The sequence below is a fragment of the Schistocerca serialis genome, chromosome 5 (genome assembly GCF_023864345.2).
Source record: "Schistocerca serialis cubense isolate TAMUIC-IGC-003099 chromosome 5, iqSchSeri2.2, whole genome shotgun sequence".
In the NCBI taxonomy this organism is placed as follows: domain Eukaryota; kingdom Metazoa; phylum Arthropoda; class Insecta; order Orthoptera; family Acrididae; genus Schistocerca; species Schistocerca serialis.
The window spans coordinates 382423598-382495686 of NC_064642.1; the positions used below are offsets into that span (position 1 = coordinate 382423598).

Here is a 72089-nt window from a genome sequence, read left to right on the forward strand (position 1 = left end):
AGCCAGCAGTTGCCACCACCCGGCAGAGAAAAATGGTGTACTCAGAACTCTGGTTCACTAGGCACGAACTCTGTCAGATCCGGATAATTTGGCGATGGAGATAAAACATCTACTATCTGTGTTCTACAAAAGTTGATACTCTTCGAAATCTTCAAAAGGCTCTGCGCCCTGTTTCCCCACGAGAGGTTCCTGAAGAGATACAAGAAGAAACGTGAAAGATGGCATATTTGCCATATGTTGGGCCGATATCTCCCAAAATCAGCAGAATTCTCCTCAAACATAACATTAAAAGAGTATTCCATCCACCCACCAAGATTAAGGCTGTGCTAGAGAGGGTGAAGGATGACCTGCGTCTACAGAAACCATGTGTTTACCAAGTACCATGTAAATGTGGTATGGCATACATTGGCCACATGGCAATGACAACTGTTACAACTGTTGACATCAGATGCAAAGAGCAACAAAGGCACACCAGACAGACAGACAACCAAGTCAGCGATTGCCGAGCATTGTTTGGAACTCAATCATTCTACAAAGTATAACGATGCCAAAATTTTAACAGAAACATCAAGATATTGGGACAGCATCATCAAAGAAGCTATTGAGATTAAGGTCGCGGAGAATCTCATTAACTGGGACACTGGTTCCCAGCTGAGCTCCACTTGGAACCCAACACTCAACCTTCTGAAGATGCAATGGAGGTAACATCCAGACCCCAAGCGACACAAGTATAAAGCCAGAATCAGAGATAACAGTCCAGTACATGTAACAAAGGATGTACCTCAGACAACAGACACACATTCTTCCAAGCCTCGAGTGTCAATTTGAACACAATCAGCCTGAAAATAACACTGCAGCCATCCTGGGGGTGGGGCAGGAATTTTGGATGGAATGCCTAATACAGCACACCATGGGAACAGAACGTCCAAATTCATAGAACGACTCAAATGGCGGCAATCAGAAGATAAAACATCTAGCACAGCTTGGACATCATTCAGAAGCTAATTCAGCTATATTGACAAGGGATAACAACGACAAAGTACACGCACAGCTTTCGGAACAGTCGCAGCTAGAAGAAAATGCTACAACCATTGCTATTGTTCGGCACACACCACAGACAAAGTGCCAGACATGGCGCAGATCGCAGAGGGAATGCCTAGCAGAACGTAGCCATAAATACCGGACTTGTTCCACACTGGAATCAGTATCAGACAGCACCTGAAGAAGACTGCGAGTCACACAGTTGAAATATTGTGCAGGAAAGACGTGAATAACTGGCAGAAACCCGATTAATCGACATGACAACACCTCGCCAGGAAAGCCTGAAGAATTACATTTAAGAACGCTATTTGGCAAAATTTTAATTCTTTCACTTCTTTGCCTGATGAACTGAATTTCTTTTTGTTATTTGTTTGTGCTGCATCCAGTTAAATAAAACACTGAATGAAATTTTAAGATTTTTGCAGAAGTAAAAACACATTGTGTAGACTTTGCATATGGTTCATTTTAAAACATTGATTGCAGTGTATTAAATGTAGCTAACATCAGAATCCTACGTAAAGATGACAGCAGAGCGATATATATCACTATTCTCAAGATACTGGCTTTTATACCCATGAGAGAGTTCCACATATTGTGTCTGGTGTTCTGGCCATGCGCAACATAAATCATATGGTCATAACAGCTGTTCTATTTCATAAACAGTTCAATTTATTGAAATGAGGTTTTATTTGTAAATGACAGCATGCAGAGAGCTGCATATATTGGTGTATGATTAATACTCTAAACTTTTCTAGCTACCAAGATATAGACGTAACTATAATTTTTTCAATGGAGAGATGTAGGCTACATCTTTTAACAGCATTTAATGTCTCATCAAAAAAGAATATTGTGGCATTAGACACATTAACGTTTACAGTATTCTTCGTGGGATACGAAACCTATTTGTTGTTACATCACAAGATGTACACGCCACTGGAATGGTCTTTATACTAAGGCATCTGACATTCTACTTCTGTTTCTTTTTTCTGTGATGTCAAGTACCAAGTGTAACTGCCTGTCACCATCCTCATGGTTTCTTCCTCTACACAACCACAGCAACGTGCTATTTTCTCAGTCAGAAAAGATGATAGAAACAGCAACACAAATAAGGTCACCACAGCAAATACACACAAACCGAACGATGGAAAGCCGCTTAGTACTGTGGGTGGAAATGCAGCTACTTGGCCGCTCTAACTGGGAACTTGGCCGCTAGGTAACTCGTGCGTTAATGTGTCCAGAGCATACAGAGATCCCAACTGGCCAGCCATGTTAATACATAGGGAGCACAAAGGCAGCAGTAAGGGGGGTGCATATATACGGTTTAGAGCATTTGGCAGAAAGATCAACGGTGCACATAAAAGTGTCCAGAGCAGTCAAAGGCTTAAAAAAAAAAAAGGGGGGGGGGCATTCTAAAGGGTTTTACTGCAGAACCCTTGTCTTCTGCTTTGAACTGAGCCACTAGCTTTTTGCTGGAGATAATTATGACAAGAATGTGAGTGACACCAATGAAGTTATCTCAAAAGAAGATGGGTCAATTAATTACTCTACAAGTAATCAATCCAGAGAAATTATTAAAAAAATTTGGAAATATGTTGAAAGTTACGTATCTTTACAATTCAGAGGCAATAATGAAAATCCTCAGGATATTTTCTCCAGGTAGTCCCCCAAACAGCTCTATGGCTCATTTAGTTTCTATTCATGATGACCTTAAAGAGAAGAAGTCTTCATTCTAAGGCACGATGAACTCTTAAAGTTACAATACTTATGGTTCAAGGCACAAAAATGAGGATACTTAGTCAGCTATCAGATAGCTGGAACCATGGTGATGCCCACTCAGTAGTTTTATTCAAACATTCCACTATGAGACTGGTAAAATGTATGTTAAGTGAAAAATCAGCAAAAGAAACGGCTAAGATCACACTTTCAGTTCTTTAATATATCCTGAGTCTTCTAATGTTGGTAAGCTATCAGTTTATGCGTAGTTAAAATTTCACATTGTCCTTGATTCACTGGTATTGTTTTAGATGCTATCACCTAAATGCATTTCACAACATTAAGAAAAGTTATATCAAAAACTCCAAATGAAAATGAAGTCCCCTACACAGTTGTAAGGTAAAATAAGAATGTTTTAAGCACTATGTAACTGATCAATTATGTTCTCCACAATTCGGTACTTTCCTGTGATTACAATGCAAAGCAAAATTAATGAAGCAAACAAAAAAAGTCAACACAAAATAAATATATTTATTTTACAAACACCAGAGGACATCACAACAAATCAGGTACTGCAGGATATCAGTAGGAAATAGTAACTAGCATCATATTGTCTTTACATAACGTTTTGCACTGGCGCTTTACAGTTTCAAGCAGAACATTAATCGAAAAGCAAAGGAAATGCATCTGCATCTCAGGTATACATAACAAATAGGAACTAACTGTTAGTGTTAACAGCAACAAAAGACAGAAAATTGAATATTTAAGAGTGTGTCCACTTGAGTTTTTGAAAACAGTTTGCTCAGATTAAGAAGAAATGGCATTAACTGATAGTAGAAAAAAATTTCACATCAACTACAAATATGAATACATTTATCTAATGAAGTTAAGCATATCATTTATATCAAAAGTATTTGTTGAACTATTCACAATAACACCACTGTTAAATGAAAAACTGAAGCTTTGGTCATCAAAAACAAAAATGTGCTTTCTGCAGTCTTAATTTTCTTTCCTAAAAAAGCAACAGAAGAGTGATGTAGATACGTAGATAATACCAGGTGGAGGTTGGGAATTTTAGTAATAATAGGAATATATGAATGTCTCATCTTGTATGTGCTACTGGCAGTTCAAAATGTTAAATGAGTATGTGATATGCAAGACATATCAAAATACAATGACAGATGGCACCTTACAAGTTACAGAATATTTCACCAATTTAAGTATTTTTGTTAACTGAAAGCTTCCAGATACTTTATCAAGTTTTATTGGTTGTTATCCATAAAATATTGTAAACATACAAAGCACATGTATCTCGTCCAACATCACTGCAAACATTTAACAATGCATTATGAGTGGCAGGATAAATGTACACGAAATGAAATAATGCAAGTGTATGAAATCAAGCGACATTCCCCTGTGATACCACAATTAGATTACATTTACAAACGATAATAGCTTGTACATTTAATACTGTGAAAATCCAATGCAAGAGAATTAAAGTTTCTCACATGAAGTGAACAGCACATGAAAAAATGCATTTATGAAAGTGTGTTGTTTCTGATCAACTAAGAATGTAGAAATGAGAGAGAAAAGTCTTAAATGAACCTATCTATTCTACTGATGATATATTTCACTGAATACAATTAAGTACAGAAACTGATTAACAACCATTAAAATCTGTAACTCAAATTGTTTACATGTTGTTCCACTTATTAAATACTCATACACCCATGTGGAAATTCACAATCATTTGTACTCTCAAATAAAATGCAGCAGACCTCACTATTTTCTGTATGTACAACATTTATTATGTCACAAATTTCCTGAGTTTCAATGTTTTCTTCTCAACACAAAAGTTCTAACTCGCTCACTGCATGCAACCAAACTTATTTGAAAATGTCATACTAATTGTATCTGGTCAAATATTAAAATTCACTAGTTTATTTGCAGCAAGGGGAAATCATGTATCTCTTATATGGGCCCTTTGTTATCACAGAAAAATAAATGCTATCACTGTTACAAAGTTCACATAACATAAAGTAATTTTACTAGACATCCACCCATTTCTAAACCATTTATAAACCCATATACTATGAGTAATCAACCATCTTCTACAAAATAGTTCACTGAAAAGTTTTACAATAATATGGTAACATGAGACTAGATAATATGTACGATACCACCACAACTGAGATTCACAACAAATGATTCAATACTTGTTCCTTGCTTTGTCAACATATTGAAGTAGGAAAGTGTTGACAAATTTACTGAGCATCACAAGGCCAAATATATTGCTGTTTTACTAGGTGACTAATGACGGCTTTTAAAATATTTATCACTTAATAGAATTGCACGTGTAACTTAGTTCACAAAATGCTCAAATATATAACACTACTTATCTGATGACATCCTTTAACTTACATTTTGAACACAGAATTTAATGAGTAAATGATTTAAGTATTTTAATATCTTTCTACAGAAAATTGATAAAAATATTCAGTAATTCAAAAAGCTGAAATACAACTAATGGCAGCAAAGAAATTGCACTGATGTAATGAATTTTTACACGATAACAAACTGTATTCCATGTTAAGGAACAGCACAAATTAATGGCTCTGACATTAGTGCATCTGAATCTGCAGTGCAGTTTTTAGACCTCTGTTTAGCATATAATATGGCTACTTAAAAACTGTAATACATGATCATAAAATTGAAAGCTGTTTTTTATAAATTTGGTCACCTAAGCAACTGATGGATAATAATCAGGAGGCAAAATGTGGACAAATGTTAATTTAACTAATAATGTATAGCACAGCAGGTATACAATACAATACATCGACTGTTAGCTTGCCACAGATATGGAAATAAGCAAACTAAAAAAATATTCATGATTTACTGTGCTTCACATTTAATCATGGGTCCAGCAACAAAACTATGAATTGTTAATGGGGAACAAACTTTATCCTTCTGAGCTTCTGATTTGTAACATCAAGTATCCCCCTCCACTCCCCAATTTAAAAGAAAAATTATGTAGTTATGAAAAGAACAATCTTATGAAATCACTGGAATTCAAATCCTCTGATAAAATTTTCTGCATGCATACATTCAGTTAATCACGTTCAGGATAATACTGCTTCAATTTGGGTACAAGCTCATTAGCTAATGACTGAGTTCCAGCACACAACATTCGTCGACTCATGACATCAAGTGGACCTCCTGTAAAAGAATAAATTATTTTCTTCAACAAATAGGAGTGTAACATTTTACACACAGTCAGAGTTGCCAAAAACTGAATCTTGAATTCTAAATGTCGTCGTTTTGTTTTTGTACTGTCAAAACTTCAATTTATTTGCCAGTAAACGGTGCAACAATTTGGTGGTTTGCCAACATTTCTTCTGAGGTGTGGAGTGAGTCAGTCTATGATACGTTGACACTTTGGTAATACAATCTGGAGGGTACAGCTAACACATCATATATAAATGACACAGAACACACACTGAGAAAATGTAGAAGAGTTTTGCCTCAATTAACATTTGTTCACTGTAAGAAATGTAATGTGACATGTTCATTAATGAAATGAATTATTAAAGAATACTCGATCAAAATCTGGTACACTTGTATTACTTATGGGCTCCAGGGCAAATAAGCAAGACATATATTTTTAAAAAAGACATACACTTATCATGAAATTTTTTTGTTCTTATGTATTATGAGAAATGGTGGACAGAGATTTTATTAAGACAGAAAAAAAACTGGCACTCATGTTGTGTGCATTATCACAAGTTAACACTTCAACATCACGAGGACACCACTATAAATGAACGTAATTTAGTTTACATAAGTTCTACAGCGACAATGATTAAATGCATATCATACTGAAACAACCTTTCACATCCAGCACTAGTATTTAGAGAGGCTACCAAATGTTATACTGTTAACAAGAGTTGTGTTGCAGCATCTCGTCAAACAGGCTTTGAACATGTCCCTGAGGAGTGAACCTAGATACCTCACATTTGTGTCTCTAAAACTCAACACTGCTGGTCAATACACAAGCCCATTAAAAATTAACCAACTACTGAATCAATATGTGAAAAGTCAGGTGATTGAACTGTTCAGGAGAACAGCAGCATTTGTTCTGTAAATAAATATTCAGCTTTCTTGCAACATCTACACAGCTATCTGAAAACTGACATTTACCTTACACAATTGTGCATATGGGCCCTTTAGTGTAATCTAAATTAAAGGAGCATTCATTTTTTTTTCAAACAAGTGTGGTTAACAGGCTAATTAAAGTCTTTTTTTGATTGCATGCCACTACATCTTATTCATTCAAATTACTTCTCATTTGACATCACAAGACAGGGTGCATCCCATTTGAGAGGTAACCACCACCATCCCCAGCGATTAGGAATGATGTATGTTCCATCTTTGTGGATCAGCCTCATTCATACAATCTCTTCTTCAGCTTTCCAAAACCACATATATCCTAGTCTGTAGTGGTAATTCCGCTCTCACATTCTTTCCACACTGTTCTTCCATTTATTTCTGTATTCATCTATTACACTGTTCACTGTTCAATTTTTAACTCTTTTTTTTTAATACCTACATTTTTGATTTCATCTAAATTTGTACATCCTTCCATATCCCTTAGAAATATCATATTTCAGATGCTTAAAGCTTATATATCTATTCTTTGGTAGGTGTCAAAGTCTCACCACCATAAAGAAATATAGAAGCTACAATAGTTTTACATAATTTTAGTATATTTCCTCATCTTATTTTTTAAAGTTCTGTTCACAGTATCATGCACATGTACTGAATTTTACATTTTTTATCTACATCATCATCATCATCGTCATCATCATCATCATCATCTGGATAACTTATTTGATTTCCAAGATAGCTGATCTTATATGTTTGACTCCTTTAAATGCCATTACTTCTTAGCAATAGATATTCATATTGTATTCTTGATGCAGTTTCCTCGACTTGTATGCAGTGATTAAGTTGTCTGTCTTTTTGTTCAAATGCCTTCATATAATATATATAGGTATATGCTATGAGGGTTTTGTTAATGTACTCTCTTCTTTTTGCTATCAGTTATTTCATAATAGGCATGTTATCGATACAAGTTCTGCCCTTTTTAAAAAAAAAAAAAAAAAAAAACTTGTGAAAGAAGTGCTTCATTCATTATTTGTACTTTTTACACATAATTCTGATGTATATCTTACATTCCATGCCTATTTGAGATACACATCAATAATTTTCACATTCATTTCAATTTTTTTAAAAGAGAGAGCAATGGCATTCCTCTGTGACAAGCACATGTTATGTAAACACAGTATCCTGATGTTCAGAAATATGCCACCATAATTTATAAAATATACATTAATTCCATCTTCTCCTGTTGCTTTTTGGTTTTTTGTTTTGAAAAGTGATTCACTGAGTTCTTTACTTGTAAGTAAATCCTATGTATAAGCAATATAAATATTTTAATGAAAGTTCTGGCAGAATGAAAGTACTTAAGGAGCAAAGGAGACTACACACAAAAAGCTGAAGTCTTGAGTCACTGACATGCACACACAAAAAAGAAAGAAAACTTCCCCCCCCCCCCCCCCCCTTTTCAAGTCCTCTTTAGAATTTGTTTGGGAACTGCAGGTAACATATATGTCATAAATAGCCAAAATTTTGGTATGCGCCTCCTGCGACGGCATGCAGCAATCCTAAGATAGGGTCCCACCAGTAATCTTGAAACATAAATATTGCAACACAAATTGCAGCTGTCATAAATACAAAGAATGTGTATGTTCTTATGTATTTACAACTACTACAATTTGTGTTGCAATATTTATGTTTCAAGATTAGAAGTGCAGCCCTTTAGGTCAAGCCTTTGCAGAAGATGCACACCAAAGTTTTGGTTATTTATGACTCACATGTTACCTGTAGTTCCTAAACAAATTCTGAAGATGCCTCGAAAATGAAACATGTAAATAAAGTTCCTCACATCATTTGCAGCTTAGATTGTTTTTCTTACTGAAAATATGACACTAAGGTTGATGCACTATAACCATGGAGTGGAAGGATTCATATACTTCTGCTTTTCGAGGAGTGATCTCTTTTACTCTGTGTATAAACTGCTTATGTTACCTCAGTATCTTCAGCCACATTACTTCTGTTACAGGAGAAAGAAAACTGGCGTTCTACGGATCGGAGCGTGGAATGTCAGATCCCTTAATCGGGCAGGTAGGTTAGAAAATTTAAAAAGGGAAATGGATAGGTTAAAGTTACAGACGAATGGAAAAACTAGTAGAAGCCGACCTCGGGGAAGATCAGTTCGGATTCCGTAGAAATGTTGGGACACGTGAGGGAATACTGACCCTACGACTTATCTTAGAAGCTAGATTAAGGAAAGGCAAACCTATGTTTCTAGCATTTGTAGACTTACAGAAAGCTTTTGACAATGTTGACTGGAATACTCTCTTTCAAATTCTGAAGGTGGCAGGGGTAAAATACAGGGAGCAAAAGGCTATTTACAATTTGTACAGAAACCAGATGGCAGTTATAAGAGTGGAGGGGCATGAAAGGGAAGCAGTGTTTGGGAAGGGAGTGAGACAGGGTTGTAGTCTCTCCCCGATGTTATTCAATCTGTATATTGAGCAAGCAGTGAAGGAAACAAAAGAAAAATTCGGAGTTGGTATTAAGATCCATGGAGAAGTAATAAAAACTTTGAGGTTCGCCAATGACATTGTAGTTCTGTCAGAGACAGCAAAGGACTTGGAAGAAGAGCAGTTGAATGGAATGGATAGTGTCTTGAAAGGAGGGTATAAGATGAACATCAACAAAAGCAAAACGAGGATAATGGAATGTAGTCAAATTAAATCGGGTGATGCTGAGGGAATTAGATTAGGAAATGAGACACTTAAAGTAGTAAAGGAATTTTGTTATTTGGGGAGCAAAATAACTGATGATGGTCGAAGTAGAGAGGATATAAAATGTAGACTGGCAATGGCAAGGAAAGCGTTTCTGAAGAAGAAAAATTTGTTAACATCGAGTATAGATTTAAGTGCCAGGAAGTCATTTCTGAAAGTATTTGTATGGAGTGTAGCCATGTATGAAAGTGAAACATGGACAATAAATAGTTTGGACAAGAAGAGAATAGAAGCTTTTGAAATGTGGTGCTACAGAAGAATGCTGAAGATTAGATGGGTAGATCACATAACTAATGAGGAAGTATTGAATAGGATTGGGGAGAAGAGAAGTTCGTGGCACAACTTGACTAGAAGAAGGGATCGGTTGGTAGGACATGTGTTGACGCATCAAGGGATCACCAATTTAGTATTGGAGGGCAGCGTGGAGGGTAAAAATCGTAGAGGGAGACCAAGAGATGAATACACTAAGCAGATTCAGAAGGATGTAGGTTGCAGTAGGTACTGGGAGATGAAGAAGCTTGCACATGATAGAGTAGCATGGAGAGCTGCATCAAACCAGTCTCAGGACTGAAGACCACAACAACAACAACACGTCATAATACCACAGATTTTCGTAATGTGTAGTATATTTCTTTACCAATGCACTGTTTATATTAGCTGTGTCCTTTTCTCCTTTGTTATAATTTTTCATTACTTCGTAGACCATTGTTTGCTTTCCATGAATGTTGTCTTTGATATTGCTCACAAACTGATCCCACGACTTGTTCATAGTTTCTCGATTTATGCTTTTAATAATATTAATTTGGAATTATATATAACCTTATCTAAATCTTCACAGGTCTGCAAATAGGCTTTGTAGGTTTTTCTCTTCTCTTCTATAGTTTTACATATTTCATCATTTCACAGCTGTGGGCCTCTTTTTTTGTGTGTTTTCCTAAAGCTTTGGGTGCAGTTTTATGGATGTAGCTTTTTATGTTTTTCCACTCAGCTTCTTTATTTTTATCTGTCACTTCCAATTGTAGTAGTTATTCAGTCTCTCTGATCTAGTAAATATACTTCCATAGGCTTATTCATTAGCATCTTATTTTTGTTCATACATTGTTATTTTTCTACACTGCATATAAAGCTATTATTGCAACTTACAGAAAATAGTCAGAGCATATGTCACTGCAACAGAATACCAAGTCTTGTATTTGCTTACTAATCAAACATAAAATCAACAAATCTGAAGCCAGGAAACTGACCTTCCATAGGCCTTTAATGTTAATAAGCACATCTGAAACAGATTTCAGATTACACGACAGGTCAACATGAAATTTTATCTCCGCCACTGATATTGCTGAGCATCAATTAAAAAAGTCAAAAAGCATGATATGATATGCTTTAGATTGATATGTGCCGAACAAAGTTGTGAGGAATGGAAAAGAACCAAAATTAGCATAAGGAGGTTCATGCAAGAAGTATTCACCAAATTTGAAAGAAAAATTCTACCAACTTGACGGACAATCCTAAGAAGTTTTGGTCTCATGTTAAATCAGTAAATGGATCAAAGACATCTGTCCGTGACAATAATGGTACGAAACAAAGGACGATCGAGAAATCACCAAAATACTAGTGTCTTTTGCCAAAACTGTTTCACAGAGAAATATAGCACTGTAGTCTCTCTTTTAAATTGTTGTATGAGCCACAAAATGAAGTATTGAAATTAGTAACAAAGGGATGGAAAAGCAACTGAAATCCCTCAACAGAGGAAAGTCTTCTGTATCTGACAGGAAACCAATTTGATTTTGTGTACAGTATATGAAAGAAACATAGAAAGGGAAAACATAGGCACATTGGAGGGGGAGGGGGGGGGGGGGGAGATGAAACAGAAGGCATGTCTGAGGCTCAAGAGGGAGCAGCGAAGGACGTAGAAACAGGTGGAAGACAGGAAGTTATAGGATCATGGACGTATGGAACATGGCTTCTAGGTCTTTTACAGCAATATGGGCCATGGAGTAAGGTGTAGGAGCAAGAGTGAAATAAAAGCAAATAAGGATACTGCATAGGTTGGGTAAATATCAGAATACCATTGTTAGCAGTTTGCGGGGGATATTTCTCATTTAAGGACACAATAAGCGAAAGTCCTAATCCTGGCCACCCACAAAACCTACACAATATCCTTGTCCATCACTACTCTACTCCTTGTCTTACCCCCAACCACCAAGCATACCTGTATAATCATTGCCCTTCTCTCCTTTCAATGTGCCTGTCTGCCACTCAACACTACCTCTATGTGCTGTGTAGTTATCTATCCTGTTTCATGTTATTAAATCCTGGAATTTTTTTTTTTGACTGATGATAAAATCAAGCACAATGTGTTGAGTTGGCACACTCAGCTGCCTCAAAGTCTTATAAGGGATCCGTGAACCCACGACCATAGATGCTAGTATCCGAAGCCCAGGTCGATAGTAGACGGGAGTCGATTGTCAAGCGCTGCAGGAGGCAGTGAGACAAGTGTCGAGTGCAGAGTAGTACTAGATAGCGTCGAGTGAGAAGTAGTGCGGGAAAGACGGGCAAGAATGGTGGTCGAGTAAAATTCACCGGAGTATGACGAGTGAGCACGTCGCCCTGATCGTCGTGGGGTTGACCCTCACTAATACCTATTTGCGAGTGATGTGAAACCAAAGGTGACAAGTGCCGAATTACGTGTTTCGCGTCAACCGCGTCGGCCAGCAACAACCATGGATTGCAGTGAGGATTGTTGTGAATGTTAACCATCAGCATTGCGTGTGACGAAGGACTGGAAATCAGCAACCAATAAAAGATATAACTGTGATTAGTCGTGTAAGGCAAAGGCAGCAACTGCCCCAGCATTTGTGTGTTAGTAGGAAATATATATATATCAGTTTTTACATCGCAACCTTTGTGGTCCTTAATAATAGACAAACTTTCTATCATTTCCATTATTCAATCTCAGAACAGCCGCACTCGGTTGAAATACCCCCGAAACCAGCAGGAAAAATGATAGCCTTCATCCATTAAGCACACGGTCATATAATCATAATAATTAACTGTTTGGCGGCTTCAATAAATTACACAAAACCCAATAAGAAATTAAACGGGTGTGTTTCAGTCTGTAGCATCTGAATTCTTCTCACTGACACCAGGTTTATGAACTGCGCAGGTGAGAATTGTCCACACAGAATATTCTTCATTCCTATGATCACTTAGGCCTCGATCTTCAGTAGTCCTGTCATCCAAATGGCTTTATACCATTTCTTGCTCTCAATCTAACCTCTCACACACATATCATACCCTATCAAAGCCAGGGCCATCTGTGAAAGCTCCATGTGGTCTACCAACTGAGCTGCAACCACATTTCATCTCCATAGTGCTATACTTCTGCTCCCTCCTCTCCTTTATCACTCCAGCACAGCCTCCCATTCTTTCAAGTTGTCTTCTATGTTTTATGGTGGGTCCAAGGTCATCAAGAGAGTATGTTAGCAAGCTGAGCCTCAGATATTTCTCTTTTCATCAACACTTCAACCTCAACACCCTTCTGATAGCTGGAAATTGCTATGTATAGCCACCAGTGCAAATGAAACTGAAAATGAAACTGCATTCTCAACGCAGTTCAGCAGAACATTTTGTATCTCCAATCATGAGTGGGACAAAGTGGTTTGTGTACACTGTTCCATCCATCCACATGCCTCAGAGGTTTATTTCAAGTTTAGAATGTGCAAGCATTAGTACTTTACAGTGGAACAGGTCGCCAGCAGAGGAAGTTGCCTACCAAATTTGCATACACCACATAATGCCATTCAAACATGCAACCACTCTCGTGAAACTAACCTGGAAGATCTGCCTCTTAGTGGTTGCCAAAGGCCAACACAAGCCAGTGACTACTAAATACAAATTATGGCTTGTAGGTATTCCAAATAGAAGGCAATACAGCTGTGCACTGCCTTTTCTTCTTTTAATGCAATTAGGATGGTGTCAATCCAGACAGTACGCACCTGTGTCCACATGAACAATTTCGTATCTAGGCATGAATTATGAACAGCAGTACAAATCTGAAGCATAGTGCATACGAGAGATGGGCAAGGGAACACCTGCAATGAAATCTGGATCAGTGACATTGGGTTGTCTTTACCAACAAGTGTAGGATTTCTCAGCTGCCAGATGATCATCACTGAAAGGTACTAATGCACATTTCAGGCATGCAGTCGCATAGGCACAACGGAGAGGACCGTCAAGTCATGTTTTGGACTAGTACACACACAAATATTAGATACAAATGTTATCAAGAGTAATTTGAGAGCTGCGCAGTATGAGACAGACACCTTCACTTTATTATCTAACTCCCGAGTTAATATTTTGGTAACAGATTAATCAATTCAAGACTATAGTATATAAGCACACTGCACAATCCTCACGAACACCTTCCTCCAGGACACAGCTGCATGTGGTATTTACTGGCATGAATCCGAATGAATGTGTTTGGGACCTGTTGCGACATGTAGTGCATCATTGCAACAACTCTATCCACACACTAGGTGACATCAGGAGGACCACTGTCAATGAGTGGTACATGTCTCTACCACCTAGTGGAGCACCACAACAATAGATTATGATGTGCAGAATGCCTTTATTTTCATTATTATTGTGGTTTTTTTTCCATCACAATGCTCATATTTTTTAGTTTTCATAAAGCTTTTTTTGCTATTCCCTGCTCCCCTTAGATTTAAGCCTACACACATTCACATGGGTGCAGGTGGTGGAAAACCTTTTTCAGCAGTTCATACATAAAAAAAACCAAGTTGAACTGCTATCCTTTACTTTAATTTTTGACTATGCATGTAAGAAACCTTAAACTGCTGAGCTGTATCACAGAAGAGGGTATACATCTTTGCCAGAAAGGTAACAATAGGTTTCTAGATAACATCTGTCTGTGTTTGTTGTAGTATTTACAAGTATATTTTGAACATCATAAAGATGTTAAGAGTTATGAACAATATGTCAAATCAAAACACCTTTCACCTGTCTAAATTTCCAAATTGTTATTTTTATTGAGCAACCAGTTTTAGCAATATATTACGTCCTCTTCAGGCCCCTGACCCACGTGTAGGAAGATTACCACCTACGGTCCAGTCAAAATAGGGGCCAGCATTCAACAACTGATATCTGTAAATTTCTGACACAGCGATCCCTTCAATCATCATTAGCTGATAAGAGATGACTGAAGGGATCACTGTGTCAAAAATCTATGGACACCAGTAACTGAATGCTAGCCCCTGTTTTGACTGGACCACAGGTGGGAATCTTTCTACACGTTAGTTAGAGAGCCTGAAGATGGCATAATACCATATTTATCCCAAGTATAAGATGGCCCTGAATATAAGACAACCCCTATTTTTAAAAGGCTCCTTGAGAAAAATTTATTGTTTAACATGTTCTGACTAATCAAAATTACAACATTTTATTGATATAAGGTATCTGTTTAAAAAGGACCTAGTCTCAACTTATGCCATCTACTGCTTGTCTTCGCCATGATAATACAAGGTGAAATAAAATAAACAAAAAGTAATTGTTTACGTTAATTTTTACCTTCACTGCCTTTTTTGTTTAGTTAGCCTGTCATCATCATCATCATCATCATCATCATCATCATCATCCTAACAGGGCAGCTGTGAAACTTAAATCATCATTGTTACAAATATTTGGCTGTTTCTTTTTAACACATTGTGTTTTTTTTTAACACACAGCGAGCGAATTTTGCTTCTAAATTGTTACAAAGACATATCATCTGCCCGCTGCTTTCTCACTGGTTGTGTAGAACGAGCAGCCAACACATCCCTCCAATCATTTTCATCATACCCCATGGAGAGCATATACAACATTGCAGCAAGTAATGCTCCGATCTAGAGTTTTAGCATCTCCTATAGAAATGTATGCTATTTTGAATATTTATCCAATTTTAAAGTCAGTTTGATTCAGAGTACAAATGGATTCAGGCAAACTGCCGCTTAAACAAGGTAGATGTTCATAAAAAGCCAGAGTACACAGTACAGCTTTCCAGTGTCGGAAGCAAGACAAAATTTGCTGCCAATTCAGCATTTCCATCCCTGCACATTATAGTTTTAAGCTAAGCTTCTGTGACGCTGTGCTTGAGCAACAGTGAAACACGGATGGCTATATCTTCTAGGATACCTGTTACATTTGGTGTATGTAGTATTTTTAGTAGACCTGTTGCATTTTCTAAGTGTTCTACCAAGAACTCACAGTCTTTGGTTTACTTTCCACACAGCATTATCCATGTGATCATTGCAATGTAAGTTTTTCATAATTGTAAACCCTAAGTATTTAGTTGAATATACAACCTCCAGAAATGTGTGTTTTATCCTGTAATTGGAAATTTAGTGGATTCCTTTTAATGCTCATACGGATGACTTCAGACTTTTCATTATTTAGTGTCAATTGCCACTTTTTCCACCACACATATCATTTCTAAATTGTTTTTTAATTTGCTACAATCATCTGATGACTTTATAAGATGGTAAATCACAGTATCATCTGCAAACAGTGTAAGAGAGCTGCTCAGATTGCCTCCTATATCATTTATGAGATCAGGAATAGCAGAAAGCCTAAAACACTTCCTTGCAAATGCCATATATCACTTCTGTTTTACTCGATGATTTTCTGTCAATTACTACATACTGTGACCCTTCTAACAGGAAATCACAAATTCAGTTACACACTTAAGACAATACTCCATAGACATGGAATTTATTAAAGTTCCTTGTGAGGAACTTTAAGTTTATTGCCATCACCTGACATATTCATTTGTAATTTACACTAAATGTTTACAGATAAACACTTACAGCTACACTGCTACATGAAAGTAACATTGATATCTGAACGAATAATCTGGTCGCTCTGTGAATGAAACTGCACTGTCGCGAAATTCGGCAACAATGCAGCCTGCAGAAGAGAGATTCTGGTAGTCTAGTTTGTAGCTCATGGCTAGGTGCTCGGAGAGAGAATGAATCTTACTGGCTGCTAGCAGTTCAGGGTGGGGGATGCACAAAATGGTTGAAAATAGGACTGCCTTCCTACATTATGCGAACTATAGGATTTATTTGATAACACAAAAACACATTTGCAAGATAGCTTATTCGGCAACAAAGAAGAATTGCAGGTAACTGCCCACGAGTGGGTAAATATTATCCTCAAAAAGTGATACCATGATGCAATAATGAAGTTGTCAGAAAGCTGGCAGGTATTTATTGATGTTGGTGGGCTGTACAATATACTGAGAGATCCCATGTACATTGACTCATGTTAATCACTAAATTAGGTAAAAAAAAATTGTTGTAAATCATTTTTGATTACCCACATCCAAGAGTGTTCACTTATGCACCAACTGAAGCAATAATTGTTTTCTTTACTCCTCTTTGGAGGGGGAGTGGGGGGAACAATAAGGAAAAAATGGAAGACCTTTTTGCAGATAAATTTAAAAAAACAGTAAATTATTTCCTGCACCCACAGGTGAAGAAAATGAGTGAGGAGGAAGCATATCATTTCTGAAGGAGGAAGACAACAGTTTAATGTCTCATCAGTGGTGAGGTCACTGAAAATGGAGCAAAGGATCAGATAGGAGGAGGATGTGCAAAATAATTGACAGTGTCCTTTTGCAAGGAATTATCTTGGCATTCACCTTCACAGATTTAGTGACACATGAGAAACTAAATCTGGATGCCTGAGTAGCAATTTGTACCACATTCCTTTGCAAAGTTATTATAGTGCTTTAACCTCGATACCATCTCACCTGGTGAAATATGTTCTGCATAGCACTATTTTACCAACTCACGTTACATATGAATCTTGTGACTGATACTCTGTGCATGGCTGAGCGATTTGCTTTCATCATCTTACTTGTTTCTACCAAACAAAGCTACATTACGTAAACAGAGACAGACACATCCCTTACTTTAACTGATTAAACACATCAGTTACTAGACTCCTACAATTTTTCCTGTATACATCATTTAAAGAATTTACTTAAAAAAAGTATGAGTTATGTATGACATTTAAAGCTGATTCAACATTTAAAGTTTTTGTGTTTTCAGTTTCTTACTCAATATGAAACACTAAAAAAAAAAAAAAAAGTTGCTGTGTACATACCTGCAGGATCCAAACACACACCACCTGCCTCTCTTACAATAAGATCTCCAGCTGCAATGTCCCAAGCATGGATTCCAAACTCATAATAAGCATCAGCGGCACCCAGGGCTACCATGGCCATATTCATTGCTGCAGACCCTAGTGATCGAGTGCTAAATAAAATTTGATGAAAATAATGAGGTTATTAATTCTCAATATGGAAGTAGGAAATGCAATTTTTAAAATCGAATTTACAAGTACAAGAAACTAGTGATTTTCTTTGTACCCACACCACAAGTGGAAAGAATGAAAAATTATCTTATCCCATAATGAAGTCATATATACTGGCAATGTAAGCACAATAAACAAGGCAATTTTATAATTATTTGTGTATATACTTCTCACTCTAGCAATTAAATGAGAATTTTTTTTAATGTACCGAGTAATCAAAAAGTCAGCATAAATTTGAAAACTTAATAAACCATGGAATAATGTAGACAGAGGGGTAAAAATTGACACACGTGCTTGGAATGACATGGGGTTTTATTAGGGAAAAAAAAACAACAGTTGGAAGTATTGCTAGATGCATGAAAGATCTCTTGCGCATGTCGTTTGGTGATGATCATGTGCTGAGCCGCCACTTTCGTCATGCTTGGCCTCCCAGGTCCCCAGACCTCAGTCTGTGCAATTATTGGCTTTGGGGTTACCTGAAGTCGCAAGTGTATGGCTGAAAGACAATATCAGACACCAATGCCTCACCATAACTTTACAGCGCTGTTCACAACATTATTCCTCGACTACAGCTATTGTTGAGGAATGATGGTGGACATATTGAGCATTTCCTGTAAAGAACATCATCTTTGCTTTGTCTTACTTTGTTATGCTAATTATTGCTATTCTGATCAGATGAAGCGCCATCTGTCGGACATTTTTTGAACGTTTGTATGTTTTTGGTTCTAATAAAACCCCATGTCGTTCCAAGCTTGTGTGTCAATTTGTACCTCTCTATCTACATTATTCCATGATTTATTCAGTTTTCAAATTTATACTGACTTTTTGATCACCTGGTACAATTATGACTAACACAGTACGTTTTTGTAATTGGAAGTTTTTTTTTTGTTTTAGTAACAACAACAACATAGTCACCATACTTCAATTTTTCCATAAGTGTATGTACACTATCTGATAAAATGTCTCTGCTCAACTGTTGGTGGACATTAATACGGTGTGTGCCCACCCTTCACATATATGATGGCATGATCTCTGCTGATGACTCTTTCAATGAGGTACCTGAATGTCTGGAGGAATTGCAGCCAATTCTTCCTCAAGATCCAAAACCAGAGAATGTAGTCATGTCAGATGCTGGGCTCTGGAGTGAAGTCGACATTTTAACTCATGCCAAAGATGACCCATTAGGTAAAAGTTGAGACTTTGGGCAGGTCAGGCTATTGCAGGAATGCTATTGTCCACAAAACATTGCCTCAAAGGTGCTCCTTTATGACAGGGTGCACTGTTACGTCAATACAAAAATGCTTGACTCCGAACCATTCCTTTACTAATGCAGTACACAGTGAGATAAAATATGTCCATATCCTTCTGGATTTCATGTTTTCTTTAAGCATAATAAGGGGCCACATACTAACCACAAAAAGTACCCCCGTAATTTAACACCTCCTCCTCCATACTTCACTGCTGACACTACATAAAATGGTACGTAATGTTCTCCAGGTTTCCACGAGATCAAAACACTTCCACTGGACTGCTACTGTGTATAGTATGATTCATCACTCTAAATCTCTCATTACCAGCCATCCAGTGTCCAGATGCAGCACCCTCTACACCATCTCTAATACTTCCTAGCAATGACTAATAAAACGTGTGGCTTATGACGAACTGCTCTATCTTTGTACTTTATCCATTTTAACTGCTGACACACAGTCACTGTGCTAGTTGGTCTAGTGGTAGCACTCTGGGAATCATAAGTGATTATTTCTTCTGATTTTATGTGAATTTTTATGACTACCCTCTGAAATGTTGGATAGTCCCTAGTCCCTGTCTGTCAGTACATGAGGTCCACCTTCCCTTGTTATAAGCTGTGGTTGTTCCTTCATATTTCTACTTCACAATCATGTCACCAATAGTCGACGTGGGCAGCTTCAGAAGGGTTGAAATGTCCCTGATGGGTCTGTTACTCACATGACATCCAATGACTAGTTCACTTTTGAAGTCACTGAGCTCTCCTGACCAGACCATTCCACTGTTACTGCTCCTCTACTGACAACACAATACTTCCTGCCTCCTTTTATACTAGCAGGTCCATCTCTTGTAATATCTAGTGGTTAATTCCACATTACATAGGGGTACCTGGATACTTTTGATCAGATATGTACATTACAGATGAACAGTAACATGAACCAATGAATGTTTAACAATAGAAAATCCAGGTAGGAATGTAGGGAAAGACAGATTGCTACTTACCATAAGACGACACGTTAAGTTTCACACTGGCATAATTAAAATACTCTTAGATAAAGCTTTTGGCCACAGCCTTCATCAGAAAAAGAGAGACATACATCATTCATACATACCTCACATGCACACGACTGCCAACTCCTGCATCTTGGGCCAGAATGCAACTAGCACATGGGATTCAAGCACCAGTGTGGAGGTGGTGGGGAAGGGGAAGAGATAATAGTGTATGGGTGGGGAGAGATACGAACACTGTCTAGGGAAGTATGCAGGGACTAGAATGCCAACAGGTGCAGTGTCAGGAGGTTGTGGGGCAGGGAGGTGGGGAAAAAATGAGTGAAACATGAGGGGAGTGGAGAAATGTGGGAGGACCCTTTGGCAGAGCAAACAGAAAGGTTGGGAGTTGAGAATGGAAAGGATATAATAGAGCAGAGGGGGTGGAAACTGTTGAGTGGAGGGTGTGGGGACAATTACATTACTGTATGTTGAGGCCAGGATAATTACATGGAGCAGAGAATGTGTTATAAGGATAACACCCATATGCGGAGATCAGAAAAGCTACTGGTGGGGTGAAGGATCCACATGGCTTTGTTTGTGAAGCAGCCATTAAAATCAAGTGTGTGATGTTCGGCTGCATGTTGTGCCACAGAGTGCTTTACTTTGCTCTTGGCCACAGTTTGGCCGTGGCCGTTCATCCTGGTGAACAACTGGTTGGTAGTCATACCAACATAAAAAGCTGTTCAATGATTGCAGCAGAGATGGTAGATGACATGGCTACTTTCACAGGTGGCCCAGCCCCTGATGGGGTAGGATAAAAATGTGAGAGGACTGCAATAGGAAGTGGGTGGATTGGACAGTTTTTTTGCACCTGGATCTTCCACAGGTATATGATGCTTGGGGCAAGGGGTTGGGACTGAAAGTGGCTAGAATGGACTAGGATGTTGTGAAGGTTCCGTGGAAGATGGAACACCACTTTAGGAGAGGTGGGAAGTATCTCAGGTAGGATGTCCCTCACTTCAGGGTATGACAATAGGTAAACAAAGCCCTGACGAAGGGTGTGTTTCAGCTGTTCCAGTCCCAGATGGCACTGGGTGATCAAGGGGACATTCCTTTGTGGCTGGTTCTTGGAGGTGGTGGGAGGATTGAAGATGTGAGGGAGAAATGGCATGGGAGATCTGTTTGCGGACTAGGTATAATGCCTATCTGTGGAGGCCTTGGTGAGACCCTCACTATACAGAGCAAGGAAGTTTCTGTGACTGCAGATATGCCATACCCTGGTGGCCAGGCTGTATGCGAGGGATTATTTGATGTGAAAGGGATGACAGCTGTCAAACTGCCGGTACTGTTGGTGGTTGGTGGGATTAAAGTGGACAGAGGTGCAGATGGAGCCATCAGAGAGGAGTAGGTCAACATCTAGAAGGGTGGCACGCTGGGTTGACAAGGACCACATGAAGCATATGGGAGAGAAGGTGTTGAGGTTGTGAAGGAATGAAGATAGTGTCTTAGCCCTGAGTCCAGATCATGGAGATATCGTCAATCAATCAGAACCAGACTATGGGTTTGACATTCTGGGAGGCTAGGAAGTCTCCTCTAGATAGTCCATAAAAAGGCTAGTCTATGAGAGTACCATGCAGGTGCTCATAACTGTGTCGCAGATTTGTTCATATACCTTCCCTTCAAAGGAGAAGTAGTTCCGGGTTAGGATAATATTAGTGAGGCGTATGAGGAATGAGGCAGTGGGTTTTGAGTCTGAAGGACATTGGGGAAAGGTAGTGTTCAATAGCAGTACAACCATGGGCATGAGGGAGGTTGGGATATAGGGAGGTGGCATCAACAGTGTTGAGCAGGGATGCAGGACGTAAAGGGGTGGGGATGGACAAGAGTCGGTGAAGGAAATGGTTCATGTCTTTGATGCTGGAAGCTACATTGTGGACATTTAGTTGGAGGTGTTGGTCAACGAGGGCCGAAATTCTTTCAGTGGGGGCGCAATAACCAACCACAATGGGGCATCCAGGATTGTTGGGTTTGAGGATTTTGGGGAGCATGTAGAAGATGGGTGCGCTGGGTGTCATAGGGGTGATGAGGAAAACGGATCCAGGGGAGATGTTCTGGGAAGGTCCTAAGGCTTTAAGCACAGATTGAAGATTGTATTTGACTTCTGGGATGAGATCACTATGGCACCGTTTACAGGTGGAGGAGTTAGATAATTGGCGGAGGCCTTCTGCCAGGTAGTCACTGAAATTCATAACAACAGTGGTGGAACCTTTGTCTGCAGGTAGTATGATTAGGTCAGGATTTGTTTTGAGGTTGTGTATGGCTGTTGTCTCTTCTACTGAAAGGTTTGTGTTCTGAGGTAGGGACCTGGGGAAGGATGGTGAGGCTAAGTTGGAGGTAAGGAATTCCTGGAAGGTGACCAGCAATTGGTTAGATGGGAAGGGAGGTTGGAATATGGTTGGATGGTGGTATGAACTGGAAGAGGCAAGGTTCAATGTTGGAATTAGGGTGATTTGGTTGGATGGATAAGGAGTGCTTCCACTGCAGGGACTGGGAGAAGGACAGTAGATCTTTGACAAGTCCAGCATGGTTATATTTGGGTGTAGGGTTAAAGTTGAGGCCTTTGGATAGAACTAAAACTTCAGTGGGGCTGAGGGTTTGGGTGGAAAGATTAACAACAGTGTTATAGGAATGTTTTGGCTCTGGATTTGGTGGGGAGCCGGTAGGGAGTTTTGGGTGATGTTGCAAGTTGAAAAGGTCAGCTAGGCACAGTTTAGCTGCTACGAGGGGTGGACGAAGAGGAACACTGTGGGTACAATAGGGGCTGGATAGCAGTGCCCCAAGGAGGCAGTAGGTTGTCAGCAGGTTGGATAGCTTATGGAGGTGACATCTGGAATGCTCCTCCAAATGCTGAAGAGCAAGGGATTCAATTACAGAAAGGTGATGATGGAGTAGGGACTGCAGAGAAGTAGTATCTTGTGCAGGGAGCAGAGGTAGTTCTGGGGAGTCTGTGCTATGGATGTGTGTTTTTGCAGTATCAGGTTAGTGAGGGTCAGGGTTTGGCAGAATATGAAAAGGTGAAAAGGTCATTTTGAAAGGAGGGGTGGGATCCACAGAAAGGAATCTTTATGATTAGGCCCTTTGGGGGAATCCGTGGTTTAGGCAGCACTTGAAAAACACGATGTGGAACTGCATTTTACCCAGGGAATGAGATTTTTTTCGTAAACTGGTGCAGAAAGATGGAGCAAGGTCCATTGTGCAGGAGTGGTGTAAAGGAAATGGGAATGATGCAGTAATGGGCAAAATAGGTGTGAGTGGTTGTGAGAGGAGCTGGATAAGTGAAAACGACATGTAAAAATGCATAAAAAATATTTAAAGACACATAGAAACATGATCTGATAAATAAAAATACGCACAGATATGTAAAAATATCCACAAATATGTAAAAACACGCAAAAACAGGTCAAACTCAGTGAAACCACAAAAAATACACATACATATGTCAAAAACATACAGAAACTTGGAAGTAAAGAAATGATGAGATATGGGAGTGCGTGTGTGTGTGTGTGTGTGTGTGTGTGTGTGTGTGTGTGTTTTACGATAAGCAAAGGGGGTGGGGGGTGGGGGATGAGAGTGGGAGGGATGGGTTAGGTCAAGGATCAATGGTTCGTGTGGCATGGGCAGGTGTGGAAAACAAAATACTGAAGTATGTCAGGATGGATGGTGTTCCATTGCCCACCCACAACCTCCTCAACATCCTAGTCCATACCTATGCCACTCCTAATAACTGCTTTCCACAAGCATCACATACCTGTGCAAGACACAGGTGCAAAACCCATCCAGCACTTCCTATTCCAGTCCTGTCACAGGTTTATCCTACCCCCACAGCTGCCAGACCATCTGTGAAAGCAGCCATGTCATTTACCAGCTTTGCTGGAATTATTGCACAGTTTTTTATATTGGTATGATTATCAACCAGCTGTCCACCATGATGAACAGCCACTGCCAAACTGTGGCCAAGAGCAAAATAGACCTGTGGCACAACATGCAGCTGAACAACACACATTTAATTTAATGGCTGCTTCATTACCTGTGCCATCTGAACCCCTCCCTCCACCATCAGCTTTTCTGAACTGCGCAGATAGGAGTTATCCTTACAACACATTCTCTGCTCCTGTAATTATCCCAGCCTCAACCTAGAGTAACATACTACAGTAACATACTGTCCCCCCAACCTCCACCCAATAGTTTCCACCCCCTGTCCTATCATCTCCACGCCATTCTCACCTCCCACCCTGTTTATTTGTCATCCTCTGCCAATGTATACACAAGTCTTTCCTCACTCCTCTCCTGGTTTGCTCCTTTTTTCCCCACCTTCCTGCCCCACAACCTCCTGATGCTGCACCTGTTGGCATTCTAGTCCCTCCACACTCCATAAGGCATTGTTCGTCTCTCTCCCCAGCCATACACTACTATCCCTTTCCCTTCCTCGCTCCCTCCAGATTGCTGCTTGAATCCCATGAGTAGCAGCATTCTGGTCTGGCAGTCACGTGTGCATGAGGTGTGCTTGTTTATGTGTATGAATGATGTGTGTCTCTCTTTTACTGATGAAGGTTGTGGCCGAAAGCTTTGCATAAATGTCGTAATTGTGCCTGTCTGCAACCTGTCTTCTTTATGATAAGTAGCAATCTGTCTTTGCCTACACTGTCAATGAAAATTTGAGGAGATAGTATAAGAACTTACACAAAAATTAAAGCCAGAAGAGAATATTAAAATTCATAATTACCCATGAACTATTGGCACCAATTCTGTGACATTCTCCAAAACAACTTTCAGTTTTTCAGGGTCACGACTTGTTCCCATTTCAACCAGCAGTAGGGCTTTCGATAATTCTAACAGGAAAAAAAGAATTACAATTAATATATGAAAACAACTGAAGCCACAGGTAACTTCTTATTTAAATTTTGAATAATTTGCATCACTACATACAACATCAGTTACCTGAAATTTGCTAGCATAGGTGCAGGCACACCCCCATTGGTTTATGATAACACATAGGTACAGAAAGAACCACATTCATGAAATATTGCCAAGGAGACACTGCTCTGCCACTTGATTTCTTTCTTTCTTTCTATTTTTTTTTTTTTTTTTTTTTGGGGGGTGGGGGGGGGGTGGGGGGAGATATTGCAATCCATAGTATATTCTACTAACACAGACTAGGAGGAAAGGAATCAAAGGGGAAACTGCTTGGTACAATTGTGAACAGAAGACAATTTAATAATATCTAATACTTAGGTTAATAGTCACGTCTTTAGAAGAGACCTGGAGACACTGGAAGGTTTCATATAGGCCTAGGTTATATAATGGCAAGGGTTTTCTAACTAAGATTTTAAACTGTATCTGTGGACTGACCATAATTTATTGGTTACGAACTGCAGGTTAAAACTGAAAAGAGAGGGCTGAACGGAAAGCCTCTCCAGTTTGTCTGACGAACCGGTTTCAGGCTCTGTCTCAGGCTGATACTGATCTTCGGCCTGACATGGCTGCTTGTCCTGTTCCAGAGGTTGCCCCTCAGTCTGCAAGATCCGGGCAGTCGCAGAGGGTGGGCTTACTGGTAGTTGGGAGCTCCAACGTCAGGCGCGTAATGGGGCCCCTTAGGGAAATGGCAGCAAGAGAGGGGAAGAAAACCAATGTGCACTCCGTGTGCATACCAGGGGGAGTCATTCCAGATGTGGAAAGGGTCCTTCCGGATGCCATGAAGGGTACAGGGTGCACCCATCTGCAGGTGGTTGCTCATGTCGGCACCAATGATGTGTGTCGCTATGGATCGGAGGAAATCCTCTCTGGCTTCCGGCGGCTATCTGATTTGGTGAAGACTGCCAGTCTCGCTAGCGGGATGAAAGCAGAGCTCACCATCTGCAGCATCGTCGACAGGACTGACTGCGGACCTTTGGTACAGAGCCGAGTGGAGGGTCTGAATCGGAGGCTGAGACGGTTCTGCGACCGTGTGGGCTGCAGATTCCTCGACTTGCGCCATAGGGTGGTGGGGTTTCGGGTTCCGGTGGATAGGTCAGGAGTCCACTACACGCAACAAGCGGCTACACGGGTAGCAGGGGTTGTGTGGCGTGGGCTGGGCGGTTTTTTAGGTTAGATGGCCTTGGGCACGTACAGAAAGGGCAACAGCCTCAACGGGTGTGGGGCAAAGTCAGGACATGCGGGGACCAAGCAGCAATCGGTATTGTAATTGTCAACTGTCGAAGCTGCGTTGGTAAAGTACCGGAACTTCAAGCGCTGATAGAAAGCACCGAAGCTGAAATCGTTATAGGTACAGAAAGCTGGCTTAAGCCAGAGATAAATTCTGCCGAAATTTTTACAAAGGTACACACGGTGTTTAGAAAGGATAGATTGCATGCAACCGGTGGTGGAGTGTTCATCGCTGTTAGTAGTAGTTTATCCTGTAGTGAAGTAGAAGTGGATAGTTCCTGTGAATTATTATGGGTGGAGGTTACACTAAACAACCGAACTAGGTTAATAATTGGCTCCTTTTACTGACCTCCCGACTCAGCAGCATTAGTGGCAGAACAACTGAGAGAAAATTTGGAATACATTTCACATAAATTTTCTCAGCATGTTATAGTCTTAGGTGGAGATTTCAATTTACCAGATATAGACTGGGACACTCAGATGTTTAGGACGGGTGGTAGGGACAGAGCATCGAGTGACATTATACTGAGTGCACTATCCGAAAATTACCTCGAGCAATTAAACAGAGAACCGACTCGTGGAGATAACATCTTGGACCTACTGATAACAAACAGACCCGAACTTTTCGAATCTGTATGTACAGAACAGGGAATCAGTGATCATAAGGCCATTGCAGCATCCCTGAATATGGAAGTTAATAGGAATATAAAAAAAGGGAGGAAGGTTTATCTGTTTAGCAAGAGTAATAGAAGGCAGATTTCAGACTACCTAACAGATCAAAACGAAAATTTCTGTTCCGACACTGACAATGTTGAGTGTTTATGGAAAAAGTTCAAGGCAATCGTAAAATGCATTTTAGACAGGTACGTGCCGAGTAAAACTGTGAGGGACGGGAAAAACCCACCGTGGTACAACAACAAAGTTAGGAAACTACTGCGAAAGCAAAGAGAGCTCCACTCCAAGTTTAAACGCAGCCAAAACCTCTCAGACAAACTGAAGCTAAACGATGTCAAAGTTAGAGTAAGGAGGGCTATGCGTGAAGCGTTCATTGAATTCGAAAGTAAAATTCTATGTACCGACTTGACAGAAAATCCTAGGAAGTTCTGGTCTTACGTTAAATCAGTAAGTGGCTCGAAACAGCATGTCCAGACACTACGGGATGATGATGGCATTGAAACAGAGGATGACACGCGTAAAGCTGAAATACTAAACACCTTTTTCCAAAGCTGTTTCACAGAGGAAGACCGCACTGCAGTTCCTTCTCTAAATCCTCGCACAAACGAAAAAATGGCTGACATCGAAATAAGTGTCCAAGGAATAGAAAAGCAACTGGAATCACTCAATAGAGGAAAGTCCACTGGACCTGACGGGATACCAATTCGATTCTACACAGAGTACGCGAAAGAACTTGCCCCCCTTCTAACAGCCGTGTACCGCAAGTCTCTAGAGGAACGGAGGGTTCCAAATGATTGGAAAAGAGCACAGATAGTCCCAGTCTTCAAGAAGGGTCGTCGAGCAGATGCGCAAAACTATAGACCTATATCTCTTACGTCGATCTCTTGTAGAATTTTAGAACATGTTTTTTGCTCGCGTATCATGTCATTTCTGGAAACCCAGAATCTACTATGTAGGAATCAACATGGATTCCGGAAACAGCGATCGTGTGAGACCCAACTCGCCTTATTTGTTCATGAGACCCAGAAAATATTAGATACAGGCTCCCAGGTAGATGCTATTTTTCTTGACTTCCGGAAGGCGTTCGATACAGTTCCGCACTGTCGCCTGATAAACAAAGTAAGAGCCTACGGAATATCAGACCAGCTGTGTGGCTGGATTGAAGAGTTTTTAGCAAACAGAACACAGCATGCTGTTATCAATGGAGAGACGTCTACAGACGTTAAAGTAACCTCTGGCGTGCCACAGGGGAGTGTTATGGGACCATTGCTTTTCACAATATATATAAATGACTTAGTAGATAGTGTCGGAAGTTCCATGCGGCTTTTCGCGGATGATGCTGTAGTATACAGAGAAGTTGCTGCATTAGAAAATTGTAGCGAAATACAGGAAGATCTGCAGCGGATAGGCACTTGGTGCAGGGAGTGGCAACTGACCCTTAACATAGACAAATGTAATGTATTGCGAATACATAGAAAGAAGGATCCTTTATTGTATGATTATATGATAGCGGAACAAACACTGGTAGCAGTTACTTCTGTAAAATATCTGGGAGTATGCGTACGGAACGATTTGAAGTGGAATGATCATATAAAACTAATTGTTGGTAAGGCGGGTACCAGGTTGAGATTCATTGGGAGAGTGCTTAGAAAATGTAGTCCATCAACAAAGGAGGTGGCTTACAAAACACTCGTTCGACCTATACTTGAGTATTGCTCATCAGTGTGGGATCCGTACCAGGTCGGGTTGACGGAGGAGATAGAGAAGATCCAAAGAAGAGCGGCGCGTTTCGTCACTGGGTTATTTGGTAACCGTGATAGCGTTACGGAGATGTTTAATAAACTCAAGTGGCAGACTCTGCAAGAGAGGCGCTCTGCATCGCGGTGTAGCTTGCTCGCCAGGTTTCGAGAGGGTGCGTTTCTGGATGAGGTATCGAATATATTGCTTCCCCCTACTTATACTTCCCGAGGAGATCACGAATGTAAAATTAGAGAGATTAGAGCGGGCACGGAGGCTTTCAGACAGTCGTTCTTCCCGCGAACCATACGCGACTGGAACAGGAAAGGGAGGTAATGACAGTGGCACGTAAAGTGCCCTCCGCCACACACCGTTGGGTGGCTTGCGGAGTATCAATGTAGATGTAGATGTAGATTTCAGAAGACCCGGATAAATTGAAAGAACCTGAGATCACAGAGTTTCAATTGGAGTATTAGGCAAAAATTCATGGAAATGGCGAAGGAATACAATAGAGAGCAAATGGATACCTTTGGGAGAAGAAATAGTGAAATAAATAGTGAAGGGAGAACTAAAACAAAAAGGTAAAGCCCAACAGACATTCTTGTATAGCATGAGATGGTGAATTTAGATGACTGAAGGAGGAAAATAAAAAAAAAGGAAACAAATGAATCAGGGAGTACACACATCTAAAAAGGGAGACCAGAAAATTGCAAAATGGCTAAGGCAGAAAGAATACAGGAGAAAACCAAAGTCGTAGCATCACTCTTGAATGTGGGAAAGATAGTTGCTGCTTATAAGTAACGGTAACAATTTTATTAACTAAAAATTTTGTTATACACAGTACACATACTCAAAAATGGTCACCAAAACTGTTGGCACATTTATCCCATTGCGACACTAGCTGGTCAATTCCATCCTTGAAGAAGCTAGTAGGCTGCTGTTAGATCTTGACCTGGACCCAGTCACACACTTTGTCATCCGTTGTGAATCGATGTCCGTGAATTGCTTGTTTTAGAGGTCCAGACATATGAGTCTCACAGTGAAAGGTTGAGACTGTATGGTAGATGTTCCAGCATTTCCCATCGAAACTGCTGCAATATAGTCTTCACTGCATTGGCAGATTTTTCAAAAGTTCAAGTGTTGATATATTATGGTGTGGGCAGCAGCCACACTAATACCCAGTAACCAACGGATCCCATCCGCAGTGATTCTGTGGTTGTCCAAGACTAAGGCATTCACTTCCACAACCATTTCCAGTGTGATGACATGATGAGCCTGTCCAGGACAAGCATCGTCTTCTAGTAACTTGCACCCCTCAAGGAATCATTTGTGCCATTCCACAACACTTGAACAACACAGACTGTACTCACCATCGATACGTTTCATGGCCTCCAACTCCCTCCATTGCCAAAAGTCAAATCACTCCTTGTTGTTCCTGCTTACTCGTCTGCATGTTCAGTAGTGGACGATACCTTGTGTGACCATCTTCTCTCCAGCATAAAACCACACTGGCACTATGAAACATCAAACGTTGTGCATGCATCAGTCTCTTTACCAATGGATAGCGCTACCATAACCGCTGTTTTGTGGTGCCACCTTATGTGTTAAGGCAAAGGTAGACGCTCTGACCAGGTTTCATTTGAATGAACCCCATACATAGCAATGACAGATCTAAGTTGAAACAAGTCACCTGGAATAGGGGACATTCCCCAAGATTTTTTTAGGTCTTTGGGAAATCCAACCAATACAAAACTATCCTATGTGGCATGTACGATATAACAGACAGCCAAATTACCTACTTTTGAACAGAAACCAGACTACAGTAACAAGAGTCTGTGTACATGAAAAGGAAGCAGTAGTTGAGAAAGGAGTGAGAGAGGGCTGTAAACTATTTCTGTTCTTATCTGATCTGTGCATTGAGCATTTAGTGAAGGAAAATAAGGAAACAAATCTAAGTTGAAACAAGTCACCTGGAGTAGAGGATGTTTCCTTAGGACTGTGAAGATTTTTTGGAAAATCAACCAAGACAAAACTGTTACACATGGCACAATGAGAACTTTGGAAGGAGAGTTAAAGTTCAGGAGAAGAAAGAAAAAAATTGATGTTTTTTTGATGGAACTCCAATTCTGTTAAGAGTCATTAAAGGACTTGGAGGACCAGTTGAACAGAATCCAACAGTGGATTCAAAACAGATTATAAGATGAACATTAACCAAAGCAAAACAAGGGTAATTGAATATAGTCTAATTACTTGCAGCAATGCCAAGGGAATTAGATTAGGAAATCAGATATTAATAGTTTCAGATGAATTTGCTATTTGGATAGTAAAATTACTGACAATGGCTGAAGAACTGAGAAGCTATAGGATTCAGAATGGCAATAGGAAGGAAAGTGTTTCCGGAAGTATTTGTCTTGAGTGTACACTTGTACAAAAGTGAAATGAAAACAATAAACATCACACAAATGAAGAAAATAGAAGCATCTGGGATGTGGTGCTACGGAGGAGTCCTTGTACTACTGAAAAGATGAACGTAAGTTTTAGTGTCAAAGGTGTTGAGAAACAGCTGAAATTGCTAAAACTTCACAAAGCTCCAGGGCTCAACAAAATCCCTGTCAGATTCTATACTGATTTTTCAGCTGAGTTACCCCCTCTTCTAACTATAATCTACCTTATATCCCTCAAATAAAAACTATGCCCAGTTCTTGGAAAAAGGCAGAGGCACACCCGTCTATAAGAAGTGATCCACAAAACTACCATCCAATATACTTTACATCGATTTGTTTTAGAATCTTAAAGCTTTGGATAAAGGCAACCAGGTAAACACAGTATTTCTTGATTTCTGAAAAGCATTTGACTTTGTGCCACACTTACATGTAGATGTAGATGTAGATGCTGAATGCTGCAGATTAGATTGGTAGATCAGGTAATTAATGATGAATGATGATGATCTGTATCAAATCTGGGAGAAATGAAATTTATAGCACACTAGACTAAAAGACAAATGGCGACAGCAAAAATATTGAAATTGAGATATTATTCGCTCGCAAACACTCACATCAGCCATTTTCAAGCAGATCTATGACATATGTCAAACAGCTGATACGTTTCTCTTAGCTGAAAACTATAGACACATCAGGTGGCGGTCAAAGTAATTACTGATAAATACATCCAGCTTTAATATTTTTACTATGACCACCAGTTTGTGTGTTTAAAGATTAGGCTATTATAAAATGGAATCTTTTGATAGCATGTGGAACCTAGAAAAGCCTACAGCTGCAAAATTTGTAGTGAATTAAGGTTTAAAATATTAACTGCACAGGCCTAAATAAATAAATAAATAAATAAATAAAAAGAGAGTTGACACCAGTTAGATAGAACACTCGTCCTTTACGTTTGTAAACCATCAGTCTACCCACTCAGACATTGAAACAGGTGCAAACACTCATTGTTGGAGTTCTTATAATCCAACCATTTCTACATACTCAAATAACGATTTTTGAACAAAATGATACGATGAGTTAAAGTGCAATGAATCTCAACATATACTGTATCCTAACTATTATATTGCTTCTATTTGACAACGTAAACACCAAGCTAAAGCTTCACAGACTGCCAGAGTTGTGGACACTAGCATTTATGAACTTGGGCATGTATTGTATTGAATAGTGTATTTATTGGTCCTGTGAATCACACATTGTACAGGGCTACATAATGATGTAGGACAAGTCAAATAATTGCAATAAAGTCTAACAGAAAACTGTTGTATGGTTTCCAGTATATATCAATATAAGTAACATATGGGAACAAAATTTCACAAATAAACAAATAAATTTTACACACACACATTTCTTACTTCCGGCCTTGATTATCAGATACACACATATGTAATAAACCATATATAATACACAGATAAATCTAAATGTACACATTTCTATTTTGGCCTTAATTGTAAAACTATTTAAATTTTTCATATTTTACATTGTAGATAAAAATTCATCAACACTATAGTAGCAATTCTGTAGCAAGTAGTCACTCACTGCAGTTTTGAATTTATGCATGCCAGTTACTGCCGTAATTTTTTTTAAAATAGGTAGTTTGTATACAGTTTTTCTCCTGCTTGCAAGGGTCCTTTTTGTTTTAGTGTTGTATGTGAAAACTGCATATGTAAATCTGGATTATTCCCTGTGTTGTACAAATGGATATTTAGGTTTTTTGGAGCAATCTTGCTATTTTCATCTACGATTTTCCTTATAAACATTATTGTTTCTAGGATATTAGGCATGGTAATGGAAGAATATGAAGCTTTTTAAATGAAGGTTTGCATGAAGATCGAGCTGCTGTGCCTTCCATGGCTCTTATAATTCTTTTTTTGTGCAACGAAAAAGCTTTTGCTGGGTGGTGAATTTCCCCAGAAAATTAAACCACATCTTAGTAGCTATTCTGCTTGGGCATAGTACACATTCTTTATGACTTGCTGTGCATCCAGCAAGAATTTTTATACTATAAAAAATGGTATTTAATTAACTACATAGGTGTTGTGTATGTTTCTGCCATCTTAGGTCATCTTGGATCCAAACTTCCAGAAATTTGGTGCAATTTACAATTTCAAGTCTTTTGCCTAACAGTTCTATGGTTGCAGTTAAAGGCTTTTTATTCTGCACTGTGTGTACATGCATAGTGTTTGTTTTATGTGTGTTTATTATTAAGTTGTTCATTGTGAACCATTCTGATACATGTGAAGTGCTCTTTTTTTATTTCACTTTGGAGCTCTTCTGGAGTCTTTCCTTTGATAAGTATATTTGTATCATTGGCATATTTTATGTACTTATAGTTAGAGCTGGATGGTTCCAAGTCATTTACAAACAGCAAGAACAAGATTGGTCCCAGTGCGGAACCCTGTGTCACACCATATTTAACACACTGTTTTTCTGATTGATAGGAAATTAAATTTTTTCCTTCTTTGTACAAGACTTCAACTATTTGGAGTCTGTTTTGTAGATATGACTTTACCCACTCATAAGCTGGGCCTCTGACACCAACATTTTCTAGCTTTCTAAGCAATAGACCAGGGTTAATGATGTCAAATGCTTTTGAAAGATCTAGGACTATTGCTGCTATGTGCTCTTTTTTATCTAATGCATTTAAAGCTTCATTTAAGAAGTCGATAATAGCTGTCTCGGAGGATTTACATTTTCGGAAACCATGCTCTGTAGCTGAGAAAAGTTTATTTTTTTAAATGAAATCTACAAGTAATTTATAAAAAAGATTTTTCAGTTATTTTAGAAAAAACAGATTGTAGGAGACTGGCCTGTAATTTTTTATATCTGTTTTTTTTCACCCTTTTTGTACAATGGCTTCACTTAGCTATTTTTAACCTTTCTGGGAAGATTCCCTGAGGAAGTGAACTATTGCATATGTCTACCATGGGCCTAACTACTAAGGGTGTACATTTTTTAATGATATGGTCTGGTATGCTGTCAGTACCAGAGGAAAATTTTGATTTTAGCTCTCCTATTGTTTTTAGCATCTCCTGTTCATCTGTTGGGTATAGGAAGAGAGACTTGTTACTAGGGATAGTTTTAATCTGATTTGCAGTGGCAGCATATGGAAAGTTTTACTCCACCAGAATCTCAGCTGCCTGAGAGAAATATGAGTTAAAGTTACTTGCTATCTGCTGGGGATCAGATACAGAAGAGTTTTCTTTCAGTTTGATATTATGGTATTTCCTCCATTTTACTCCTGTTTCATGCCTTATAATGTCCCATGTGGCTTTCATTTTATTTGGTGCATTTGCTTTGAAGGAATTATTTGCCATTCTTTTTGCTTCTTTTATTACTTTAGTTAAAATCTTTTTGTAATTCCTAAAATAGGAATCAATTCTGGGGATATGGTGTGCTGTCTAGATATTTCATGAAGTAATCTCTTTTTCTTCGCAGATACTTGTATCCCTATTATCACCCATTTTATTTTCAGATCCTTTTTTGTGACTGTCTTTTTATGTAGTGGAAAGCAAAGCTCAAAATAATAGCAAAAACTATTGAGGAGTTTGTTGAACTTATCATTTCTACTTTTACATTCATAGATGTCATCCCAAGTTTCTTTACTCAGGTAGTTAAGGAAATAATGTATATTCCGGTCATTATACTTCCTAGATGTAGTTGTTAGACATTCAGTTGAGCCAGACTGTTTTCCTAATCTTATACTAATTTCTTGGGCTGTGTGGTACCCAAAGCCTGTATTGCGAGTTTGTGTTGAATATTGCAAGGGCACATTTGAAAATATTTGATCAGGGATTGTGGCTGAGGGTTTTGTGATGTGTGTTGGTGTTTCTGTAGTAGCCTTTAAATTGAAAGTTGCTAAAAGGTTCAGTAAAGCATTTTTTTGTTTGGACTCACTTGCAAAGTCAATGTTGAAATCCCGACATATAATTAGTTTTCTATTTTTTTGTGTGGTCTTGTGTAAGATATTTTCAAGGTTCTTTAACAAGATGTTAATATCATCAATTGGCGCCCTGTATAGACAAATTATAGCAATTTTTTCAGCCAGGATTTCAGTTCCATTTACCTCAATATCTTTCTCTACGGATAATTTTTCTACGTAAGGCATACATTTAAAATTTATGCTATTTTTAACATAAATGCACCTACCACCATGTTTATACAGTTTCCAACAAAAACAACTACCCAATACAAAATTTGGAATGCATACCATACGAAGTTTCTCTTTGTCAAGACAATGTTCAGTAAAACATAATACAGGAGTATTTTTCATGTCATTTTCTAACAAAATATGGAATTCATTTACTTTGTTGGATAGCGATTGTACATTTTGATGAAATACCGTCAGGTTTGGAGTTAAACTGAAACTTAGTACTTATATTTAGTCCTTAGTACTTATATTTATATTGGAAATTCTGCCTGGAAGATATTTTTTATTTTCAATTTTCACTTTTGAATTGTACAGTGCTCTGTTCTTGAACTCTGAATTATTCAAGCCAGGCAATCTTTTTGCCCCTTAAAATATTGTACAATATGATTTCATAATAGAAACTAATGATAATCATACAAACCTGTTTCCTTTGAAGCATGAATTCTAGTGCCATTCATGTATGAACCTTGTCCTTTTCTTGCAGTGAAAAGCTGCTCTAGCACAGGATTGTATATGATACCAATTTCTGCTGTTTTGTTCTTCCATAAGCCTATAGATATACAAACATTTGGGAAGCCATGAACAAAGTTCATTGTTCCATCGACAGGGTCAATGATCCATGTTGGATCATCTGTTAGTACACATTTCTCACCAGCTGCTGTTGCCTCTTCACCAATAAATCTGAAATATTTTACAAACAGTGATAACGAACTCCTTAAAAGACAGACAGTACTTATACCACCAGCATTAATCATTAAAGAATGCACTGATACGTGAATAACTAGAATTAAAGTAATTATTTAACACTAAACACATCATGAGAAACACTACATACATCAATTACTAAAACAGTACATGTTCTGTACTAAATTCTCAGATTACATCATTCTCCTAAAAGCAAGCACAGTTATGGAGCAGAAAGCTGTTGGAATCTCTCTGTCACAGAATTTTTATCTTTAAAGCACAGAAACTTAAAGTTAGACAATATACCACACTTAGAATCTGATGAATTTCTACTCCAGAAGGATTTTTCTTTCTTGAGCAAATGGTCTCTCGCACAAAGATACTAGAAAATTTAGAAAAATGAAAATAGGAGAAAAAAAGAATTTACCCATAAGAACTGATATACATATAATGCAGCTACAGAGCACAAGCAGTCGAACAGAAGTTATAAATGTGTAAACAAAATCTTCCCTTCAAAACTAAAGAAGTCAGTTTTAGTACAGGTGAGAAGAAGAAACAATTTAAAACAGTAATACTTCTCACATTTAAGGAAACATCTGTTACCATGTTTCAATGTGTAGTCCGCATCCATAGCACAGCGATAGCGTTACTGCCTACCATGCAAGGGGGACCAGGTTCGATTCCCAGCAGGGGACTGGGTGTTGTGCGTCCTTCATCATTATTGACACACAAGTGGTGTCAACTAAAAAGACTTGCAATACAGCGCCGAACCCCGAAGGGGATATCCCAGCCAATAAAAGCCATACGATCATTTAATGTCTTTCTTTTTTCTATGTGAATTCTTTGACTTGATTTACACTGTGATGTTTCATCAAAATTCATCAACTCTGTGGTAGTAGATGAGTTTAATACAGACATGGTCTTGCACTGTTTAGAATGGATAAACTGCTTACCTTTAATGTAGCAACAATGAAAACTGCAGGTAAAAATGTTTCGAGCAGTGAAAAGATCAAACGCAGATGTGAGGGATCAAATGGAACATACTTTGGATCTGACCATCATGAGTTAGACATTTGCTAAGTACATAAATTTGCATAATAGTTCTTATTTTTGTATCATTTGAACTCCATTTGAACTCAAGGATTGTAACAACAGCTTTTAATATCTTAGACAGAATTCTGGATAAAAGGAGTCAATGTTTTGAAAACAATCCACTAATCTTGTTGAATCACCATTTAACAGATTCAACTTACATTAGATCATGTAAGATGATAATCAATCAGACTAAGTCCAAATGTTTGACATATCAGTCAGGTTTACTGTATTTGTTACTTGTTACTTACAAATGCTTGCATAAGTTTTACGCAAAAATTTGGAAACAACTGTATAAGACAAAATTTGACGTGACCATGAAGTAGACTTGATACGTATTACACACTGAGAATACATATTACACACTGAGTGGAAAAACGTCACCTTTATTCGACAAACTTATGGCTGTGTTCCAAACTATGAAGAAAGTTCAGTGCATCAGCAACAAGGAAACACGATGTGCTATGCAGAAAATTTTGTAAAGTTGACATCTTTTTTATATCACATCATCTGCCCATGCAACATGCAATGCTTTTCACAGTTTGTAAGATAAGCTGTTGATACTCTGAAATATAATCTATGTCATTCAAATAGCAATGGTAGCTTCCCACCTCACATTTCCCATGTACCATTTTTTATGCTCAGAGCCCATGTGTTCATTTCCAACAGGAGGAAAAACAAGTTTTCAAACAGTTAATAATAACACTGTTAAAAGGAAGAAAATTTTTGCTGTAAACTAAAATGAAAACACGAGAGACCTTGAACTTCTCAGTAGTCCTAACAAAGTAAGCCACAATCAGTGAATAAAGGTAATCATAATTAAATCCATGGCCTCAAAGTGTGGGTTTGTACACTGAACGCAAGGATCTCTGATTGACAAGTCAAGGAGTAAATACAAAAATCAAAATAACCTCAGAAATATCTTCAGAGAGCAAATATAGCAGATGAAACTAAAATAAATTAGTATGTGAGAGTTGAAACCTCACTGGAAAATTTCATAGTCCTCAAAGAAATCGAGAGACAAATTTAAAGATGACTCTCTAAGAGCATTAGGTGACATCAGCCTTTGGAGGAACAACACATTAGCCAGGAGGAATACTGTTTTTCACATCATATGTTTCTAAAATGACTTTGTGGATCATAACAAGAAGACATAACATGTTTGCTCAAATGACTGGTAAATACGGTGAGCAATAACTGCTCACATTCAGCAATCTCTGGGGAAGCTGGAAGTGTAAAATATTCTGCATGTGATAAGATATTATTATTAACTTTTTAGTCAAAGACGATAATATCAGAGTCACAGCAATTTGTGACCTGTTGTTACCCAGCACAGTAATTGTGTACGGTTAGTGATCAAATGTCATCATTGTGAATTACACCAAAGTTGCATGTCCCAAGTTCAACTGATGTAATAAGTGAATGTTTACAGAAAGAAAAAACTACCTGTGTTTGTCAACATGCTAAAGTAGAGCAGCCTGTTGCAAATCTGAATCAAAATGACAGCCTCACAGGGTAACAGTGCAAACACTCAAAGGTTGATTGGTGACAAAATTTTCTGTCAGAGCCTGAATTTCACTTTCTTCGTCTTATGAATGGATGTTAAAGTGTCACATATGGTTGAAAAACCTGCACATATTAAATCAAAAACAAGAGCTGACAGTAACACATTGTTTAGCAAATATTATGGGGTTATCTTAAATTCACATGAATGGCAAATGAACAATTCATTATTAATCCAAGCTCATTATATAGATACTCAACCACCTTTCCTCCAGCAATTGTGCTATGCATTACAGTTATAACATGTACAGATTATAGAATTTACCAGCATTAAAATCATTTCCTGTCTAACTAGTCTCACTATACTCAAGTGATCATTTCAGATGTATTGCCAACTGCACCCAAAGAGTTTGTCAAATGTAATGACAATCTGATTTAATAGTATTACAAAAACAATATCCTAAATGTAATGTGACTCTCACATCATACAAAGTCTATAGTAAACCTTTATGTTTTTAAATCAATTTTCAACATCTCTGGTACACATCTTTTGCAATATTTCTCACAGTTTTATGTTTCAACGTTTGCTAGTTACGGATGTGGGAATGCAGTTCAAAGAGTAGGTCCCTGCATGTCACAATGGAGGATAACATGCTACGCGTGGTTAAATTCCTACAGTTATTTGGTTTAACTGCCAAGTATGTGCAGTGTTGTATCTGTGGAGAAAGTGTGAGACTGGTGAAAGTTGCTGCACCATATCAGCCTTGCTTTTTCGCAGGAATTGTTTTTGGATTTCTGTCACATTGTTGCTCTTTCAAATGAACTATATAGATCAATTACGGTTGTCGGTACCCTGTTTTATTAGATTGTGATTTTTTGCTAGGTACATACTGTGATTTATTTTCAGATTTCTGTTTTGATCTTTCGCTATATCATGTTTCTGCCATTGTTAAATTTTGTATATTTCATTATTCATGTGATTTTGTGGCTGTTGTGTTAGATTTCAGTCTGTTCCCACACAACACCCCAAATTTCCCGTGGTCATCCCATTAGCTTTAATATTTATCATGAGGAATTTGTATGATTTTGTATTTTATAGTTACGTTTTCAAACCACAAACGATTTTAAGATTATATGCCACCATTTGCAAATCGTTTTTGTGTTGCATCTTGGAGCAAAGCTGGCAAATGCACACTGTAAGGTAACTGTCAAAAATCTTTTATAAAATAAGACATTTCATAAAATATTTGAAATGTGCACTGGAGTGCTTTTATAATACATTTTTTTTAAGTTAACACCTAGTCCTATCTTTTTATAAAATGTTTGTCAACGATCTTTGACAGCGTAACATGGGCTCAGGTAATAACAATGAACAATGACTCAATGACAGAGAATTAAATGGCAATTAAAAAAAACAAAAAAAAACAAAAAAAAAAACAAAAAAAAAACCTGTTCAATGCTGCAAGAGCTCATAAACTAACAATCATACTGCATAATCACCTACAAAATCAATATTTAAAACTATGGATGCTTAAAATCTACATTGAAGAACTGGCCACATATATTCTACTGTTATGAATTAGGCATGGGTTTAGCTGTAACAATTAACATATCAAAAGGAAAATTCACTTGAGGAAACTAATTACTGGAAAACCTGTCATCAAGAAGCAATGTCCTAAACACTCCTGACAGAAACACACAAAAGTAGAAAGTACTGTCCTAGCTTTTGGGATTGTTAGTTCCTTAATCAGGTAGGAAAGGGGTGCACTTTGAGAAGTTTAACCAGATAAATGCTCAGCCTGTTGAGAATGGTCTTTTTGATCATGGTGCACAGCTAGTTACAATATATGACATAGCTCCATTCAGCAATACTAAACAGTCCTCCAAAGTAGTACGTTCAGTCAACGATTTAACAATTGCAAATTTCAGGGAAAGCCTACAGCAGTTAGACTGGGATGAGGTGTACCGTGAACCTGATGCCAATTTAAAATATAATTTATTTCATGACATTTTTGTAAATGCATTTGAAAACTGCTTCCCCAAGAAAATAGTTAAATATACTCGTAAGAAACCTTGTAACAAACCATGGCTTACTAAGGGTATAAAAATATCTTGTAACCGGAAAAGGGAAATGTATCTGACAGCAAGAAAGAGTAGTGACCCAGAAACTATCAAAAATTATAAAAACTACTGTGTTATATTAAGAAAAGTTATTAAAAAATCCAGGAGTATGTGTATCATGTCTGAAATCAGCAACTCTGATAATAAAATTAAAACAATTTGGAATATTGTTAAAAGAGAAACAGGTCAACCAAGAGCAGAGGAAGACAGTATTACCATCAAATTGAATGAAAACTTTACGAACAAAAAGTCAGAAGTTGAAAATATTTTTAATAATCATTTTCTAAATGTTGTGGATATAGTAGGATCCAGGTGTTCATTAGAAGATGCTAGGCTGTTAATGGAAGAGGCCATACCTACGCAATTTGATACAATTGAAATCTCACCCACTTCTCCCTCTGAAATTAGGAAAAGAATAAACTTGCTTAAAAGCAAAAACTCACATGGAATTGATGCCATTCCAGCAAAATACTAAAAGCTTGTTCTCAACAGATAAGTAAGATTCTCAGCCACCTGTGTAATAGCTCTCTGGAACAGGGCATTTTCCCTGATAGACTGAAATATGCTATTGTTATACCTTTGCGTAAAAAGGGGGATAGATCTGATGTCAACAATTACCGTCCAATCTCCCTTCTAACAGCTTTATCCAAAATTTTTGAGAAAGTAATGTATTCAAGAGTAGCTTCACATATCTGTAAAAATGAAGTACTAACAAAATGTCAGTTTGGTTTCCAGAAAGGTTTTTCAACAGAAAATGCCATATATGCTTTCACCAGTCAAATTTTGAATGATCTGAATAACCGAACACCTCCCATTGAGATTTTTTGTGATCTCTCAAAGGCTTTTGATTGTGTAAATCATGAAATTCTGCTAGACAAGCTCAAGTACTGTGGCATGAGTGGGACAGTGCACAAATGGTTTAATTCGTACCTAACTGGAAGAGTGCAGAAAGTTGAAATAAGTAGTTCTCGTAACATGCAAAGATCAGCACATTCCTCAAACTGGGGAACTATCAAGAATGGGGTTCCACAAGGGTCAGTCTTGGGTCCTTTGTTGTTCTTATTATATATTAATGACTTGCCATTCTATATTCATGAAAAGGCAAAGTTAGTTCTCTTTGCTGATGATACAAGTATAGTAATCACACCTGAGAAACAAGAATTAACTGATGAAATTGTCAATACTGTCTTTCAGAAAATTACTAAGTGGTTCCTTGTAAACAGACTCTCACTGAATTTTGATAAGACACAGTACATACAGTTCCGTACAGTGAATGGTATGACGCCATTAATAAATATAGACCTTAATCAGAAGCATATAGCTAAGGTAGAATATTCCAAATTTTTAGGTATGTCCATTGATGAGAGATTAAATTGGAAGAAACACATTGATGATCTGCTGCAACGTTTGAGTTCAGCTACTTATGCAATAAGGGTCATTGCAAATTTTGGTGATAAACATCTTAGTAAATTAGCTTACTACGCCTATTTTCACTCATTGCTTTCATATGGCATCATATTTTGGGGTAATTTATCACTGAGGAATAAAGTATTTATTGCACAGAAGCGTGTAATCAGAATAATAGCTGGAGTCCACCCAAGATCATCCTGCAGACATTTATTTAAGGATCTAGGGATATTCACAGTAGCTTCTCAGTATATATACTCTCTTATGAAATTTGTTATTAACAACCAAACCCAATTCAAAAGTAATAGCAGTGTCCATAACTACAATACTAGGAGAAAGGACGATCTTCACTATCCAAGATTAAATCTAACTTTGGCACAGAAAGGGGTGAATTATACTGGCACCAAAGTCTTTGGTCACTTACCAAACAGTATCAAAAGTCTGACAGATAACCAACAAGTATTTAAGAAGAAATTAAAAGAATTTCTGAATGACAACTCCTTCTACTCCATAGAGGAATTTTTAGATATAAATTAAGAAAAAATAAATAAAAAAAATAAAAATAAAAAAACACTAAAAAAATAAAGTTGTTATATTAACTTAAGTATGTTGTTAAATTAACCTAATTATGTCATGTATTGGAAAATTCGACTCGTTCCACATCATTACGATAATCTTAGGAAGGATGGGTAAGTTACTCAGACCTCATGCAGCAAATGAACCACCTGTTGCAAGGAGATCTATTAACATAAAATGTCAAAGATAAATGTAACATTGGTTTGCATTATGGTAATCGCATACTACTGGGGGAAAAAAAAAATATGAGTATGACACTAGACGTTTAATGGAAAATTTGAGGTCTTTCTTTTGATTTTTATGAAGGTATTTGATATAGCACATACTCACTTATGTGACGGAAAATGTGACGATAGTCCAGAGATCAAGAGCTTCTCAACTTCTTTGTCAGTCTCTGTTACAAGGTCAACTTCACACGATTTAAATTCAATATCCTTTTTCTTCCATATACGATCTCTCACTAACTGCAATAAAATGCAAACAACCAGTAACTTGTGATTTTTGAATCTAAACTCTCAAAAAAGCAAATATATGGTAGGATGTCACAGGACACATGATGGTGTTTTTGACAGCTCTAAGGAAAAACAAAATGACAGCTGTGACCCAATACACTATTCATGTACACAAAATTTTATGAACAAATAACACTTTATTGGTATCTCAAATTGTTTCCAAAGAAACTAGAAACAGAAGCTTAATGCCAGACAAACCATACATATGAAATATACAAAACAATTTTCAGATACTTAAATGACATTTACACTTTTGTATATCAGTAATAACAAGACAAGGCCCTTTGAATAACTGATGAAAAATGGGCATTCTTCCCTGTATCTGTTAGACGAACATTAACTCAAAAATGTTTATTTTGTTAAAGTATGATTTTTGTTAAAGGGACATACTGGTATATTCAGAAAAGAACAGCTGAAACTATGAGCATTAGTGAACATATTAAAAGACTTCCCTCCGTTAGGGAAAGAAGTATAATGAAAACAAGATCAATAGAGACAGCATTCAAAGATTTCCTGAGGCAAATAAAGCTTTTAATATGCACAATGAATCGGTACAGATATTCCCTTGGACAACGTTTTCAACATGTGGTTACAGTGTTTTGCGACTGATCATGTACCTATGTGGCCACAAGCAGCCAGTCTTGTGTATGCAAGTTTAAGCCCCAATTCATACTCAAGCAACTGAAAATGACCAGCTTCCTTACACACTCACTTACTTTCAAACTATTTAATCTAAATCAAACTGTACATTCATAAATGCTTTTACCTGTTATGCGAGGTACACAACCACCACAAATGTAAACTTGAGAAATGGGAAAATGACTATACTGTGGACACCAAACAACCAACATCTGTGCAAGGAAAAAATTAAAAGAGAGTTGTGGCAGGATCAGAAAAAAGCTGCTAGTATGACAGGGCAATTACATCCCACAGTAATCAACCACGGAGTTCCGTAGACGGTATCTCCAGGATATTGCCAAGAGGATCAGGAAGGATAACAGAAATTCATAATGACCAGATTATGCACAACTGTATTAGGTGTAATGCCAATTCTCTCCACATAATGTCAAGGAATGTGGCTCAAGTTAGTGATGACTAACATATCCACTTAACGATGGCCCCACACCTAACCCTATCCTGCTTTGAAAATATTTTACATGTGTGTATATTTTATTTATGTGGTGTGTAAATAGTAGTTTAGGCAGGCTTACTGCTAAGCAAAAGTATCTGGACACCTGCCTGAAGATGACTTACAAGTTCATGGTGCACTCCATCGGTAATGTCGGATTTCAATATGGTGTTGGCCCATCCTTTGCCTTGATTACAGCTTCCACTCTCAACAGGTTCAAACAGGTGCTGGGAGGTTTCATGGGGAATTGCAGCCCATTCTTCACAGAGTGCTGCACTGAGGAGAGGTACTGCTGTCGGTTGGTGAGGCCTGGCCTGAAGTCAGTGTTCCAAAACATCCCGAAAGTGTTCTATAGGATTCAGGACAGGACTCCGTGCAGACCAGTCCAAATTACAGGGATGTTATTGTCGTGTAACCACTCCACCACAGGCCGTGCATTATGAACAGGTGCTCGATCATGTTGAAAGATGCAGTCACCATCCCTGAATTGCTCTTCAACAGTGGGAAGCAAGAAGGTGCTCAAGACATCAATGTAGGCCTGTGCTGTGATACTGCCACGAAAAACAAGGGGTGCAAGCCCCTCTCCATGAAAAACACAACCACCGGCCCCGAATTTTACAGTTGGCACTACATACGCTGGCAGATGATGTTCACCAGGCATTTGCCATCTCCACACCCTGTGTGATGGTCTGGATAGACTTCTGCATATTACACATTACAACACTCTTCAACTGTCGGCGGTCTCTGTCAGTCAACAGATGAGATCGGCCTGTATGTTTTTGTGCTGTACATGTCTCTTCATGTTTCCACTTCACTATCACATTGGAACAAGTGGTCCTAGGGATGTTTAGGAGTGTGGAAATCTCGCATGCAGCCATATGACACAAGTGAGACTCAATCACCTGACCCCTTTTTAAGTCCGTGAGTTTCGTGGAGTGCCCCATTCTGGTCACACAATATCTAATCACTACTGAGGTTGCTGATATGGAGTACCTGGCAAAAGGTGGCCGCACAATGCACCTAATATGAAGAACGTTTGTTTTTGGGGGTGTCCATATACTTTTGATCACTTAGTGTACTTTACAGGAGGATGGAGTGTGTAGTAGAGACAGTTCTTCATCTCCCTCTCATCCCAATCATCCAGAATCCAATACTGTATCACAGCCAGATACAATTATATACCTGGGATTCACAGTCGGGAAACGAGGTACTAATGATAAACTACTATCAGGACCTTACCCATAGCTGGAAATTGGCATAAAGCTAACAAATGACTGTGAGACTGACTGTTTCCAGATAAAATGTTTAGATGTTTATTTATTACTCTTTCAGTATGTTTACCATGCAATTGCCTTCATCAATTCAAGTTATACACATGCATATACTTTCAGTTAAATGCATATAGTTTTTAACATATACACAAATTGAAGATTCGATTACATAATTTACATTCTAGTATATTTCATTACATATCTACACAATTTCTCATAAAAATACATCCTCTCTTCCATGATATATTATATGCATATTAATTGCAGTTAGGGGTATTGCAAATTTGGGTGATAAACATATCAATAAATTAGCCTACTATGCTTATTTTCATTCGATGCTTTCATATGGCATAATACTTTTGGGTAATTCATCACTATGAGATAAAGTATTCACTGCACAAAAACATGTAATGAGAATATTCAAAGGGGCCCACCCAAGATCACCTTGCAGATACTTATTTAAGGAAATGGGGTGTTCACAGAACCTTCGCAATACATATATTTATGTATCAAATTTGTTATTAAGAACCCACCCCAGTTAAAAAGGAAGAAAAAAAAGCAGCAAAGAACATAGCTACAACACTATAAGAAAGGATGATCTTCACTATTCTGTGTTAAAGTTGACTTTAATACAGAAAGGGATGAATTATGCTGCCACAAAAATCTTTGGACACCTACCAAATAGCTTTAAAAGTCTGACAGAAAGCCAATCAGTGTTAAAAAATGAATTAAAAGACTTTCTGAACGACAACTACTCCCAATCAATAGATTATGATCACTAATATTTCATTATTATTTACTAGTAATGAGTGTTTTCACCCTCATTATAGATGTTCTTCAGGTTACTTTGAAGGTATTTTTGCCACTAATAATACACCATATTTTGAACTAAACTTCTAACACTGCCTTAAATTTAGTTACATTGGGGATTTTTACTGACTGCGGCAGTTTATTATACATCTTCAGACTTAGGTGTTTGTGGCTATTTGTACCAATGAGAGCCTTGAATATAGTATGTCTAGAATGGAGTTGTTTCTGGTACTGTGCATATGTACATTCATTCTTGGAGTAAATTTCTGTATATTTAATTTGACATATATTAAGCAATCATAAATATGAAGACTTCGGAGTGTCATTATACTGAGTTCACACAGAATGTTTCTTATAGGATTCTCTAGGGCCCAATCCTTGAATCCATCTGACTGCTTTTTTCCTGCCATCCGAAAATGCAGTTTGTACAGTTAATTTCCCCATATCACATCATACAGCATCTGTGACAGAAAGAATGTATAGTAACAGAGAACCAGTAATTTTTTGTGGCTAGAGTATTTTAGTTTGTATGGTAGCAAAATCACATGTGCACATTTACCAGTCAGATATTTTATATACTTGCCCCAAGAGGCTAGTCTATTTTGAGGCTCAATAGTGCGCTGACTACATGCCCCATTGTATCCGAATGCAGTGCCGGCTAAGGACTGAGGTAGATATGCCGACCGGTCATTACCGTTGGGCCTTCAAGACCTGTTTGGACAGTGCTTGTTATATAGTTTGAGGAGTCATTAACATAAACAATAAAAAGGAATGGCCCAGAGAAAGAGCCTTGTGGGATTCCTCCACTAAATTTCATTAGTTTTGACCTCTCCTTGTTTACATGCACTAATTGCTGTCTGTTGCTTCAGTAGGATTTAACTAAATTTAGTGGTTTACCTACAAAACCATAGTAAACTGTCTTTTTCGCAATAATCTCATGTGATACAGAATCGAAAGCTGTACCAAAGTCCATATGTGAGACACGGGTGATCAGTTTCCTTTCATAAACATTATGAATTGCAATTTAGACTTTCAATAGCTTTTACGGTTTATTGGTCTGACCTGAATCCAAACTGTCTTTCATTCAGTAAATTGTTATTCTCAAAATACTAGTAGATATATGTATGTATGCAGCTCTCTCTGATCTTAAATATTATGGGAACAATTGATATTAGTCTATAGTCACCTGGTAAGGCTCTGTCACCCTTTTTTTGTAAATTGGAAGAGTAGCTGTAATTTTAAGGCATTCATGAACAGTACTATCATCAAGAATTTTGTTTATAAGATAGAGAAGGGGCTTTCTGATTTCTTTAATTATAGATTTTAGAACATAGTTACTGAACCTATAGTAGTCCTCTGTTCTGGGACTGTTCAACTTATTTATGGCATTAATGATATGAATATAATAGAGGGAAACATTCCACATGGGAAAAATATATCTAAAAACACAGATGATGTGACTTACCGAACGAAAGTGCTGGCAGGTCGATAGACACACAAACAAACACGTGAAATTCAAGCTTTCGCAACAAACTGTTGCCTCATCAGGAAAACATTCCACATGGGAAAGATATATCTAAAAACACAGATGATGTGACTTACCGAACGAAAGTGCTGGCAGGTCGATAGACACACAAACAAACACGTGAAATTCAAGCTTTCGCAACAAACTGTCGCCTCATCAGGAAAGACGAAAGGATGTGGGTTTTAAGGGAGGGGGTAAGGAGTCATTCCAATCCCGGGAGCGGAAAGACTTACCTTAGGGGGAAAAAAGGGGTATACACCCGCACACACACACATATCCATCCGCACATACACAGACACAAGCAGACATTTGCCTTTACAAAGACTTACCTTAGGGGGAAAAAAGGGGTATACACTCGTGCACACACACACATATCCATCCGCACGTACACAGACACAAGCAGACATTTGCCTTTACAAATGTCTGCTTGTGTCTGTGTACGTGCGGATGGATATGTGTGTGTGCGCGAGTGTATACCCCTTTTTTTCCCCCTAAGGTAAGTCTTTCCGCTCCCGGGATTGGAATGACTCCTTACCCTCTCCCTTAAAACCCACATCCTTTCGTCTTTCCCTCTCCTTCCCTCTTTCCTGATGAGGCAACAGTTTGTTGCGAAAGCTTGAATTTCATGTGTATGTTTGTGTTTGTTTGTGTGTCTATCGACCTGCCAGCACTTTCGTTCGGTAAGTCACATCATCTGTGTTTTTAGATATATTTATGGCATTAGTAATGTTTGTAGCAATAATTCTTTCCCAAGCGAATCTTTCATTTGGTTTACTCTGTGACTGCAAAAGGAAGATCTCAGCATCAGATGTATTATCACTTTGTGATACAAGAGAACTTTCAGAGTTTACAAAATTTTTTTTTTGTTAGTTTCTTTCCTGTGTTTATCTCACTTTCAATATAATCCAAACTGCTTTACACTTATTTTTAAGATTCTAGATGTACTCTTCATTTACTTTGATTTTTGCTACTCTGATTTCAGATTTGTAAATTTTTCTTGAGTTTATAAAGCCTAGTTGAATGTCTTCACACAAGTGTCATCAATTCTGTCCTCCTGTTGGAGTAAAACTATCCTGATTCTACTGAGTTTTTGTTATGTACCACATTTTTGTATGTTGCGTTTTGTGCCTGTTGCTAATGTTGCATCTTTTAGTAACAAATGAACAGATCCTATCTAGTGCATGAATTGTGAAGGAAATTAATGTGGAGAAACATTCAGCAATGTCTTTCCTCTGGTTAATATATTGGACCACTATTTTGGTCTCAGTCATTCCTTATTATTTCCATATTCTTTTCACTGAGAAGTCATATGCAGTTAACATCTTGGAATTATCAATAGTCAGGTTTCCAACTTTGAGCCGAATGTCATCATTGTCAGTTATTCCTAATTTGATGGTGTTACAGTCTACTCAACTTCTAAACACATTGCTAATTACATTGTGAAGGTATGCTTCCAACCTAGCTGGTTTAGTCACTTAAGCAGTAAAAATTCATTGATCTTAACATATGTAGTATACAAATCACATTTTTGTCTTTATTCATATATAAAGGTCAATACCTCCTTTGATAAAAATTTTATGATGCTTACATTTAGCAGTCTTGAAAATTAAAGCAGGGAGTTTTCTGCAGCTGTTTCTTCATCAAACGCTGGTGTTTGGTAAACAGATGCAATAACGTGTTTTAAGGCTTGCCCTTTATGTGTAACATAATGAGCTCATTTTTGCTGCAACAACGTACGGTGTTTATGCTGGGCCTAGCTTGTTTATTCACTTTTAGGGTGTGTTATTTATGCTCTTTGTTTTGACCAGGACCAATACATCTCAAGATTGGTCGGGATCATATGTTTCCCTGATCTGGTTCTGAAGGTTGGGAGATGCCACCTGACTTGTTAGAGCCTGCTACTTTATTATGCAGCATTAAGTTCCTTTTTTTTGTTTTTTAAAACTTAATAAAAACGACGTACGTAAAACAAATGCATTCTCGTTAAACGACTTTTGTTCCCCGGCATTCAACTGATGGAACACATTTTCACATTTCACGGTTTTACTATTATCTCCACATAAAAGTACTGACAGTGTATAAATCTAGAGCCCGTGGGGACGGTAAAAAAGACTTAACTCACTTTGCCAGCATCCTTTGCAAGCTGAAGAACCACCTGATAGCACTCATCCATACTTCCATCCGCCATAACTCGTATATTATCTGAGTATCTGGTAACGGTAGCAACACGGTAGCAGACTAACAGCCGGGGCAGAACATCAGCTGATTTTACATAACGAAGTGTACATTTGTCAACGTGCTTCGAATGTCAAGACCCCCACACTCCGAACCAATGGCAACTGCTCTGAACATGACAGATTCAAGGAGGTTACAAATCCTTGTTTTAACTTTCGTGTGCGTGAAGGCCCGTCCACACGCAACCAACGTCCTTAAAAAAATAGCACGCAACGATATAATTGCGCAGAAAGACAATGGCATGTAGACGAGAGGTTTGCACAGAAATTTGACGTGCACAAACCTGGAGGTTGCAGCAGGGGTTTGATGAAACTTACTCAAATCTGTGGGCCTCAAACACATATGGGTCGACAAATTGTAGCGTGTGGACAGGAGATAGCAGCAAATATGGCGCGTGTATCTTGTCTGTGTGCCCACAGTGAATTATAAATGGTAGATGCATGTCAGGGCTTTTAGTGGTTTTCATTGCTGAATTTATTGAAATGCTGCAGGCACTGCAGGTAACTAAGAGCTATCCTCAGCTCCTCATGTAGGTGCTACTGATAGGAATCATTTCATCAAACTGAAGTGGCACTAGCATAAGGTTAACTCGATCAAAATTCTCAGATCTGCTTGCTTTGCACTTAGAAATCGCTCTCATTATGAAAGCAAATTTTCAGTTTTCAAGCCTCGTCATTTCCAAAAGCACACTCAAGACTTTTTGTTCCTGATGGGGAGGCAAAGATAGCCGTCAACAGCTCGAATACTTTATCCAAAATGACGTAAAGATGTAATCTCATGTGACAGTCTAGGAAAAACAAGTATACCCCGTTTATTCTTAAGAAGAGTGCAGTCAGAGTATTGTGGTAATGGAATATCTTGCAACAGTGCCTTCAGATAAATAGTGATCTTACACTTTTTTTTAATTTCCTAACATAGCATGGGGTTCACAACAACAGTGAACTGGAAGTGAAATGTACTACAGTATCAAATAAAAATACTTCGCTACTACAATACCAGGACTAAAACTTTCCACACAGAGTACGAGTTCATATTTTATAGTTCAGAAAGGAGCTTTATATTCTGGTGCAAATGAATATAAACAGATTTCTGGTAGACTTCGTACAGAGAACTGAAAATCCAGACGCAGAAACAAACTACACTGCAGCTCATTGGGAACACCTACAGTTTCTAAAAATATATTGAGTTTCAAATACATATAAAACTGTAAAAATATAATCCGTAATTTCTCAGGATTGATATATTACGATATTGAATACAGGTACATCATTTGCCTTGATGAAATATTCTTTCACGACAACATGAATAGCTTTGCATTGGTTGGGTACGATATCATTTTGAACTCAATGCTCGTTTCGCAATGGCAGTAGAAAATTCTAGATCTTTGTACTACTATAGCCAGAAATCTTAACACCACCGTCAGCTGCTTATGTGGAAATTGCTTTACTCGAACAATTATTTTTTCTTATTACACGAGAAGCTGTGAAAGTTGAAAGATAATTGTATGTTTGCAGATCCATCCGCAAATAATTGCGCCAGTCGTAGTGTTCGCCCTGCAACTCGAGAAGTAAATTTATATCAGAAAACTGGCTTCGCTTAAGCAGCCGCTGTCTAGATCATTTTGATCGGTTTTCCTGTTTCTTGCATTTTATTTGCTTTTCTTTGCAACACAAACCGTGAACACAGACAATAACAGGACTTTCCCATTTACGAATTTCTGACTAACGGAAATAAACTTCGAGGTTAAGAGATAGTAGTCATTTGCCGCTGAAATTTCTTTCGTAGACAGACGGCGAGCGATCACTATATTGGATAGGCTCTCTAGACTCAACACATCTGCAACATTTTATTGTATTCACAGACGCTTACGCAGAAATCTGCGCAAGCAGATCGTTGCTGTGAACGGGCTTTGGCATACCCGTGCAAGTAGCGTGCTTCTGCTCACATCACATCTGGGCAGTGAGATGTGCGCAAACCTGGAAGTTGGAGTTTTGAGCGAAACTGCTCAAATCTGTGGGTTCAAAACACCCCTGTGCAGACAAGCAGGAGCGCGTGGACAGGAGATCGCCGCAAATCTGGCGTGTGAAATGTGTTTGAGTTATCTGTTTGTTCACTCTAATGTTTCTCATCCGTGTTTGAGTGATGAATTTTAAAATAACAGATGTACTTCAGTGCTTTAAAAAGTTCATTGCTGAATTTATCGAAATATATAGTAGTTACATATGTTTGTGGAAATTCAAGAGCAGGAAAAACACTGCTGAAAAAAAAGGCATCTGCTTACAATTCTTTAATACAGAAAATACGTGCAGTCGACTCTACAGCAAATAGAAACGGCAATAAAAGATAGACTTCATTACCACAATACTATAAGTAAAACTTTCCAAACGGACTATGAATCCCTGTCCAGAGTTCACAATGGAGATTTATATTTTGGTGCAAAGGTTTTGAAGAGGTCGCTGGTGTACTTCAGGCAGGGACTTAGAAATCCTGACTTAGAAGCAAACTAAACTATCACTCATTGGTCACACATATAATTACAAATAATACACTGTGTTTCAAACTCATCTACAACTAAAAATTGATAACTATTCTACAGGACGTGTGCAATGGAAGACATCTACACTCCTGAATTCTTCCTCGTTGCCTCCAAAGACGATCAAGCGCTTAAGACCTAACTTGCCAGAACTGAGGTACAGTACTTTACTTGCATTTGTGAAATCCTCCTCCAACACAGTATAAATAGCTTCGCATGTGTTGAGTATAATTTTCCTTCATGCCTATTTCGAAACTGAGTAGAAGATTGTAGGCCTTTGTAGCTCCTTCCTGTCGCTAAGGATCTTATTGTCACTGTCAGCCGCTTATGTGGAGAAATTGCTCTCTTCACACAAGTATTTTTCCATCTTACACGAGAAGTTATGAGCGTCAAAAGACAATTAAACCGACGAAATTTAAAATCCCGGCGAATTGAATGTTGAAAGAGTTATCCAAAAAGATTTCGGGCTTGCAGCCGGTTGTCGTTAGCTTCCATCCACGATATTTCGACTGGACAACTGCCAGTCATCCTCAGATGAGCCATCGAAGACTGACGACCGCAATATATAGCGTGCAGCGAGTATTCCGCGCATGCGTCAAAATCATATTGATTATTGACAGACGAACCGCACCGCCCGCCAGCAGCGCCCTCGCTAGTGGATCTGCAGAACTCAGCTGTCTTCGGCGTCGTCAATTGCCGCGGCCATCGGAGTACTCTGACGCCTTCGTCTGGAGCAGATCTTAGAGATGACGGGGTTCCACGCTTTATCTAGCTTGTAGCCATTGTCACGTTTCATAAGATTGTGTGTTATGCGAATCTCCAATGATTCTTTTTATGACGGAGTCCCAAAAGGATGTTGCTGTGGCCAAAATTGTTGCCTTGTCCTACTCCATTGAGTGTCCAGTGGAAATGCAATGCTCAGCAATTGCAGACTTGCTAGGTTGCAAAAGGCGAGTACAGTGCTGATGTTCAGTGCAACGTTCTCCTACTGTTCGCAATGTTTGTCCTATATATGGCATGCCACACTGACAAGGTATTTTATAAATTCCCGCCTTCCGAAATACCAGATCATCTTTCACTGATCCCAGCAGGTCAGAAATGTTCGATGGTGGATGGAAAATCACTTTCACTTCGAAACTGGGGAGGATTCTTGCAATTTTGAAGGAAATGTTGCCAACAAAGGGAAGAAAAGCTAAAGATTTGGTAGGCGTGCTCTCTTCTTTCTCCACTCCCTGTTTCTTTGGCTTGATTGCAAGTGCCTTGCTAATTTGCTGGGTAGAATATCCATTCTCTTTGAAAACCCTCTTCAGGTGGGCAAGCTCTTCAGGCAAACTATCTGCATCTGACACTACATGAGCTCTGTGTACAAGTGTTTTAAGTACACTCATTGTTTGCAATTGGTGATGGCAGCTGGACGAATTTAAATACAAGTCAGTATGTGTAGGCCTTCGATAAACTGAATGCCCCAGAGAACCATCAATCTTCCATCTAACTAGCACATCCAAGAAGGGGAGGCAACCATTTTTCTTTAATGCCATGGTAAACCAAATGTTCTCATGGTGGAGTTGAGGTGATCTAAAAACTACATTAATTTGTCTTCTCCTTGAGGCCACACTATGAAAGTGTCATCCACATACCTCCAAAAAACAGTTGGTTTGAGAGCTGCCGATTCAAGTGCTCTCTTCTCAAAATCCTCCATAAAAAGGGTTGGGTTGGGTTGGGTTGGGCTGGGTTGTTTGGGGGAAGAGACCAAACAGCGAGGTCATCGGTCTCATCGGATCAGGGAAGGAAGTTGGTCGTGCACTTTCAAAGGAACTATCTCAGCATTTGCCTGGAGCAATTTAGGGAAATCACGGTAAACCTAAATCAGGATGGCTGGACGTGGGATTGAACCGTCGTCCTCCCGAATGAATAAAAAGGTTGGCCACCAAGGGAGACAAGGGGCTACCCATGGCAACGCCATCAATCTGTTCAAAATATTCTTGGTTGAACATAAAATATGTTGAGGAGAGAGTGTGGCGAAACAAAGCAGTGATTCCCACCTGAAACTTATTGCCAATCAGTGCCAAGGAGTCTGCAAGGGGTACCTTTGTAAAAAGAGACACCACATCAAAACTAACTAAAAGATCAGAAGTACTTAGGCGGAGAGCCCCCAGTCTGTTGACAAAATCGGTCGAGTTTCGTATGTGATGTGAACATTTGAGCATAAATGGCCTTAGCAAGGATGCAAGATGTTTGGCTAAATCGTAAGTGGGGGCCCCAATATCGCTGACTATTGACCGTAAGGGTAGTCCGTCTTTATGTACCTTTGGAAAGCCATACAGTCTTGGAGGTATGCTGCCATGAGGTCTTAAGCACTTGATCGTCTTTGGAGGCAACGAGGAAGAATTCAGGAGTGTAGATGTCTTCCATTGCACACGTCCTGTAGGATAGTTATCAATCTTTCTGTAGGCAGAATCACTTAGCAGACCATACAACTTATCCACATACAAGCTGCGAGGTAACAGTACATTTAAATTGCCATTATCGGCCTTCAGTACCACAACATCCGGATCTTCTCGGAGATTTCACAGTGCAGCCCTTTCTGCAGAGGTTATGTTACTGTGTAGAGGAGGAGCTTTAAGAAGAGCACGACAAGTTTCCCTCCTTACTTCTTCTGCAGTTTCCATAGGAAGGTGTCATACGGCTTCTTCAACACCACTCACAAAACTTATCAGAGGTGGTGCTCTAGGTGTAGGTGCAAAATTCAAACCCTTACTTAATACCAACAGCGTCGCGTCGTCCAAATTCTTGTCCGTGAAGTTAACGATGGAACATTGTGCAGTAATCCCCTTTGGCGATGACTGTTTTGGCACAAGACGATCAAATTTTGACATCTGCCGATAACTTGCATCCTTGTGTACCCACGCAAATTTGGCGGAAGTCACTCCATCAACCCAGTCCCATAATACAGTAGACAGATGTGCTGCAATCTTCAGATGCAAGTGGAACAATTCTTCTGAAATGGCAGCCAATCTTTGTCTTGTGTGGCAAATCCTCTCTTTAACAACAGCGTGACTGGCTTTTCCATTATCTTCCGTGCAGTGACAGTCTTAATAAAATGTGTCACTCTGGCAAATTTTGGTATTATGCCATGGTCCCAACATCTCAATAAAAAGGTCAAAGAACACAAAAGCTTAGCTCTCTTACCACATAGTTTGTCAAAACTTCTTACATGTGAGATCATCTCCTCCCCGTAAAGGCGTCTGTTGTGAAATGTAAAATTTTCCCGGCGAACTATATATTCAAAAAGATTTTGGGCTTGCAGCTGGTCGTTGTTAGCTTCCATCCACAATATTTCGACTGGACAACTGCCAGCCATCCTCAGATGAGCCATCGAAGACTGACGAAGATGCCCTCTGTTCTGCAATACATGGCGTGCAGCGAGCATTCCGTGCATGCGTCAAAATCATATCGTCAGACGAACCACACCGCCCACCAGCAGTGCCCTCACTGGTGGAACTGCAGAACTCAACTGTCTTCAGCGTTGTCAATTGCCGCGGCTATCGGAGTACTCTGACGTCTTCATCTGGAGCAGATCTTAGAGATGACGGGTTCCACGCACTATCTAGCTGGTAGCCATTGTCACGGTTCATAAGATTGTGTGTCATGTGAATTTCCACTGAGTCCCAAATGGATGTTGCCCTGTGGCCAAAATTGTTGTCTTGTCATACTCCATCGAGTGTCAGGGGAAATTTAATGCTCAGCAATTGCAGACTTGCTAGGTTGCAAAAGGCGAGTACAGCGTTGATGTTCAGTGCAACATTCTTCTACTGTTCGCAATGTTTGTCCAAATATATGACATGCCACACTGACAAGGTATTTTATAAATTCCCGCATTCTGCAGTACCAGATTGTCTTTCACTGATCCCAGCAGGTCGAAAATCTTCAATGGTGGGCAGAAAATCACTTTCACTTTGAAACCGTGGAAGATTCTTGCAATTTTGAAGGAAATGTTGCCAGTGTGCCCAGTGCGCATGCACCTCCCATGTGGTCCCCAGAAAACGCATGTAACAATCAGAAAGGAATTAGAGAAACACTGTGTGTAAAATTAGTACTGTACCAGGCCTGCCAATCTGCCACAAAATGTGCAGACTGGCAACAGGCAGACTATGTGCAGCTAAAACTGTTATTGATCCATCCAGCACAGCTGACTCAGGGACTGCTCAGACTGATGTCAACACTCACATCACTCCAGAGCGTGAAAGAGCTTCAAACATTGAGAATACTGACAATGCATTCAATGTGAGACTTAATATGCAACAATTCTAGTTAAATGACATAAATGTGAAACTGATAGATGACTTTGCCACATTTGAAGACAATGAGGAATGTCACCTTAATAATTGTTTTACTTCCAGACAGCTTACTTGCAGCTACAAACTATGTCACAGCGTGGCAAAAACATTGTAGCAGTCAGCAACCAGTTTACTAATGATCACAGCTCCTAGGAAATAACTGCTGCCAGCAATCCTGCAGGTGGAGATGGATAATACCACACCTCCTGTCTGGTCACCTCCACAGCTGAGCACTCTGCCACTGCAACTTAATAATCTCAGTTCCAACCAGCATTCCTTAGTTGTCCCTGATAACACCCCCCCCCCCCTCAATTTAGCCATTATCACCTGTACTAAGGAGGGGAGAGGGACATAAGAACTACACTCCGTCTTCTTGTCGTGAAGCAAGCCAGCTATGAGTAGTTATCATTTGAGAGTTCTAGAGCAGGCAATAAAAGCTAATGAAACCGTCAGCTTGATTGTCATACCCCCTTTTTTTTCCCTAACATAAGAACCACAATTTTTCACATCAAAAAATTCCTGTCCTGACACAGCAATAGCAATGTGATTAATACTAAGAGATTCCAAACAGTAAAAATTAAAACTTCCTGGCAGATTAAAACTGCATGCTGGACCAAGACTCGAACTCAGGACCTTTGCCTTTCGTGGGCAAGTGCTCTACCAACTGAGCTACCCAAGCACGAATCACTCCCCATCATCACAGCTTTACTTCCGCCAGTACCTCGTCTCCTACCTTCCAAACAAATTAGATAAACCTATTTATATTGGAATGAGTATTTTAGATATTTCTAAAATTTAATTCTATTATTTTCATGTTCGGTGGCAGGAGGAACAAGACATTTGGTCAGGTGAATACAGGGTTATAAATACAACATCAAATAGGGGTAATGCAGGAGTAGGTTTAATAATGAATAAAAAAATAGGAGTGCGGGTAAGCTACTACAAACAGCATAGTGAATGCATTATTGTGGCCATGATAGACACGAAGCCCATGCTTACTACAGCAGTACAACTTAATATGCCAACTAGCTCTGCAGATGATGAAGAAATTGATGAAATGTATGATGAGATAAAAGAAATTATTCAGGTAGTGAAAGGAGACGAAAATTTAATAGTCATGGGTGACTGTAATTCGAGAGTAGGAAAAGGGAGAGAAGGAAACATAGTAGGAGAATACGAATTGGGGGTAAGAAATGAAAGAGGAAGCCATCTGGTAGAATTTTGCACAGAGCATAACTTGATCATAGCTAACACTTGGTTCAAGAATCATGAAAGAAGGTTGTATACATGGAAGAGTCCTGGAGATACTAAAATGTATCAGATAGATTATATAATGGTAAGACAGAGATTTAGGAACCAGGTTTTAAATTGTAAGACATTTCCAGGGGCAGATGTGGACTCTGACCACAATCTATTGGTTATAAACTGTAGATTAAAACTGAAGAAACTGCAAAAAGGTGGGAATTTAAGGAGATGGGAACTGGGTAAACTGACTAAACTAGAGATTGTACAGAGTTTCAGGGAGAGCATAAGGGAACAATTGTCAGGAATGGGGGAAAGAAATACAGTAGAAGAAGAATGAGTAGCTTTGAGGGATGAAATAGTGAAGGCAGCAGAGGATCAAGTAGGTAAAAACACGAGGGTTAGTAGAAAACCTTGGGTAACAGAAGATATACTGAATTTAATTGATGAAAGGAGAAAATATAAAAATGCAGTAAATGAAGCAGGCAAAAAGGAATAGAAACGTCTCAAAAATGAGATTGATAGGAAGTGGAAAATGGCTAAGCAGGGATGGCTAGAGGACAAATGTAAGGATGTAGAGGCTTATCTCACTAGGGGCAAGATAGATACTGCCTACAGGAAAATTAAAGAACCTTTGGAGAAAAGAGAGCCACTAGTATGAATATCAAGAGCTCAGATGGAAACCCAGTTCTAAGCAAAGAAGGGAAAGCAGAAAGGTGGAAGGAGTATATAGAGGGTCTATACAAGGGCGATGTACTTGAGGACAATATTATGGAAATGGAAGAGGATGTAGATGCAGATGAAATAGGAGATACGACACTGCATGAAGAGTTTGACAGAGCACTGAAAGACCTGAGTCGAAACAAGGCCCCGGGAGTAGACAACATTCCATTAGAACTACTGACAGCCATGGGAGAGCCAGTCCTGACAAAACTCTACCATCTGGTGAGCAAGATGTATGAGACAGACGAAATACCCTCAGACTTCAAGAAGAATATAATAATTACAATCCCAAAGAAAGCAGGTGTTGACAGATGTGAAAATTACCGAACCATCAGTTTAATAAGTCACAGCTGCAAAATACTAATGCGAATTCTTTACAGACGAATGGAAAAACTGGTAGAAGCTGACCTCGGGGAAGATCAGTTTGGATTCCGTAGAAATGTTGGAACACGTGAGGCAATACTGACCTTACGACTTATCTTTGAAGAAAGATTAAGAAAAGGCAAATCTACATTTCTAGCATTTGTAGACTTAGAGGAAGTTTTTGACAATGTTGACTGGAATACTCTCTTTCAAATTCTATAGGTGGCAGGGGTAAAATACAGGGAGCAAAAGGCTATTTACAATTTGTACGGAAGGGAATGAGACAGGGTTGTAGCCTCTTCCCAATGTTATTCAATCTGTATATTGAGCAAGCAGTAAAGGAAACGAAAAATTCGGAGTAGGTATTAAAATCCGTGGAGAAGAAATAAAAACTTTGAGGTTCGCCGATGACATTGTAATTCTGTCAGAGACAGCAAAGGACTTGGAAGAGCAGTTGGACGGAATGGACAGTGTCTTGAAAGGCTGATATAAGATGAACATCAACAAAAGCAAAACGAGAATAATGGAATGTAGTCAAATTAAATCGGGTGATGCTGAGGGAATTAGATTAGGAAATGAGACACTTAAAGTAATAAAGGAGTTTTGCTATTTGGGGAGCAAAATAACTGATGATGGTCGAAGTAGAGAGGATATAAAATGTAGACTGGCAATGGCAAGGAAACCGTTTCTGAAGAAGAGAAATTTGTTAACATCGAGTTTAGATTTAAGTGTCAGGAAGTCATTTCTGAAAGTATTTGTATGGAGTGTAGCCATGTATGGAAATGAAACATGGACGATAAATAGTTTGGACCAGAAGAGAATAGAAGCTTTTGAAATGTGGTGCTAAGAAGAATGCTGAAGATTAGATGGGTAGTTCGCATAACTAATGAGGAGGTATTGAATAGAATTGGGGAGAAGAGGAGTTTGTGGCACAACTTGACAAGAAGAAGGGACTGGTTGGTAGAACATGTTCTGAGGCATCAGGGGATCACAAATTTGGCATTGGATGGCACCGTGGAGGGCAAAAATCGTAGAGGGAGACCAAGAGATGAATACACTAAGCAGATTCAGAAGGATGTAGGTTGCAGTAAGTACTGGGAGATGAAGAAGCTTGCACAGGATAGAGTAGCATGGAGAGCTGCATCAAACCAGTCTCAGGACTGAAGACCACAACAACAACAACATTTTCATTATAATGTTATGGAAACAAAAAATGGAGACAATATCGATTTATGTTATATGGATACAGACTTTTTTATATATGGTAGAAGAACTGGAGATTTTTGTACCAATATAAAACCAATGATAAGCGAATTTGATGGAAGTGATTATTAAAAACATAATATTTATGGATTACCACTAGTAAACAAAAAATGTTTAGGAAAAATCAAAGATGAAAATATGGAAAAAAAAAATGTTAGAACATGTTTGTTTAAAATCCATTTGAATGCTGGAATGAAGTAGAGTATAAAGCTTGTGAAGGGGTTAAGGAATCTAAACAATCTAAAGGAGTTAAAAAAAACTGTAGTAAAAAGTGAAATTACTTTCAATGATTAAAAAAATGTTTAGACAATAAAATAAAACAATATAGGAAAATGGATTTAATTAGACCTTATAAACATGAATTTCATACTGTTGAATGCAGTAAAACCATTAAAGCGCCAGTGATGATAAAATATGCATATTAGAAAACCGAATAGACACTTTACCACACAGACATTATAAAATAAAAGAATTACATGTAAACAAATAAAAATTAATTCTGATTAAAAAAAATTAATTCTGATTAAAAAAAAATTGATTCTGGTCAGATTTTAGTATTTTTCCCTGAAAATCTAATTTCTGATGATTTTTAAATTAATTCCAGATACAAATTTTCCACAAAAACATTCAACTTTTTCACAATATTTTGATTCACATTTTTTAATTAAAAAGCTTTGCTACACTCTTTTCAGTACTTGTTGTTACAACAATTTAAACATTTCCTTTCTTTATTTTGGAGGCCTATAATTACATTAATGAATATGAACAATATTCTACCTCTTTTTTACAATCTTTGCAAATACATGTTTATTGACTCCAGTTTTTAGGCAGATCTTTTATAGGTCTGAAATTATTTTTTATATTGGCTTCATTTTTTATGCAATCCATGCAAACTGTTTTTGAGGGTATTCCTTTTTGTTATTTTTATTTCTTTATTAATTTCTTTTTCTTGTTTGTACAAGGGACAAATCAGTTTAATTGCACTCTCTGATTTTTATAAATATATTTAGCAAATAAAAAAATGAAAAAATAAAAATTTACATTAAAATTTTGTTTAGACCTTGTTAACAACATGCTTAAATATAATGACAAAGTTTTAATAATTATTGATGGCAGAAAATCTGATTTTTAATTGGAACAGAGAGAGTGACAACTCTGTTCACTAGCCAGTATGTACACTAATAAACAAAGCAGAGGAAAGATGACAATGAAGTAAAGGAGGTGGAAGGGAACAGCACAGCTCAACAGCAGTGCAGTCTTGCAAACCTGTCCAGTGCTCTCCAGTATGGCAAACTGCCTGCACAATGCTCCATCCGTTATGAGCTGAACATCAGTGCCTACAATGTGCTATATATTCCTTTATGTGTATGTTAAATGGTTGGATTCTCTATTTGCCTACAGCTGCATAAATTAGGAAGGTTTATGCAGTAGTCTTGTTTCTGGAACATCGCTGGATGATCCAGTTGTGATGAAACAATCCCCATAATCTGTGGCACAATAAATCCGCAGCAACCTTGCCATCTTGTTGCAGTTTGCTCTGATACATCCATTCAAATCACAAATCCATATCAGTATAACTGGCAGGCACAGCAAAACCTACTGTCCTGTGAGATTTGGTGCAAGAACTACATTGGTTAAAATTTAGCATAGTGATTAGCAAAGAAACTTAAGACTTGCACTGCTTTAGAAAGTGTAGATTTATTCATGCTAGAATACCCAACATATCTAACATGTAATAAATATCTACAGCCAGCGCGCTTACAGCAACAGATGCTTGAGCAATGGTGTTGATGACCAGTGGCAAAAGATACGTTGATTTATATGAGGGTTTAAGTTAGATTAATGGAGTAGGCACACATACTAACAACCCCTATGATATTATTGGCTGGCCACAGAAGATTTATTCTTGAATTATTTCTCATTTGCACAGTATATCATATCAGGCAAACAATTAGGAGATGGCAAAGTACTGACTGGAAAGTAAATTACGTATCCTCACCACCTTTTATGTTTGCTTAAGCCACCGATGTGCTTTGCTACAGTCATCAATCAACATAAATCTGCTAACCTCAGAAGCCTTCAGCCAAATAGGACATTTGCTTTAGCATGTGCTCACTGACCACTGAGATCCTACAATACATCCCAAAGCAGCAGCAACAATTCGACTGCTGCACATGAGTGAGCTGTGTACATGTTAGTTGTATCAGTGATGCTCCTTGTGTAGTGATTTGAGAATTTCTGTGTTTCTTCTAGAACCACTCAGCCTTCTACCGTCCCAAACACACGATATTCTAGATATGATTGTGGGATGGTAGAATCCTATCTACTGCATGTTGCAAATGTTTGTGTGTGCAGATTTAAAATCAGTTGCGGGAAGAAGGTAGACGCGGCGGTCGAACGGCACCAACAAGTACCTGTCGGGCAATGCATAGAGGTTTTAATGGATATGTAAGGAAGAAACATGAAGCTTTATACCGCTCTGTGCTTATTGTGCCACTGACTATTGTTATGTGAAACAAGAACAGTTGAAAAAGTACTCATAGAGACTCTTGATTTTCTGATTCATTTTAAGAAAGTCATGATAGTCAAGTCATCTTTCTTTTTACTGTAACTCATTTTGTTTCTAATGTTCGATGGTACGAGGTACTTGCAGGAAGTTGCATATGTATATTGGAAGTGTGAATTAGGTTGTGCATGAAAGCCAAATACATCTTTAACTGACGAAAAAGAAAGTTTGTATGTCTACTCATTTTTTAAGTAGAAAGAGGCTTAAAACTTCCTGTACCTATCTCTATTCGATGGAGAAGAAGTCAAGAGACTTTCCAGCAGCCGACTATCCCGTAAAGAAGAGGGGCTGCAAAATTCCAAGTAAGTCACTTCATAAAGAAGTGGAATGTGGCTTGGGGAAATACATCAGGATAACCCGCATCCACACTCACACTTTAAATTGTCAGAGTGTTAGACCTGTTGCTACACAATCCATGTAATGATAGATGTCTATTTTGCAGTAGTTGCTTTTTTATGACAAGATGACATTGTGATGGCAGATTGTGTCTACAGTCAATGGCTAAGGAAAATGGTACATTTTGTAGGTAGAAGATAGAAAATGGTACATTTTTTAGGTAGAAGATAGAATATGAGTGGTAGGAGGACTTGTAGAACTCATGTACCTCTCCCTGTAAACTCTTAACTTTTTTTTTTCTGCAGTTAGGTTTTGTGCCCCATCTGTTCCTGCACCCTTAGCAGGACTTTTCTCTTCTTGCCCGAATGAGGGCCAGGCCACCACCATGAAACTGTCCACAGCTGCTGTATGAATTCTGCTAAATAAAATATGTTGTTGAGACCACTACTCTTATTTTCCCATGACAGCTGACGAACTGGTTCTTTGCATCCACCACTCAGTCAACCATTCTGAGATCGTTTCCTGACATTTTACAGTGTCAATAACGTTCAGACCATTCGGCCCAATAATAACTGGTGTCAGAACTGACCAGTGACATTTGGAGTCAACTTACAGTATCTTTAGTGTTGTGTGGTGAGTGGAAACAAACTCTTTTTCCTCTGGCTGTTCTCCCTTCAAGTACTTTGCAAATTGAATAGTGCCAAGAATTGTTACACTAGTGCTGAGGTTAAGTGTCCCTGTGTTTGTTCTATTGTGTCTTGTCCCTATGTGTTAGATACAGGCTTTACAATGAGTGAATCAGGGATTACCACTCAGGAAGCGGTTCAAACATTACTACAGCAAGTAGCTCAAATGAGGACACAAAATGTAGGCCTGAGTAACCGACAAAGCAATAGGGAAACCTGAAGCAGAATCAGAGCCCAGAACCATAACAAGGCTGCTGCCAGCCAGCAGGTGCTGGTCAATGAACTACATCATCAGCATCTGTGTCATCAGACCATCAGTGCTAGAAACTGGCCATCAGCCCGATATCACATAATCGACACAGCTTGGCCAACCCATTGCTGGTTATGACACACCTTCTGGGCATAGACATGCTATAGATGCTTCAGCATGACTGAGAAACATTGCTGTTACCATTGAATCAGCAGGGGGAAGCAGTATTTAACTACAGCAGAAGCAGATTGTCATTGTTCGATCAGCATGGCAGTAAGTGACGCCCACTTTGTGTCAACCAGTGCCATCACTATAACTGCCACTTCCAGGTCACAAATGAGGGACCTCTGCTGGTATGCCAATCCTGGGCAGCCAATACTGTGCCTTCTGCTCACCCCTGCTCTTTAGCATTGGTCTACACTTCGACTCCAGGCAATGCCATTGGCGTGCTACTGGGACAACGTGACCTTCCGCAGTAGAGAAGACATTGTGGCCATTCATGACCATAGCATGACGGCACCCTGCAGTCAGAGCTTTTCTCACACACTAGAGATGCCAGTGCAGTCCTCTGTCTACTGGGAAACACATGCATGCCACTCACTGATGTCAATGTCTGCAGCTACAACATCAGAATGTTGCAAGGGAACTCCGAGCCATGCCAGAGAAAGATTGCATTCTGAAGAATGTCTGAACTGTATGAATTAGTCAAGAACTAATAAAGAGTTATTATATCTTCACCAGGATCTGTCTACTGCTGTACACCTACTCCCCTCCCCGCCCCCACCTCCTTCCCCCTAGCTCGCATCCAATTCAATCTTTTCTCTGTTACAGTGGTCATTGGTATCACACAGACCATTGAAGATGGACAACTGGAAGACAGCAGCCAGCACTAAGGTTCCACAGCAGCATCCTTCCAAAGAGGAAAGGGAAGTGGATAGACAGAAGACAGAGATTTGAAGAATCTGGAAGAGCAGGATATGTAAGGAACATCACAAACTTTTATACTTTTACTTATGAGATTCCCTGCATTCTTTGATTTGCCCTTTGCCTACTTTTTCTGTAATGTCAGGGTTTTGTACCACTGTAGTGTTCAGTAACGGACTGAGAGCTAAACCCTTAACTTCAGTAATATGCACCCAGTACAGTTTACCAGGGCTCTTTGCCCCATACACTGAGTCACATCCCATAGTGTGTTGAGTTTGCCATAAAAAGAAGCATTATACCAGCCAATGCAGAGAGGGTGCCTGACTCAGGTATAGAAAACTGTAGGTACCGCAGAAAATTTGGTAATTTCATAAGGATAAGCCAGAAGAGGGGTAAGGACTTCTTCTGCAAATAGGAATTGCATTGAGTAAAGTAAGTAGCATGAGAAAGGATGAGAGGAGGAAGATGTGCAGTAGTAATTACAATAGGCATAATGGAGGATTTAAGGTCATAGCTCAGTCAGGCACATTTTCCATATTATGTATTATGGAAAATGTAATACCCAGGGAAGAATAGTTTGCTGGTACTACTTACTTTGGTAAAATGTGGTTAAGCCATGGTACAATGCTGATGCATTAGGACTAGAATAGGGTTGCGGTGATACTGTTCGGTTAGGATTCATTGCCTTCATATCATGCAGCATTGTCTGTAAACAGCCAAAGCAATGGATACCATTCAGATGCAAGGTGCATAATTGCCTAGTAAACTGCTCCTGGTCCCTCAAGAAGTGGTAAAACCACCAGCAATAGCTGACCAAGCCAAAGAAGCTAAGTAGCAGGAAAATCTAAGAGGAGATACAATGGAATTAAAGGGATTTTATATTGTACAGCACATGTGGAGCTGATATAGCACCTGTGGCTGGGAAAATGGGGTTTTTGTATAGCACAGGTCAACCTGTCACACTGCCTGTAGCTGGGTCAGTGGTATTGGAGAACTCAGCGAAGCAGAGCCACTGGAAAACTTTTCTCTTGGAGTGAGAGGTATCTATTTGTAAAGATACTGAGGTTTATTGCGAAATATTGGAGATCTGCTGTGAAAATGAGAAACTGGAATTATGAGTATTATGAAGTATTACTTATGTTTGATAATGTATAGTGAGGAAGAAAGTTTGGATAGATTCACAGTCCATAATGGCTTGAACCAGCTGCCAAAGTAAGATTACCATGGATCCCATGCTGTTATAAATAAACATTTTTGAATTGCTAAGGTATAAGCATATGGAGCAAAAGAATAGTACACAAACCACAGAGTTCACACAAGCCAGAACCATTAGGTGATAGGGTAGTGCATGAATCACTCTGTTTGCATAGATCAGTTCTGCTCCATCTAGGTTAAGGTGGAATTTAGCTCACAGTACATACATTCTCCTTGTTAGTTAGTAATGATAAGTTGTAATTTGTTAGCATAACTTTGTAGATAGAGTTCATTATTTGTTGGATCATAGTGATAAAGTAACAGTATAGCTTAATGGAAAGAGAACTGTACAGATCATGAAGTGCCTGGTTTTTTAATGTTAGCACTGAATAGCAGGTCATATTGTTTGTCTACATGCAAGATACATCTTAGTGTTACAGTTGAGATTTCTATTCGACTCATTAGAGGAACGTGATGAAAGTAATAGTTGGATGTGGGTGATGTGAATTTAGTATGCAGAAAATAAGTGGGTTAGAATGCTTTCTTGATTCCTATTACCCTCCCTTTAGATGAAATGATGTAGCAGCTAACAGGACTAAAAGTGAACTAATGTAACCAACGTGCAAATGAGAACATATTGACTCAGTGATTGTGAGAAAGTGTTGGTAAATGGTAGTGAAGGCAGACAAATTATGTACGGTACAAGGTGAGACTGGAGTATAGGAACAAATATAAAGTGAAAATTACAATTAAATGAACACCTTTAGCTGCTTACAGGCATTGACATACATCAACGGGGACAGATGAAATTGTGTGCCCCGACCGGGACTTGAACCCGGGGTCTCCTGCTTTCATGGCAGATGCTCTATCCATCTGAGCCACCGAGGACACAGACGATAGCATCACATGTCCAAAAGAACAGATACCATCTTAGTATATATATATATATATATATATATATATATTTTTTTTTTTTTGAGGCTTACCGGCCACTTGACCATCTTCTTCTTCTGTGCGAATGCACAAACAGTGCCCGAACTCTTACAGTAATCGGCAACGCGTCGCGAATAATGGGTATAATGGGCGGGGGCACTACAAATGTAGTGTGGGACAATACGTTGAGAATGTGGGTTTCGTGGGAGGTGTGCCAGAGATAAATCCCTGCAGTCGCGCTATCGTCTGTGTCCCCGGTGGCTCAGATGGATAGAACATATGCCATGTAAGCAGGAGATCGGACATGTCCGAAAGAACAGATACCATGTTAGTAAATATATATAAAGTGAAAATTATCTAGTGTTTCTATTTCAATAAAATTCAAGGGCCAATGCAACATTCCACAGTAGAGAACACGTAGCAGCCATTCGCAACCTCAACATGGCTACAGCTTGAAGTCTCAGCTTGCCTTGAACACCAGAGATGCCAGTGCAGTGCTCTGTCTCCTGAGCAGTGCATGCACGCTGCTCACCATTCATCAATGCCTGCAGCTGCAACTCCAGAGTATTACAAGGGAATTCAGGATCATGCCAGAGAATAGAGTGAACTCAGAAGAATGTTTGAACTGTATCAAATATTAAAGAACTAATAAAGAGTTGTTGTATCTGTACCAGGATCTGTCCCTACTGCTGTCCACATCCAATTTGTCAGAGAATCTAGCCCACACCCAATGAAAATTCACCTTTTTCTCTTTTACACAGGCATAGGAAGTTGGACGCTTGCTTTGAGGGGGGACTGATCTTCATCCAGTTTATCAGTACTCATCCTAGGCACTAATGCCACTAGTCTAATTGATCCTTTCTTGGGGAAAGGCAGGAGAGGATATGTTAGTCTCTGTGAATAACCTGTCAATAGCCACAAGATTGAGTTGTTGGTCTCATGAGCAGCTGTTATAGATGGCTAAATTGTATTTAACAGTGGATGCGAAAACATATGTGGTGTATCATGAGGAGCTTAGTACTAAATGAACATTTTAAGTAGTCAGAAAAGTATTACAGTACAGAAGGCAGAATAGTTGCAGGAACTGTCGCAAGCAGTTGAATAGTGTGTCACAGAAACAGGGTGATATCTGTTGAAAGTTTCATGGAAGGAATAAGAAAAATTCGTGATAGAACATACAGATTAATGCCTAGTAATAACACACATAGGATCCTTCTGCACAATGCAGAGCAGAGCGTGTTATACACAATTTTATGGGCTTTCAACCCAATGTGTCAAGGAAAGTATACACACAATTTCTGAAGGATTTAGTTTGAGACATAGGCACAACAGTGGCTTTAGAGGTGATAAATGTGGTAATGTGAGTCTGTGACAAGAGAAGTTTTGTTTTCCACTGATGTCAACTCTTACTATTGTGGACATTGCCAATAAACCAAACCTTCTATCTCCTTTACCTACAGTCTCCTATGTTGAAATGATATACATTCATTCTCTTCATGTTAGAATTGCTTGTTTCCTCCATTTGTCTTCAAATGGACCGGGAGGTGTTAGCGCATCCGGTCACCACAGTTGTGTAGACTTCTCATGGCTGTGCCATGTTAACAGTATTGTTCCGGGGTAGACTACACCATGTAGTGTAGGATGTTGTCTATGTGTCGTACCTTGGATCAATACTATGAATGAGGAGCACAGGAGTAGATGGAAGGAAGAAGTGGAAAGTCTAGATTTTACCCATTCCAGCAGAAAGAGCAGGCATGTGCTGCAGAAATTAGGTGGTTCTAGCCCATCTGAGATTGCAATTGTTCTGATGCAGACCTCCAAAATCCAACTAAAGGCAGCTGAAAAGAAACAGATTTCCAGAAACATGAAAAATATATTACTTAACAATTCAATCAACATGGACACCGTCAAATAAGAGGAGATTACCCAGACCTTGAAACTAGTGAAGACAGGTAAAGTGGTTGGACCTGAAGAGATCCTACCAGAATTTTTAAGAAACTAGAAATTTTAGGAAAAATATGGCTGGCCAAACTCTGCACAGAATGCATCAGAATGGGTGCTGCCCTGAGGTCTGGAAAGAAGCAAAAACCATTGCGGTGCTGAAAACTGGAAAGTCTGGAGTCAACCCAAAGAATGTCAGGCCAGTATCCCTGACTTATGCCTCCTATAAACTATTCAAGACAATATTACTGATTAGATTAACTCCATACATTGAAGCCAACCTTCCTATATACCAAGCGGTTTTTGAGCAGGTAAAAGTTGTTGCAATCTAATGCTGTCCCTCACAACCAATATTGAGAAAGGCTTCCAAAGGAAGATGAAAAGTAGCATGGTTCTCATAGATCTTACATCAGCTTATGATACAGTATGGCTTAAGCTAAATAGAATTATTAAATGCAAACAGATTTACACATTACTCAAAAACTTGCTAAGAGACAGGAACATCAAGGTGCCACTTTCATAGCATGAACAGCAAGAGCATGGTATAATGGCATGCCACAGGGTTCGGCACTAGCACCCAGATGCCAGACACAATATCACATAAATTTGCATATGCAGATGAACTGTCCATTGCATATCAAATTGAAAATTTTGATGACCTTGACAAAACACTGAATGCAGACCTGGGGGTCCTGAACACCTAATACTCCATATGGCACCTACATCCAGACCCTAATAAAGCAATCAACACCATAATGTGCCTTAAGAATAGAGACAGAAAACTACAGCTTTCTATAATGGCCAGAGCATCAGGCATGAGGATAAGCCAAAATACTCAGGAATGAAATTATATCACACCGTAATGTATAGCTCACACCTAGAAGATACAAAACAGAAACTAAAATCCCATGATGTTATACTGTTGAAACTACCTGGAACTATATGTGATTGTGGAGTGAGCACATTGAGAACTTCAGCACTAGCCCTTGTCTATAGCGTGGCTGAATACTGTTCACCAGTCTGGATGAGAAGTGCACATGTATCTAAAGTGGACATCCAGTTGAAGGAGACAATATGGATAATTTCTGGAAAACTGCCACCCCACGTGCCTGGCTCCCAGTCCTCCAGAGTGTCCAAACAAATTAGGCAATCAAAGTTAGCCACAAGAGCCTACAGAAAAATTCTGAACTATCCAGAACTCCCTATACACCAAGATCTAGCACGTCTAAACAGACTTAAATCCAGTTCACTTTTATGAAAAATTAGTGAAGAACTGTAAGGCTTTGACTTGAAGACAGCTAGGAAAGAGCTTTAGGCTGTAAGTCAACATAAGAACCAAAATTTGGTGGTTGACCCTGACAAGAAGATCGATGGATTCAGCTTCCTGAGGAAACTGTGAATGATTTTTAACTGTGTCAGGATGAGTGTTGGTAGGTGTAAGCAACTGATGAATACCGGTAAATGGGGCCTATCGGACAGTCCTGAATGTGAGTGTAGGGAAATTGAATCAATGGACCATTTACTCGCGTGTGAAGTGCATGGCTATGAGGGTGATCTGAAGGAGATACATAGACTCTCCATCTCAGCCACAGATTGACTCAAGAACTTTTTTAATATTGTATAATATTATAAGAGCATATATAAAGAATAGTGTAACCCCAGTATAGAGCTATTAGAATATTTTCATTAATACATTATGTGATGAATGCCTTTGTAAATCCTGAATGAGTAAATAAACCTACAACTGACTCTATGTAATCATTCTATATTACAAGCAGGTATTTTTATGAGTTGACTGATCTCAGTTGTGAAACTGATATGGCAGTCATAGGACTTTTTGTGTTTTTTGAAGTGCACAATTTGACATGTCTGTGCATTTAAAGAATTGCCAACCATTGCATCACTTTGAAATCTTTTCGAGATCTGACTGAATATCCATGCAACTTTTTTTCAGACAGTGCTTTATTGTATGTAACTGAATTTCTTGCAGATGATTCAGCACATTTCTCCAATTAAAATTTGATTTGACTTATTTATTTCAGGAAAAGATCTCTGCTTCTTTTTGACTTAGTGTCTTCTGTTTTAAATTGGAACAAATGTATATACTCACACCACACCCCATAATGAGCAATGATCAGCTTTAAAAGCATATAATGAGAGACATGCCCATAATCCAAAAAGATAATAAATTTGAGATATGTTTCCAACAAATCCGCTTGGTAGTTCAGATGTTAGACTAGTTTGGACTTATTATGAACTTCAGATATTTAAACCTATCATGCAACGCTGAAAATAGTCTCTATTTTGTTTGCTGGCACATGAGTAGACAAGCGTGCTCTGTTTCCATATTATGTCCAATGAGAGAATATATATGTTGT

General features: G+C 38.7%; 1 protein-coding gene and 1 non-coding gene across 3 annotated transcripts; both read right to left on the reverse strand.

Moving 5' to 3' along the window:
• Nucleotides 1–3265: 3265 nt before the first annotated feature.
• On the reverse strand, nucleotides 3266–50555 carry LOC126481328 (inositol monophosphatase 2-like). 2 transcript variants are annotated; one of them, XM_050104995.1, is made up of 6 exons: nucleotides 50308–50544; nucleotides 43269–43402; nucleotides 35977–36236; nucleotides 25078–25183; nucleotides 17850–18001; nucleotides 3266–5970 (listed from the first exon to the last, which is right to left on the reverse strand). In XM_050104995.1, exons 1-6 carry the CDS (start codon nucleotides 50371–50373, stop codon nucleotides 5864–5866), a joined length of 825 nt encoding a protein of 274 aa, XP_049960952.1. In that variant the 5' UTR covers nucleotides 50374–50544; the 3' UTR covers nucleotides 3266–5863. The 2 variants fall into 2 exon arrangements, with proteins under 2 accessions (XP_049960952.1, XP_049960953.1); XM_050104996.1 differs by lacking the exon at nucleotides 43269–43402 and having other exon boundaries at nucleotides 50308–50555.
• A 17096-nt stretch (nucleotides 50556–67651) lies between these two features.
• Trnas-uga (transfer RNA serine (anticodon UGA)) lies at nucleotides 67652–67725 on the reverse strand. Its single transcript has one exon. It is a non-coding gene; the product is annotated as a tRNA-Ser (tRNA).
• Between the last annotated feature and the right edge of the window lie 4364 nt (nucleotides 67726–72089).

Coding starts and splice junctions, on each gene's coding strand:
- LOC126481328 (XM_050104995.1), bottom strand. CDS start 50,373: ATGGCGGATGGAAGTATGGATGAGTGCTATCAGGTGGTTCTTCAGCTT. Junction 43,403..50,307: donor TTGCAAAGGATGCTGGCAAA/GTGAGTTAAGTC, acceptor ATTTTATTGCAG/TTAGTGAGAGATCGTATATG. Junction 5,971..17,849: donor TGTGTGTTTGGATCCTGCAG/GTATGTACACAG, acceptor ATTCTTTTACAG/GAGGTCCACTTGATGTCATG.